Raw genomic sequence first — 72089 nt, 5'->3', positions numbered from 1 at the left:
CACACATACAATTTTGATTAGCCAATTTTAGCTCTGTTCATAAAATTCATTGTCTGTTGGCCCACTTACTGCACGGGGGTGGGAAATTGGGGGTCAGTGATTGACCAATCAAAATTGTATGTGCGTATACATCTTTGATCTATGCCTATACTGATTGTAAATGATCGAAATAAAGGACAGGGGGCTCCGTCCAATATTTCGATGGGCAGGCCCGTTATCCGTAGCTTACACCGCTGCTAAGTTCATGTACATTTGGCCCCACCCATGGCCACGCCCACTCACCGCATGTCCACGCCCATTTTTTGCCATGTACCTCCCCGCCTGGTGCCCACAGGTGCCACTTTTCTCCAAGGACCCTAGAAACGCCCCTGCCGGTTCATGCTGCGAAGATGATTCCTTTGTAGCTTGTATGCTTACAGGTCCACGCCGCTCTTTCATCGATTTGATTCTTGCAGTGCGGGTGGATGTGGTGACAGGTGCCACAAGATGGCGTAATTGGCGTCTGTCACACGAGTGACAGTGAATCCTTTGAAAACCATGCCTACATCCAACACTTTAGTATCTTAAAGAGGAGCTGCTGTGAAAATAACGTAATGAAAAAAAAGTGCTTAATTTTTGCAATAATTATTTATAAATGATTTAGTCAATATTTGCCCATTGTAAAATCTTTCCTTAACCTCATTTACATACTGACATTTATCACTTGCTGACATTTTTACTGCTGGCAGGTGAACTCTGTGGAAGGAGATGCTGCATTTTGGCAGCAGTTGGAAACAGCTGTTATTTCCCACAATGCAACAAGGCTCCCACAGTGTGATGTCAGCACCCTGGTGTTTCACCCCTTCCTGATGGTTCGCTGGAGAAAAGGTAAAGATTTCTCATGGGAAAGGGAGTATCAGCTGCTGATTGGGATGAAGTTCAATCCTTGGTTACGGTTTCTCTTTAAAACATTTTCCTTAGTCTGCTTCTTAGAATATGGCCTCCTTGCAATAAAAGGGATTCATTCGTATTCCTAAAATGGCACTCCTAATTTTTCAGTGCATGTCAATTTCTACTGCTCAGTTACTGACAGTAGATTATCGAACCGGTTGGTCGATTGGCAGCCAAGTCGAGAGATGTATGGCCACCTTTTTGCCTGGCATTCTGGGAGCACCGCCATCAGATGGATATCAATAACCAGTTAATCAATTCCGATGGAACAATCAGCACTCGGATGGAGACAATATGGATGAAGTGCTAACAGAATTCAGCACAATGAAGTTCATTTACACCTCTTAGCTGTGAAACCATCGCTAAACGCAAACCATTTCATCTACATATTAATTGTTGGTGTGTACATTACGGCTGTAATTACAGGAACAATGTGTGCTTGCTCCACTAATTCCCGCTAACACAGGCTGGGAAATGTCAGCAGGAAGAGTACATAAACCTGGCAGGCACCTCCTCATAGAATGGAGCTGAATGGCGATAATGCGTTATAATTACCAGCCGCCGCGTTACGATTGACTCCAAATGGCTGTTATCTGGAATAAAGCACGCCTAATAAAAGTCGTAAAATCTTGTAAATATATTTGGGGGCATAATCTAAATGGAGCGGTTATGCAACTGGATCCAGTAGACTATAATGAGCTTTTGTGTCTTGCGCTGAACAGAATCCATAACGGTATTAGCATTTTCTAATGGGCGGGTCGCAAGGCCAGCTTGCGGCTTTGACTCACATGTGATTATTCAGGCTTTATTAATGGAGTCTATTTCAGGAAATGAAAGATCAGTCATTAGTCCCAATTACTCAGTGTCCTGTCACATTAGTGGAAATGAAATATGAGCACTCAGGGCGATGCAGGAACGGGTTTTGCCTGTGTGTAAAAATCTGTGCATTACTGCGGCGGGAAATGATCCAGAGCCAGTATTATTATATGCATTTTAATTCAATAGGCTGTCAATTAGTATAGGCGCTTACCAGGAAGTCAGGTGACTTTTCAGATGAAAACAGGAAATAGAAACAGAACTGTACCTTTGCAACAACAACACAAATGCACCAATCCATCTTCAGTATAGCCCGTTACAACTGCATATCTCATTACACTGTGATAAGTGTTTATTCATCACATTTAAGCCCTGTAAAAATGTGCAACTTAGGTTACCCGAAAAAATCGTTGTGATCACAGAGGCGCTCAATACGGACCTGGACTTTGTAAGTTGTATGGTCCTTCCTATTGCCTGATGAAGTGGGGTCACGCCTGCGAAACGCATTGCAAATTTTTATGGAGTATATAAATACATTTTTATTGTTTAAATGTCACTGTGTTTACTGCATGTCCTTCGGAGTAGGAAAGTCCACCACTGCCACTCCGGTTTTTAAAAATTTTAGCTATTTTTATTCTACTGGTGCCTCTGTTCTCTATCTTGTTTGAGTCCAGCCCTGGTGGAGGGGTGTTTTTACCCCAACATCTTCTTCCGATCTACAGAATTCGACTTCTTAATCCTGAGTGGGAACAGGTCTAATCTTCCCACCTGCCTTTTCAGTGGTTGCCTTAGAGGTGACCCATGTTTGTGAGTATAATGATACTTAACCAATTACCTCCTTACCAATACATACTACACCATATTGGGCTCTCGGTGTCCCTTGTTTTTCTGTTTCTGTTCTTGCTAAGAGTGTACAGGTGCTCCCTGACACCTGCTGACTGCTTATTAGGCATACGCCCGGCCACCCCTCTGATCCTTCAACAACCTGTGCCTGACAGCCCCAAGCAACTCCCACTCCTATGCGACACTGCAGAACTTCTCAAGAGATGCTCCCACTCTCTGGAACTTGCTTCCATCACCTATCAGGCTCACCTCATCGTTCAATACCTTTAAATAAGCCATCAAATGTACCTTTTTGAGATTGTCTACCCCACTGCATCAATGCCGTATCTGCTGAGCACCTATAATGTAACCCATACCTAGTGTGTCCATACCCCTCTTCCTTTAGATTGTAAGCCTCAGGCCTGGTCCCTCCTTCCCTATTATCCAATTGATCATGTACCTCCTTCAGTGGGTAACTGGACTTGAACTATGTTGTCTCTAAAGCTGTGTAAACACCTGTGACAGATTTTGCTCAACTGTGATCGGGACTGACCCCTTTGGGCCACATCGCTGGCCCGGTCTGTACAAATGCGGTTTCAGCTATATAGCTGATGATGTGACCTGTTGCTATGCGGGGGGGGGGGGGAGGGACAACAGAATGGCACGTACGTAACTTTACATGGTGGACGGGGGAGTGACGTGCACAATGGAGTTGCTTGTGGGGCGACTGTCAGGGGCTGCTGCAGACACTCATGGCTATCAGCGGAGTTGGCTGTTATCATTAAGTGTAACTGTCATAAAATCAAAAATCAAGTATTTATTTTTATCTGGTAAACAAGTAATAAGAATGATAAACCAGGCAATCCAAAAGGTAAAATCACTATTGCTTTTCTTGTTGATAAATGATCAATTCCCAGTTTTCTTAAAGGGACTCCGAGCAGTGCATAAACTATGGAAAGATGCATATCATTTTAAAGCTCTCTTTCTCCTCTTTCCAATGATATATAAACCACCGCCCTACGCCTTTTAGTTTTCGCCATTTTCGCGATTGAAATTGCCGCGGCCACGATTTCAATCGCGAAAATAGAGAAAACTAAAAGGCGTAGGGCGACGATTTAGGTGTCACCAGAAAGAGGAGAAAGAGAGCTTTAAAATTATATCCATCTTTCCATAGTTACATTGTATTACACAGGACGACACTTTCCCCAGTGTCAGCAGCTCCAGTCAGCAGAATGAAGCTGCTGACTTTAGGAAAAAGTCGCCCTGTGTAATACAATGTAACTATGGAAAGATGGATATCATTTTAAAGCTCTCTTTCTCCTCTTTCTGACGACACCTAAATCATCACCCTACGCCTTTTAGTTTTCTCTATTTTCGCGATTAAAATCGCAGCCACGGCAATTTCAATCGCGAAAATAGCGAAAACTAAAAGGTGTAGGGCGGCAGTTTATATATCATTGGAAAGAGGAGAAAGAGAGCTTTAAAATGATATGCATCTTTCCATAGTTTCTGCACTGCTCGGATTCTTTTTAACTCTTATTTGGTACATTGCTGCACAAAGGAAGTTGCAGGGCATGCTGGGTTGTCTTTTTTTTGCATCTTTACTTTCCTCTCAGACTTAAAGGGAAGGTTCAGGGAGGGTGGAGAAAAAATAAAAATCAATTTCCACTTACCTGGGGCTTCCTCCAGCCCGTGGCAGGCAGGAGGTGCCCTCGCCGCCACTCCGCAGGCTCCCGGTGGTCTCCGGTGGCCGACCCGACCTGGCCAGGCCGGCTGCCAGGTCGGGCTCTTCTGCGCTCCAAGTCCTGGCACTTCTGCGTCCCACGCCGGCGCTCTGACGTCATCGGACATCCGCCGGGCTGTACTGCGCATGCGCAGAACTACTGCGCATGCGCAGTACAGCCCGGCGGACGTCCGATGACGTCAGAGCGCCCGCGTGGGACGCAGAAGTGCCAGGACTTGGAGCGCAGAAGAGCCCGACCTGGCAGCCAGCCTGGCCAGGTCGGGTCGGCCACCTGAGACCACCGGGAGCCTGTGGAGCGGCGGCGAGGGCACCTCCTGCCTGCCACGGGCTGGAGGAAGCCCCAGGTAAATGGAAATTGATTTTTATTTTTTCTCCACCCTCCCTGAACCTTCCCTTTAACTAATGCAGCCTGATTGGCTGAAGCCTCCTTCCCTCCTGTTTTCCCCTCCCACACCACTGTTCCTCTCTGATTGTCCAATATTTCTCATGCTGAGACAATACACTTTCTATTGCAGAGCTGGGTGGGAGTGCCTGAAGACTGGGAGGAAGGCTGGCAATGCATACACAATCAGGCAGAGAGGAGAGTATGGAAGGGAATGACATCAGGATTGGCTTCAAGATGGACACAGTTAAAATGGAGAATCCTAAGAAGGATTTTCTCTTGTTTTACTGTAGAAAAATCACTAAAATCAAAACGTGGACAGTGCAATACATACTGTATGTTATGTAAGTAGAGCAAGTATTTATCTACTGATATGTGTGTTTTTTTCTGAGATAGTATGGCTGACAGCTCCACTTTAAACTCCGTTGCAGGATCTTGTACCTTGTTGTCTGTCTCCCTATTTATCTATTGTTCAGCACTGGGTAATGTGTTGGCGCTTTATAAATACAATAATATCTATAAATAGTGGTTGGGCATACTGGAAAACCATGCCCAGTCACTACTGTTACAGTATCTCACAAAACTGAGTACACCTCTCACATTTTTTTAAATATTGTATTTTTTTTAGGACAACTCTGAAGATATGATGCTTTGGGGTGTATGCACTAAAATAACATTAAAGGACAACTGTAGCGAGAGGGCTATGGAGGCTGCCATATTTTTTTCCTTTTAAGCAATACTAGTTGTCGGGCTGTCCTGCTGATCCTTTGCCTCTAATACTTTTAGCCATAGTCCCTGAAGAAGCATGCAGCAGATCAGGTGTTTCTGACATTATTGTCAGATCTGCCAATATTAGCTGCATGCTTGTTTCTGGTGTGATTCAGACATTAATTGAGACAAATAGACCATCAGGGCTGCCAGGCAACTGGTATTGTTTAAAAGGAAATCAACATTCTTCTCCAGCCTCCATATTCTTCTTACTTCAGTTGTCCTTTAAGCAAAATTACATGAGTAAAGTCTTTCACACGATGAGTAGAGCGTAATGGATTGCACGTGATGTATCACATTCTGCTCTACTTATCTTGCGATAAGACTTTACGCACGTTATTCAGCTTACTGCAGGTTAGTGCATATATCCCTTTGATATAATGTAGTCAGTGTACAGCTCATATAACAGTGTAAATTTGCTGTCCCAACAAAATAACTCAACACACAGCCATTAATGCCACTGCGGGCAGCAAGTGAGTGAAGAATGTCAAAATTCTGCTAGATATAGGAAGGTGATACCTTGATCCAGTCAGGGAGATGATTTGTTAGATAAAACTTGATGGACACGTGTCTTTTTTTTGAAGCAGGTGGTTTCGGCACTCAGCAAGAGAGTGGTAGCACACGAAAAATCGCATAGCAACCGCAGTACTATGAGATTCTCTCACATACAATACATGCCAATCACGATCAGAGTGCAGCGAGGTTGTGTGGTCAGAGGCAACTAAAAAAATACAACTTGCAGCAACTGCCCTTCATTTCACACATGAGAGTGCGGTCACAGAGGTATTTCTGTATATTATCAAAGTGAGCCATGGAGATGCAAAATTTTGGTTACAAGAGCCGTATTGGGAGTGCTGTATTGTTGCAGCTTGTTGTGAGTGTGCTCTCCCATGCCTAAGTTAGTCTCTTCCTGGCTGGGATACCTGGATGTTGACCCTGGACTGTCTGACTAGCTGATATGTTGCCAACTTCTGCTTTGTTCAACTGCCCAAGTTGTTGCCTGTCTGAGAACCAGCGCTGTTGCCAAACCCTTGCTTGTCTGAGAACATGATCTGCTACTGACTTCTGCCTGTGTTGAAGATGTATCCTGTTCCTGAGTACTTGTTTGCATCTAGGTTCACCTAGATGCTGAGTTTTTGCAGCACCAGACTCGACCTGTTACTAACTCGGTCACATGCCTGGCTGTCCCACCAAGCCACGCAAAAACATCACTGCTTGGCCACTATCCAGACCTTTTTTACTACCATTGTTGTATTATATGATGATCCTCAACACCCCGCCATGATCGAGGCTTTCCTTCGTAATCTCAGCCAGGGTCGGCACCCTGTCAAAGAATAAACGTCCAAGTTCCGTAAATAGAAAATGACACGGAGTGGAACAAGTCAGCTCTTTGCCATCAGTATAGTCTTGGTCTAACTGCAGAGAATTTAAAATATTAACTTGCATAGGTGGAAATACCTACAACCCTTGAAGCCCTAATCTTATTGGCCATTCAGATTGACCATCGTTATCGTGTAATACAACAGTTGGAGAAGTCTACAGCTACCTCATCACACCCTTTCAAGGCACCTTGAACCTCCTCCTCTCCTTTGGCACTCGCTTTCTTTGTTCAGCCAGAATCCATGCAATTGGGAGTAATCCGTCCTGCTCTGACCACAGAAGAAAGAACAAGAAGTCAAGGAAGTGTCTGCTTTTACTGTGGAGCTACTGGCCATTTCATCTGATCTTTGCTGGTCCATTGCATAAGGAACCTAATCCTAGGATGCTGAGTTCTACATCTGCTCCATCGCTTTCTAATCATTTCACTATTCCAATCTCATTACAGCTCCCAGGAAGAACCTTTAAATCACCTGCCATCATTCACCCCGGTGCTTACAGCTGTTTTAGGGTCATTACTTTCGCCACTTCTTACCACATTCCGGTACAACCTGGTAAAGAAACTCTCCATATCCCACTGTCACCTATATTTTTGGCAAACATCAAAAACTTCATACGTTTGATCTTTTTGCTTCTCCATTGTATCCTATCATACAAACCTGGACTGACCAACAAGAAACCTGTTCAGTAGTTTGTTTTTGCAAATTTATATTGCAGGTTTATAAGGATTTTTTCTGCAGTAATTCTACCAATAACACAGCTCACTACTCAGCAGGGCCGGTTTTAGCAACAATAAGGGCCCCTGGGCAAATTAAACCTGGGAGCCCCCAACTGACACCCCCAACCAAAAAGCAGCATTAGGGGTCCTTTGTTGCAGCCATACTTCCCCTAGGGCCCCTGAGCCAGCTGCTCAATTCCTAACTTAATGTGCTCCCTGTGGCCCCTGCAAGGTCTTAGGAAGATTAGCGTATCACCTGTCCGGCAGGTGCACTCTTCTGTCAGTCCGTGGCTCCATGCACTCCAAGACTTCATCCTTGCGGAAGCGCACCTCCTCCGTGACCTGGTGTGTGTTACTACGTAATAACATGCCGCGGGTCACAGAGAAGATGCAGCCAGCGTTGGATAAAGATGGGAGCGCACTGAGCCAGCATCTGAAACAGGAGTGCACCCACCATCACAGGTGAGACGTTACCCTGCCAAAGACTCTTTAAGAGGCCCGGGGAAGCAACAGTTGAGTTGGGGGGGGGGGGGGGATCTTGGGGCAGTGTTGGACTGGTAGGTGGTAAAGCTGAGGAAATCCACTTTCTGCCAAGCAGCAGTTATCAGGTGTTGCTGCTCACAGTGAAGACTTTCTTTTGTGTCTCAGCCTTGGGTGCTGGAGGCCCTTGTCCCTGCTCTGCTTGCTACAGGTTTCTATTGGGAGTGATAACAGGGTTACTGCTGCTTGACCAGCAGGTGGATTTCCTCAGTTTTTCCACCTCCCAGTCCGACATTACCTTGGAGGCCCCTGCAGGCTCAGGAGCCCTGGGGCAATAGCTCCCTTTGCCTCTATGGTAGTGCCGGCCCTGCTCCTCAGCAAACTCATTTTACTTGGAACTCAGAAGCTCAAAAAGCATTTGACAAGCTCTCCTTTTGATACAAAAAGCTTCCACTTGCCCAAAAGTTTCTAAAGAGAGCTTTTGCAGTTATGATTAAAAACATTTGTTAGCAGTGCAACATTTGTTACCAGTGTTTCAACAGGCTTAAAACTAGGTTGTTCTACCTATTACAACAATACAAACAACTAGCCGACCCACGGCATAGCATACGCCTCATAAGGGGGTAGCAGGCAGGAAGGGGTATTGGGCACAGCGGCGGGGAGAGGGGGTCGGACCCCCCCTCCCTCACCTGGGTCCCCATGTGCGCTCCCCCTCCAGCTTAAGTTTGCAGCGGGGAGGGGGGTCAGACCCCCCACCTCCCTCACCTGGGTCCCGCATCTGCGCTCCCCATCTAGCTTAAGTTCAGCAGCAGACGCCACTATTAGTAAGAGGCAGTGGGCGGGGATGACTCGCCTCTTCCGCATTCCATCATGCGTTCCACTGTCATCACTTCCTGCAATGCCGCACTCTGTATTGTAAGTGGAACGCGGAAGAGGTGAGTCATCCTCGCCCGCTGCCTCTTAGTAATAGCGGCGTGTGCTGCTGAACTTAAGCTACAGACTAACCAGCAAGCTCATGGTGAACCAGAACTCATTGGAGTGTGTAAGGGGCTACAATGGTCCTAAAAGCCCCCTTACTAAAATGCTATGGAAAACAAAAGTTTGCTTTCTTAGAACAGAAAGAATTTGCGATAATTCAGGTTGGAGTGAGCTTGAGATGTCTCCCAGTGCATCACTGCTGAATATATGTAAATGAACCATTGTTGCCCTTAAAAGCTAAACACACCTCCAGAACCGCTGGAATACAATGATGTGTTAGCTTGTTAATTTGTACAGAGCCATAATAATCCACCATGCATACAGGCTGTTTCGGATTGTTTGATCCTCATCAGTGCATGGCATGGATTAATTTGGCTCTATGGAGTAGGGCTTGTAACACCGAGAGGTACAGACTAACCCGAAAGCTCATGGTGAACCAGAACTCATTGGAGTGTGTGAGGAGCTACAATGGTCCTAAAAGCCCCCTTACTAAAATGCTATGGAAAACAAAAGTTTGCTTTCTTAGAACAGAAAGAATTCGCGATAATTCAGGTTGGAGTGAGCTTGAGATGTCTCCCAGTGCATCACTGTTGAATATATGTAAATTAACCATTGTTGCCCTTAGACGCTAAACACACCTCCAGAACCACTGGAATGCAGTGTTTAGCTTCTTCTTGCTTGGACCGGCCCTGGGGGCAGGGCGATACTTCTTTTTGCTTGAAGGTTGAGGCACTTAGCCTATTATATATATAGATGGGCTTGTAATTAGGGATGGACGCAAAACTGAAAAAATGCACCTTTATTTCCAAATAACACACTGGCGCCATACATTGTACTAGGGAAAAAATGTAAAGGACATGAGAGGCAAAAATCAACTGATTGTATCTATCTTCCTTCTCCTAAAAATCACACAGTGTGCAGATTCATCAACATATCAATACCAACTCTGTGCCCAGACATAGCAAGCTGCAGTTATCTAGGTTGAAAAAAGATGCGTATGTATAGTAATGTCGCCGGTGAGCTGGGTGCAGGGTGAGCCGAATGACGGCTCATCCTGCTGCCGCTCAAATCCCCAGGGGCCTTAAAGGACAACTGTCGCGAAAATCTTAAAGTGAACCTCCAGACTAAAAATTGACTCAGCAGCACTGGAAAGGCATTGTGTTTCTTTAACTGTTTCACGGCATCAGAACTTTTTTTCTCTTATACAAGCCTCATTTTTAGCTGCACAGAAAAAACTGCCCGGGTATTTTTCCCCTAGTGCTGTGCAAACTACTGCAAAGCATGATGGGATTTCTGATGTTGTTGTTCTTGCTCTGCGGTTTTGGTGCAATTTTTTTTTTTTTACATTTTGAATTTGACATTTGAAGCCTAGCACATGCAGCTGGGAGGGGTGATCAGGACACAGGACAGTTGGAACTGTGTCTCCTGCTCCCTGTCACCTCCTTTCAACCAAAAAGATGGCTGCCCCCATGACAAAGATAGCAGCCCCCATGAATCACCAACATTTGCCTGTTATTTTAAAACGGGGTGGTTAAGAGATTATATTACCTATCTATTCTAATTAACATAACTAATGTAACTTAGTTACAGTATGTTTGTTTAGGCTGAAGTTCCCCTTTAACCACTTCATCTCCAAGGGGTTTTCCCCTTAAAAAAAACAGAGCAATTTTCCCCTGTCAGCGCTCCTTCCATTCATTCGCCTATAACTTTATGACTACTTATTACAATGAAACAATCTATATCTTGCTTTTCGCCACCAATTTTGCTTTCTTTGGGGGGTACTTTTTGCTAAGAATTACTTTGTTCTAACTGTGTTTTTACAGGAAAAAATAAGAAAAAATTGAAAAAAATCATTATTTCTCAGTTTTTGGCCATTATAGTTTTAAAAAAAAACATGCTACCGTAATTTAAACCCACACATTTTATTTGCCCATTTGTCCCAGTTATTGCAATGTTTAAAGGATACCTGAGGTGACATGTGACATGATGAGATAGATATGGGTATGTACAGTGCCTAGCACACAAATAACTATGCTGTGTTCCTTTTTTCTCTCTCTCTGCCTGAAAGAGTTAAATATCAAGTATGTAAGGAGCTGACTCAGTCCTGACTCAGACAGGTAGTAACTACAGTGTGACCCTCACTGATAAGAAATTCCAACTATAAAACACTTTCCTAGCAGAAAATGGCTTCTGAGAGCAGAAAAGAGATAAAAGGGGTCAATAGTTCATAGATTTTAGCTCTGGCATACTTCAATGAATGCATCATTGAGAAAAAACAATAAAACAGTTAAAACTTAAAAAGTAGATTAAACATAAAATAAAACTGTGTAATATCTTAAAAAGTCATTTTTAGGAGAAGGGAGATATATACAATCGTTTATTTAATCAGTTGATTTTTGCCTCTCGTGTCCTTTACATTTTTTCCCTAGTACAATGTATGGCGCCAGTGTGTTATTTGGAAATAAAGGTGCATTTTTTAAGTTTTGCGTCCATCCCTAATTACAAGCCCATCTATATACAGTGATGTGAAAAACTATTTGCCCCCTTCCTGATTTCTTATTCTTTTGCATGTTTGTCACACTTAAATGTTTCTGCTCATCAAAAACCGTTAACTATTAGTCAAAGATAACATAATTGAACACAAAATGCAGTTTTAAATGATGGTTTTTATTATTTAGTGAGAAAAAAAACTCAAAACATACATGGCCCTGTGTGAAAAAGAAATTGCCCCCTGAACCTAATAACTGGTTGGGCCACCCTTAACAGCTATAACTGCAATCAAGCGTTTGCGATAACTTGCAACGAGTCTTTTACAGTGATCTGGAGGAATTTTGGCCCACTCATCTTTGCAGAATTGTTGTAATTCAGCTTTATTTGAGGGTTTTCTAACATGAACCGCCTTTTTAAGGTCATGCCACAACATCTCAATAGGATTCAGGTCAGGACTTTGACTAGGCCACTCCAAAGTCTTCATTTTTTATTCAGCCATTCAGAGGTGGATTTGCTGTTGTGTTTTGGGTCATTGTCCTGCTGCAGCACCCAAGATCGCTTCAGCTTGAGTTGACGAACAGATGGCCGGACATTCTCTTTCAGGATTTTTTGGTAGACAGTAAAATTCATGGTTCCATCTAACACAGCAAGCCTTCCAGGTCCTGAAGCAGCGAAACAACCCCAGACCATCACACTACCACCACCATATTTTACTGTTGGTATGATGTTCTTTTGCTGAAATGCTGTGTTACTTCTACGCCAGATGCTGGTGTGTTTTGGGTCATTGTCCTGCTGCAGCACCCAAGATCGCTTCAGCTTGAGTTGACGAACAAATGGCCGGACATTTTCCTTCAGGATTTTTTGGTAGACAGTAGAATTCATGGTTCCATCTATCACAGCAAGCCTTCCAGGTCCTGAAGCAGCGAAACAACCCCAGATCATCACACTACCACCACCATATTTTATTGTTGGTATGATGTTCTTTTGCTGAAATGCTGTGTTACTTCTACGCCAGATGTAATGGGACACGCACCTTCCAAAAAGTCAACTTTTGTCCCGTCGGTCCACAAGGTATTTTCCCAAAAGTCTTGGCAATCATTAAGATGTTTTTTAGCAAAATTGAGATGAGCCTTAATATTCTTTTTGCTTAAAAGTGGTTTGCTTCTTGGATATCTGCCATGCAGGCCGTTTTTGCCCAGTCTCTTTCTTATGGTGGAGTCGTGAACACTGACCTTAATGGGATACTGTAGGGGGGTCGGGGGAAAATGAGTTGAACTTACCCGGGGCTTCTAATGGTCCCCCGCAGACATCCTGTGCTCGCGCAGCCACTTACCGATGCTCTGGCCCTGCCTCCGGTTCACTTCTGGAATTTCAGACTTTAATGTCTGAAAACTCCTGCGCCTGCGTTGCCGTATCCTCGATCCCGCTGATGTCACCAGGAGCATACTCCGCAGGCCCAGTATGGTCTGTGCCGGTGCAGTACGCTCCTGGTGACATCAGCGAGAGTGAAGACACAGCAACGCAGGCGCAGTGGTTTTCAGACTTTAAAGTCTGAAATTCCAGAAGTGAACCGGAGGCGGGGCCGGAGTATCGGTGAGCGGCCGCGCGGGCACAGGATGTCTGCGGGGGACGATTAGAAGCCCTGGGTAAGTTTAACTCATTTTCCCCCGACCCCCCTACAGTATCCCTTTAATTGAGGCAAATGGGGTCTTTTGTGGCCTCTCGGATGAGTTTTCTCTCTGCGTTCTTGGGGTAATTTTGGTCAGCCGGCCACTCCTGGGAAGGTTCACCACTGTTCCGTGTTTTTGCCATTTGTGGATAATGGCTCTCACTGTGGTTCGCTGGAGTCCCAAAGCTTTAGAAATGGCTTTATAACCTTTACCAGACTGATAGATCTCAATTACTTTTGTTCTAATTTGTTCCTGAATTTCTTTGGATCTTGGCATGATGTCTAGCTTTTGAGGTGCTTTTGATCTACTTCTCTGTGTCAGATAGCTCCTATTTAAGTGATTTCTTGATTGAAACAGGTGTGGCAGTAATCAGGCCTGGGGGTGACTACAGAAAGTGAACTCAGGTGTGATAAACCACAGTTAAGTTACTTTTTACCAAGGGGGGGGGCAATCACTTTTTCACACAGGGCCATGTAGATTTGGAGTTTTGTGTTCAATTATGTTATCTTTGACTAATAGTTAATGGTTTTTGATGAGCAGACACATTTAAGTGTGACAAACATGCAAAAGAATAAGAAATCAGGAAGGGGGCAAATAGTTTTTCACATCACTGTATATAATAGGCTAAGTGCCTCAACCTTCAAGCAAGAAGAAGAAGTATCGCCCTGCCCCCAGGGCCGGTCCAAGCAAGAGGAAGCTAAACACTGCATTCCAGTGGTTCTGGAGGTGTGTTTAGCTTCTAAGGGCAACAATAGTTAATTTGCATATATTCAGCGGTGATTCACTGGGAGACATCTCAAGCTCACTCCAACCGAATTATCGCAAATCTATCTTCTATATATATATAATAGGCTAAGTGCCTCAACCTTCAAGCAAGAAGAAGTATCGCCCTGCCCCCAGGGCCGGTCCAAGCAAGAAGAAGTATCGCCCTGCCCCCAGGGCCGGTCCAAGCAAGAAGAAGGGGCCAGGCCAAGCAAGAAGAAGAAGTAGTACCCAGGGGCGGACTGACAAGTCATGGGGCCCCGGGCAATAGGAGATTATGGGGCCCCCCATACCAGTGTTTCCCACCTTTCACGTTCTTTTTTTTACAGGCTAAGATATAATAATTTACTGACAACAGATATCTTGTAAGTAGTGTAAAAGGTCTGCCCGGGGAAGTTTGAACTCTGCCATAGTGTTTCCCCCCAAAATACATGTAATCTGACAGCATTTCACCAAAAATCCATGCAACTTGGCAGAGGTTCCTCCAAAATACAGATAATATGGCAGTCGTTCCCCCAAAATAGACGTAATCTGGCAGCAGTGGTTCCCCAAATACACATAATTTAGCAGCTGCTCCCCAAAATATGCGTGATCTGGCAGCGGATCACCCAAAATACATGTAATCTGGCAGCAGTGGTTCCCCAAAATACACATAATCTGGAAGCAGCGGTTCCCCTATTATACATAATCAGGCAGCGGTTCCCCAAAAATACACATCATCTGGCAGCTGTTTCGCAAAATACACTTAATCTGGCAGCAGCAGTTCCCCAAAAACAGTTAATCTGGCAACAGTTCCCAGAAAATAGGTGCCCCCAGTATAGGTAACCAGGTCAAAAGGTATCCCCAGTGGAAGTAACCAGGTCTATAGGTTTTCCCAGTGCAGGTATCCAGGTCTATAGGTGTCCCCAGTATAAGAAGCCAGGTCTATAGGTGTTCCCAGAATAGGTAGCCAGGATTATAGGTGTCCCCAGAATAGGTAGCCAGGATTATAGGTGTCCCAAGAATAGGTAGCCAGGATTATAGGTGTCCCCAGAATAGGTAGCTAGGTCTATGGGTGCCCCCAGTATAGGTAGCCAGTTCTACAGGTGTCTCCAGAATAGGTAGCCAGGCCTATAGGTGTCTTCTGTATAGATAGCCAGGTCTATAGGTGTTCCCAGTATATGTAGCTAGGTGTATAGGTGTTCCCAGTATAGCCAGGTCTATGGGTGTCCCCGGTATATGTAGCCAGGTGGATAGGTGTCCCCAATATATGTAACCAGGTCTATAGGTGTCCCCAGTATATGTAGCCAGGTGGATAGGTGTCCCCAGTATATATAGCCAGGTGGATAGATGTTCCCAGTATAGCCAGGTCTATAGATGTCCCCAGTATATGTAGCCAGGTGGATAGGTGTCCCCAGTATATGTAGCTAGGTGTATAGGTGTTCCCAGTATAGCCAGGTCTATGGGTGTCCCTGGTATATGTAGACAGGTGGATAGGTGTCCCCAATATATGTAACCAGGTCTATAGGTGTCCCCAGTATATGTAGCCAGGTGGATAGGTGTCCCCAGTATATATAGCCAGGTGGATAGATGTTCCCAGTATAGCCAGGTCTATAGATGTCCCCAGTATATGTAGCCAGGTGGATAGGTGTCCCCAGTATATGTAGCCAGGTCTATAGGTGTCCCCAGTATATGTAGCCAGGTGTATAGGTGTCCCCAGTATATGTAGCCAGGTGTATAGGTGTCCCCAGTATATGTAGCTAGGTGTATAGGTGTCCCCAGTATATGTAGCCAGGTGTATAGCTGCCCCCAGTATAGCCAGATGTATAGGTGTCCCCAGTATATGTAGCCAGGTGTATAGCTGCCCTTAGTATAGCCACGTGTATAGGTGTCCCCAGTATATGTAGCCAGGGGTATAGTTGCCCCCAGTATAGCCAGGTGTATAGGTGTCCCCAGTATATGTAGCCAGGTGTATAGCTGCCCCCAGTATAGCCAGGTGTATAGGTGTCCCCAGTATATGTAGCCAGGTGTATAGCTGCCCTTAGTATAGCCAGGTGTATAGGTGTCCCCAGTATATGTAGTTAGGTGTATAGGTGTCCCCAGTATATGTAGCCAGGTGTCCCCAGGAGGGGAGGCAGCCAGTGAAAGGGAGCGGTGTGCAGAGCGTGGGGAAGGGGGGAAGTTTCCCCCCCCTTCCCTCACCTTGGGGCCCCCTTTCCTGTTTGTCCCCTCCGGAATACTGAAGTGTCGCACTGTCGTACAGCAGCTGACAGCGGGCGGAGACTTACCGCTGTCCAGCCACCGGAGGGAGCTGTGATCTGTGCGCCACAAGTCTGGTCTACTCAAGACCAGACTTGCGGCGCACAGATCACAGCTCCCTCAGCCGGCTGTAACAGCGGTAAGTCTCCGCCCGCTGTCAGCCGCTGTACGACAGTGCGACACTTCAGTATTCCGGAGGGGACAGCCAGGAAGGGGGGCCCCAAGGTGAGGGAAGGGGGGGGGGACTTCCCCCCTTCCCCGCTGTTCCCATAGCTCCTTTTCACTGGCTGCTTCCCCTCCTGCCCATGGTTGTCTGGCGGGGCCCCCCCTGACCACGGGCCCTCGATCCGTGCCCAAGTGCCCTAATGGTCAGTCCGCCCCTGGTAGTACCCTGCCCCCAGGGGTGGTCCTACACTTGCCTCCGAGCTGAAATCCTGGTACACACCTTCTATTTTGATTGGCCAATGATTAACTCATTTTACCACCTCCATGTAGTGCGAGGGTCAGAAGATTTTAAATACTGAGAACAGATTGCGTAGATAAGCTCTTATTCTATATGGAAGTGTTAAAATTGGTCAGCGATTGACCAATCAAAAATAAAGGTGTGTAGGGTATAAACACACATGTGATTTTGATTAGCCAACCACTTTACTACCTCCATGTAGGATGAGGGCAAAAAGATTTTTTAATTCTATGAACAAATTGTGTAGGTAAACTCTCATACTACATGAAAGTAGTTGGTAAAATTGGTCAGTGGTTGGCCAATCAAAAATTGGATGTGTGTATGAGGCTTGAGAGATTCAGAATGTGTTGTAGAAACAGCCAGAAGGTGATGCTAGATGGAAGTGCACTATCCGATGGCCGAACAATCAGTGTTGCTTGCAAATTTTTTTCATATCAAAAATGCTATTTTTGATTTTGAGAGAATTTTTGCAAAGATAGCTTGTATTTTCACGTTTTTGGCAACATCGCAAAAAATAGGCAGAAAAAAAATATTTTTTTCAGCTGACAATGCAAATGCAGCTTGGACTTCCTGCTGACTAGAATTAGCTCACTTTCAGGGTACGTTTCCACTTGTGCGGTGGGAATCGCCGCGGTAAAAATTCACATGTGGCTATAGGCGAATTTCCATGCAAATTCGCAAGCGAATTCGCATGGATGACGATATATGCGAATTTAACCATGGCAGTGCCTGTGTGCTTTTCCATTATTATTATTATTATTATTATTATTATTATTATTTAGTATTTATATGACATATTACGCAGCGCTGTACAGTGTATATATATATATATATATATATCTTGTCACTAACTGTCCCTCAAAGGAGCTCACAATCTAATCCCTACCATTGCCATATGTCTATATTATGTAGTGTACTGTAGTCTAGGGCCAATTTTTTTTAGGGGGAGTTAATTAACTTATCCGTATGTTTTTTGAATGTGGGAGGAAACCAGAGTGCCCGGAGTAAACCCACACAGACACGGAGAGAACATACAAACTCTTTGCAGATAGTGCCCTGGCTGGGATTCGAACCAGGGACCCAGTGCTGCAAGGCGAGAGAGCTAACCACTACGCCACCGTACAATCCATTGATTTCATTCGAAGTGCATGAAAATTCGCATAACAAACCCGCATGGGAATTCCCTATTAAATGCATTGTATGCGAATGTAGCGTTATGCGGTATGCGAATTCTGATGGCTCTGCCATGCGGATTTTTCATGCGGACGAAAACGCTCAGAAATCCTGACAAGTGGAAACAGTCCCGTCCACTTGTATTGGTTATGCGAATTTGCATGCGTACAACGCATGCGAATTTGCGTTAGTGGAAACGTACCCTCAAGCTGCAAACATTTTGCATTCAATTTCCTTGTGCATGCAAGACATAAAATTAATCTCATTGACCATCTTAAGTGAACGGGTCTACGTAGTGCATCAAATATTGTTCACAGTGATGAGCGAAAATGGCAATATTCTTTTTGCATTCATTTGCACAAAAATAATGCTAAATTCAACTTTCAAGCAAAAATAACCATTGAAAATAAGTTTATATTTCAGTTTGTATTTTTCACGAATTTTCATGGTTAAAATACAGATTTTTTTTGCATTTTCAGTGTAAACATTTTTACATAGTTACATAGTTATTTGGGTTGAAAAAAGACATACGTCCATCGAGTTCAACCAGATGGACGTAAACATGTAAAAATTTAGTTTTTCATTGACCCTGTCTACAATTCATCTCAGATTTCCATGTTAATTTTTCACTTCCAACCAGGATCAGATATACGGAGGCTGCCATGTTTATTTCCTTTTAAGCAATACCAGTTCTGCAGCCAAATAGATCAGCAGGGCTACCAGGCAACTAGTATTGTTTAAAAGGAAATAAACATGGCAGTCTCCAGAGTCTTCTCACTTCAGTTGTCCTTTAAATGTTTGCCTTTATGTGTAGAGACAACATACTGAACATGGTTTCATTCAAGTTTTATTAAGACTGGTTTAGCAGTTATATAGCACCACCTATTGGTCATTTACGTATTCCATGCTTTTTCAGAAAGTTCACAGAGCACTTTTTCTAACATTAAGGCTTCTTGCACACCAAGACGTTGCATTAGGTGCCACGTTAAGGTCGCATAACGTGCACCTAACACAACGTATGGTGCTGCAAGAGCCGACGGTAGAGTGAGCCGCGTTAGGCGGCTCGAGTCCTATAATGTCTCCCAGAGTGGCGCTGATTGGCCAGCGGGACCACGTGAAGTGATGCGGAGCGAGACACTCCGCATCACGTGGTCCCGCCGGCCAATCAGCGCCTGCCAGTGCAGTGAATATTAAGTAGCCATGTGCGCGGCTACTTTAGCTGGCTCTCCCCGCCTCCTCTCCGCCCCCCACTGCGCATGTGCAAACAGTCTAACGCGGCTATAGCCGCTGTAACGCCGTAGCATGCTGCACTTTGCACAGAACGCGCAGCGTTACATGTAACGCAACGTGGGCTGTATGAACAGCCCACTTGTGTTACATTGCTGTGCGTTGGGGGAGCGTTACAGGCGCACTAACGTGCGCCTGTAACGTCTTAGTGTGTAAGCAGCCTAAACCAACAAAGGTTGATTCCGGAAATGAAATACCTTTAAATTGATTTTGAACCTCCTATACAAATAATAATAAAATCAAAGCAGTGCACTTAAAAATATGTGAGAGCAGGTTTTTATTTCAGGAAAATAAAGCATTTGGCCAGTGTTAAAAAGACCTGGTCGATCCTCCAAACAAAGCCAACAAGGGGGAAGTGTCTCCTTCGCCATACATTCTGGGTCCCCCTTTTTTCTTCTTTCCTGAAGTCTGGAAAGGTGCCTAAGGCAGCCTCAGCAGATGCCTAGGGCCTAGTGGGTCCCCAAGACCTAGCTTCCTCTTCCTGTAAAAGCCATCTCCAATTTCTATCCTTTTCAAACGGGTCAGATGGCAAACAAAAGGGGTACTAAGTTGGAGAAGCAGTAAGTTTTGGTGCACCCAATAAATAGCGGGTACTGGTATAGGCACCTAAATGGTGATATCTATGGTGGCGCCTGAGAATTTGCAGGTTTTTTTTTCCTTTTTGTACTGGTAGTGGTAGTGTGTGAGTCTGAGTGTGAATGTGAGTGTGTGTGTGTGTGTGTGTGTTGGGGGTTAAGTTTAAGTATTACAGAGGCAGTTTGTTTGTGGGGGGCGGTTAAGATGACCAGACGCCAGACCCTTAAAACCCCCCATTTTAAAGAGAAACTCCAACCAAGAATTGAACTTAATCCCAGGGCCGGATTTACAACTTAGGAGCCTGTAGGCACAGGTCTTCTGGCGCCCTAAACTCCGCCCCTCAAAACAGGCCACACCCCCAAGTAAAAATATTCTAAATTCTAATCTCTGTCTCATGTCACTTACTGTCCTTAGAATCTTACACTCTAATCGCTGTCTCAAGTCATCCTTAGTGACATAACAAAATAATTAGAGTATAAGCTGGCATCCTCATATAAAAATTAAATTTCACCAAAATTAATAATTCGCCATTAAAGAGCACAGGCTGCAGCACAACACAGCTGATAAACTGCTAGAAAAGAGGAGGAAAAGGAAAGATTGGCAGGTGGAAAAAGACAGCTTCAGTGTCACTCACTGCCTGTCCCACTAGTGGCGGCTCTGCATTGCACCAGCAGCAGTCTTCCGTATTATAAGGGTCTTCACTTGATGATCTCATCAAGCAAGGACACTTAAAGACACAATGCAGAAGAATACTATATACAAGAAATACACCAGCACACAGTATATGTTTGCAAAATAGAGTAATTTGTATTAAAGAAAAAACATCAGAGTATTTTGTATCAACCATCAAAGAACAGACCAGTAATCAATGAGTAATCATTGCAGATAACGGCAAACAAATCTGACCAGAACAGCTGATAATAGATCCCAATACTTTAAAGAGGAACTCCAGTGAAAATAATGTAATAAAAAAGTGCTTCATTTTTACAATAATTATGTATAAATGATTTAGTCAGTTTGCTCATTGTAAAATATTTTTAATCCCTGATTTACATTCTGACATGTATCACATGGTGACATTTTTACTGCTGGCAGGTAATGTAGCTGCTGCTTGCTTTTTTGGCAGTTGGAAACAGCTGTAAACAGCTATTTCCCACAATGCAACAAGGTTCACAGACCGGAAACTGCCAGGAGTACCATGGTTCTCAGAGTTTCTTGTGGGAGGGGTTTCACCACAATATCAGCCATACAGAGCCCCCTGATGATACATTTGTAATAAGGAATAGATTGCTCATGTAAAAGGGGGTATCTGCTACTGATTGGGATGACGTTCAATTCTTGGTCATGGTTTCTTTTTAAGAAGTTGCAGCATTTAGTACAGAGAAATGCAAATACTAGTGAGAATTCAAGGGCTTGATTCATAACACATTGGTACTATTACCGTACACACACAGCAATATTACCATTACCATTGCACATACGTACCACAAGATACACTGGTAGGTTGACCTGCAGTACTCCTGTAGTGCAATTGCTGGAAGACGGCCCCACGTGGGCTCCCCAGTTGTAGGACCCTGGTGCGGACGCAGTCTCGGCATTCCCTATTGCTATGCCACTATGCCAGGCCTCACCCTGGGCCCTATACTAGGTACATTATAGGCCCTTTCTACTCTGAGCTTAGTACTGGAGTTCTATCTGTATCTCCTGATCTCAGCCTTGCTGAATGATGGACAGCCAGTGTTAGGCACAATGTCAGTTTAGTGGTAGTGGGTTAGAGTAAAGTTACTGGGTACTGGGTAAGGGAAGTTGTTGGATTAAATTAGGATGTATGGCAGACTGGGATGTACCGTAAGTTGCTGATCTTTCTGGGTTTGGGCTTGGGTCAGGCTAGAGTAAATGTGAGGTCAGGGTTTGGTATTTGCGGGTGAAAGGGTTAAAGTGCTTTGTAGGACATAGCAGTCAGACAGAAGTTACAGATAGTGTTCTGTACAGCAGAAAGAACAGACAGGCAGCTCACATGAAGGCAGACTAAATCAGTCCCTTCGATTAACTAATCAAAGGCTTTGCCTGTAATGCAAGATTCCACCTTCTATTGTCAGCAATTAGAAATGCAAACATGAGTGAAGGGTTCAAAGAGATAAGGCAATCAGTGAACAATAGAACAATTAGCACCCATTACCCACAGCGGGGTTTCTGCTAGGCACACGTGATCAAGGGCGCCGCTGTCACTCTTGAACTCCCACTATTATTCTCCTTACTGATTACCTTTTCACACTCAGGAACACCCAGACAGGATACAGCTCAGGCTAAAATACATTTTGCAATACTCACGCACTGCGAGCTGGCTCTATCAGTGCAAGCCAAGTCAGGGACATGCAGCACAGCAGACATGAACAGAAGAAGCAGTTCAAAGAAAAAGCTGGGCTGCAGCAACACGCAGACATGTGGGGGCGGAGCTGTAGCTACAGGCTGGTTACGTACAGAAGGCTCGCTGCTCCCCTGCTGCTTGTCAGTCACTGCTGCCCGTACTGAACTGTGTGTGCTTGGCCAGCATGAAAAAAATTAGCGCACACGTGTCCCGCCCGCCCCCTCCCTGCCATGCCGATCTGTGCATAAATGATTAGAATTGCCACGTCACTGGCTGTGTAGCAACGCTAACAGGCTGGGCGGTCTGGGCAGGGGAGACCCGATACACATCACGCTGCGAGTGGGAGCGGGAGTGAGTGATGTGAGAGGCGCTCCGCCTCAGACGATTTTGCTGTGCACAGAGGGGTAAATTCAAGGAGGGGGGGCCGCCTTTGACCTATCAGGCGCCTGTAGGCACGTGCCTACAGTGCCTTATGGTAAATCCGGCCCTGCTTAATCCCAATCAGTAGCTGATACCCCCTTTTACAAACAGACCATCAGGGGGCACTGTATGACTGATATTGTGGTGAAACCCCTCCCACAAGAAGCTCTGAGTACCGTGGTACTTCTGGCAGTTTCCTGTCTGTGAACCCTGTTGCCTTGTGGGAAATAGCTGTTTACAGCTGTTTCCAACTGCCAAAACAGCATACAGCAGCTACATCACTTGCCAGCAGTAAAAAATGTCACCACGTGATAAATGTCAGAATATAAATCAGGGATTTAAAAGATTTTACAATGGACAAACACTGACTAAATCATTTATACATAATTATTGTAAAAATTAAGCACTTTTTTTTTTATTACATTATTTTCACTGGAGTTCCTCTTTAACCCATTCGCGTTCCGTCGTTTTCACTTGAGAAATGTTCACCTCCCATTCATTAGCCTATAACTTTATCACTACTTATCACAATGAACTGATCTATATCTTGTTTTTTCCGCCCCCAATTAGGCTTTCTTTGGGGGGTACATTTTGCTAAGAGCCACTTTACTGTAAATGCATTTTAGCAGGAAGAATAAGAAAAAAACTGAAAAAATCATTATTTCTCAGTTTTCAGCCATTATAGTTTTAAAATAATACATGCCGGGGCGTGGCCACGACGGAGTCCAGGACGGCTGTGTGAAGCCTGAGCTCCAGGTCCCGGCACTAAATAAAGCAACCCAAAGCGAAGCTATCTACCCGATTACCCGCCCGGAATGCAGGAAGAGATGGACACCGAAGGGAGTTCCTCAAACAAGAGGAAACAACAAACATTGAAGCCGAAGAAACTCACGGATTTCTTCAGCGAGAAGGCACAGCGCAACACGAGGCGGAATCAAGATGGCGCTCCGGCGCCGGCACAGACTGCAGCCCGACAAGACCCTGAGGCAGACAGCAACTATGGGGCGACAGGAGGAGAGGATTCGGCCACACGCACTCTCTCACCCACAGGGCAGGACACAGACAGTTCGCCGCTGAACAGCCCTGCCAGATCGCGGCCTCGCTGGGATCACAGCAACAACAGCAGCTGCATTAAGGTAGGCCCAGACACACAGCCTAGCATCAGCGCATCCGCGTGCACTGCGGACATAACAGAATTTCCGGCCACTGACCAAACAGTCTCCCAGGAATACCTCAAAGAAATGATACTATCATTCAGAACATCACTAGTGGCAGAATTTACAGCTATTAACACTACTGTACAGAGGGAGATAGCAGAATTGGGCCAGAGAGTGGACATGGCAGAGAACAAGATTGTAGACATAGTAAAGCAGCACAATTTAATGGTGGACACATCAGAGCAAAATACTAAAGATATAGCATGGCTTAAATCAAAAGCATCAGACATGGAGGATCGCTCCAGGAGAAATAATTTGAAACTAAGGGGCATACCAGAAACAGTCACTTCTGGAGAGTTAAGAGACTTTGTAACCTCACTCACTAAAGCGACGCTGCCTGCTGCAACATCAATAGAACTCACCATTGATAGAGTGCACCGTCTGCAAAAACCTGCTCACCTCCCAGATCACATTCCTAGAGACGTTATCGTCCGCTTCCTTTTTTATCAAATAAAGGAAAACCTTCTATTGGCAATAAGGAAAAATGGCACATTACCTGATCCCTTCGCTAAGATCTTACTATATTCAGATCTATCCCAAGCGACCCTACAGTCCAGAAAAGCCCTGCAACCTCTGGCCAAGGCATTAAGGAATGCACAAATTGTTTATAAGTGGGGCTTCCCAACCAAGCTACTTTTCTCAATACACAACAAGCAATATGCAGTAGCATCATTAGACTCAGGAGTCAAGCTCCTTAAACAATTGAAAATCCAAATGCAAGAGGACTCCACTTCTAACACCAAGACCTAATATGATCAGTGTAAGTTCCCCAACAACCTACAAGGATAAAGATAGCACAAGTTTAGAGGCAGCCGGACCAGGCCAAGTGTGTTTAAGATTGACAAGTGAATAAGCACGGAGCAATTGTTGGAATTGCTTTTCCCCACGTTACAGTGTAGAAGTTGAACTTGTTTCTACAGTATTTAGTGTGAACCTATGTGTGAACTCTTGTTATATATGTTTTTTCTTTTGAGGTACCTTATCTACCAGTCTCCTCAGCTTTTGACATGTGTCAAACTTATGCTCCACTTGTTTAATCGGCTATACATACCACTAGATATGAACATCTACACCATACAAGCATACAAATGGCTTATGACTATAACGTAAAATTCCACTCAATTAACACCCGGGGCCTGAACTCTGCTTTTAAAAGAAGAATGCTATGGAAGGACGCCCAGGAACAAAAGGTCCATGTTCTCATGGCACAAGAAACACATCTGCTATCGAAAGACGTTAAACTATGCTCTTCTAGCAATTACCCGATTATCTATCACAGTGTTTTTTCTAAAAAGAAAAGAGGAGTACTCTTGGCGTTCCATAAGGACCTCAAGGTTAACCCTTTGTCAATAACTTTAGATGATGAAGGCAGATATGTAATTTATGTAGGTCAAATCAACGACCAATTATACACTATTGTTGCACTATATGCCCCCAACTCTTCACAAAAGCACTTCCTTCAGAAACTTCTCCGCAAAATTGATAAAATAAAACAGGGTCATCTTCTGATAGGGGGCGACTTTAATGCATGTCTAACAAAGGCTGACACCTCAACTAAACATACAACCCATACCATACTGTTAGGAAAAGTAGCCAAATGGAATGATCTACTAGATCCATGGAGAATCCTCCATACAACCGAAAAAGATTTCTCCTACTACTCCTCGGTGCACCGCACATACTCACGCATAGATTATTTCCTAGTTGACAGAAACCTCCTACAATCAGTCACTGATACCTCCATTGGAAGTATTGCATGGTCAGACCACGCTCCGGTACAACTCACTATCAGAAATCCAGCCTATACCCAAAAACCAAAAATATGGAGAATGAACCACTCCATCCTGGCTAACCCAAACCTTATCCCAACTTTTAAAAGCCACTTAGAAGAATATTTCTCCATTAATAATACCCCTGATGTTAACAAAACCACTGTATGGTCAGCCCATAAAGCGGTTATGAGAGGATTATACCTACAACAGAGTGCTAAATTAAATAGGGAAAGGAAACAAACATACACAAATCTATTAGCTAAAATACAAGAACTAGAAAAAGCACACAAAGCAACTCTAGACCCCACCGTAAATAAACAATTACATTCCCTCAGGCAAGATTTAAGAAATTTTCTCTTATATAAGTACGAGGCTGATATGAAAAAAACAAATGCCACAAGGTATTCTAGTAATAATAAAGCAGGAAAATATTTAGCTAATCTCATCAGACATAGAAAATCCAAATCAATGATCCACTCAATAATTCACCCAAACACAAAATATAAACTTATGCACCCCAAACAAATAGCTAATGCATTTGCAGATTACTATACTCAACTATATAATCTGCAAGAGGACCCTACCACTGCACAACCCTCTCCTAATGTAATTAACGACTTTCTATCCTCAATTGATTTACCTATGATCAAACCAGACCAACTTGCAGATATAAATATCCCATTCTCCCAACCCGAAGTGCTTAAAACCATTAAATCCCTAAAGAAAAACAAAGCTCCAGGCCCTGACGGCTTCCTCAATGAATATTATATGACGTTCTCCCACACATTAACCCCGTTCCTAACAGACCTATTCAATACCTTTATGGCTGGAACACAAATACCCAAAGAATATTTACAAGCCACAATTACAGTTATCCCTAAACCTGGAAAAGACACACAACACACCAACAATTATAGACCTATCTCCCTGTTAAACTCGGACACAAAAATATATGCCAAACTAATCGCCAACAGATTAATGCATATAACGCCGGAACTTCTTCTATCGGACCAAGTTGGGTTCACGAAAGGAAGACAGGCACCGGATGGTACAAGGCGCATGCTAAATATTTTAAGACATTTGGAGCTCTGTCGGATGCCTTCTCTGCTCCTCACCTTGGATGCGGAGAAGGCATTCGACAGAGTACACTGGGGTTTCTTGCAAGCTACCCTCTCCAAATTTGGATTTAAGGGACCAATATTACATGCCATCATGTCACTGTACACTAAGCCGTCAGCTAAAGTCAATGCAGCTGGTTTCCTATCTGATGCCTTTGACATAACAAATGGCACCCGACAAGGGTGCCCGCTGTCTCCCATCATATTTGTCCTCTTGATGGAAACGCTAGCTCAAAAGATAAGATCAACACCTGAAATAAAGGGAATAAACATAGGAGGGAACTCCCATACTATCAGTCTCTTCGCAGATGATGTCGCCCTAGTGCTTTCAGACCCTTTAGAATCACTACACCATCTGATTAAAGTGATAACCTCTTTTTCAGAAGCTTCATATTATAAGCTTAATCAAACTAAATCATATATACTAGGACTAAATATACCTCTAGACCTTAAAATTTCTATTACTCAAAAATTCAATTTTCCTTGGGCAGACACAGGCGTGCAGTACTTGGGGGTACATTTGACGGCAAAGGCATCAGATATTTTTAAGTATAATTTTATCCCTCTCTTAGAAAATCTCAAAACGGAATCGCAATCCCTCAACAAATTCTCACTTTCATGGTCAGGAAGACTGGCTTCCTTTAAAATGTTCTTACTACCGAAAATCCTCTATCTATTTCGTACGTTACCAATCCCCATTAAAGCCTCTTACTTTCAAGAATTACGGAAAGTCATTAATACACTTATATGGGCAGGGAAAAAATCCAGAATAACGCATAACATAATGACATGGCCCAAAAAAAAGGGAGGTATAGGGTTACCAAGCATGGAAACATATTACCATGCATGCAATTTAGACTTTGCCAAAGCTTGGTGGTCTCAACCCAAAGATAAAAAATGGGTATTCTTAGAACAAGATGTTCTCAAAGCAAACACAAGAGATCTCCTATCCAGCATGCTATTAGGGCATAAACCGCCCAAACATTCCTTCCCATCTATTACCACTACACTTTTGACATGGGAAGTGTTTTTAAAACACCCCCCTCACAAAGGCATTCTTATCCTTCCTAGAATCCCAATGACAGCAATACAAGTAATGATCCCAGATATAAATGTAATACCTATGATAACAATGGGACTTAGACACCTCAACGATATGTATGTTGGCAACACTATCAAAACATTCACAGAATTAAGAAAAGAATTTGGAATCTCTGAAAACACGTTATTTACATATCAAAGAATTGCCAGTTTTCTAAGAACTAAGAAGATAACCATCCCTGAAATCCACAGCCAAACACTCACAATGCTTAATGCGCTCAAACCAATCCAGGGTGGAATATCAAGCTGGTATAATGAACTTCTAACAAACAGGGAGTCACCCATAGAAAAATACACCAAGATATGGTCATATGATCTAAAGACCGATATTTCAAGTGACCAAATAATCTTAGCACAAAAAAAAATATCTCAATTATCTAAATGCATCTCCCACTGGGAACAGCATATAAAAATACTAACCAGATGGTATATCACTCCTAGGAAACTGGCAACCTTTTCTACTAACTCTTCACCAACATGCTGGAAGTGCTCAAGTTCCATAGGTACTATGATACATATGCTATGGGAGTGTCCAATTGTTGCAGAACTCTGGAAGGCAGCAGAAGGTCACATACAAGACTACTTAGAACCAAACTTTCAGCTATCGCCACAAATGGCTCTCCTAGGTATTGGTCTAGATACAATAAACATAAAAAATCGTATGCAAATATGTCATATAATTCTAGCAGCACAAGGTATGATAACTAGTAATTGGAAGACCACAGAGAAACTAGACTTTGACTATCTAATAGCAGTATACAAGAAAAACATCACAATGGAAAACTACCTCAGGCCCGGATGTCTTCCCTCCCAACAATAAAACATAAATAAACAGCAGAAATTTTGAACAATAATACATAGTGGTATACTATATTACAACGTTACATACTACTTATGAAGTATAGGTGAGACACAAGGTTTGTTTTTTTTTGTTTTTTTTTTGTTCGTTTGTTCTGTTAAGGTACCCATAGTTAATTTTATAGTACTAGTCGTTAAGAATATGTTTAGCATATCTATCCAATACTGGATATGATCAAACTTTTCCCATATATACGATCTACAGTTAAGACACTATAATCTGTTACATCTTAGCTAAGATATCTTATAAACCCAGCAAGTTTGTGGAACAGTAATACAAAAGTGACACCAAGCTCTGTAAACTTTGGAAAAGGCCAATACCATAAAACAAGACCCAGGATGGGCTTACCTAAACCAAAAGAATATAAAAATCTTTGATTGATAGGTCTAGAGACCACTGCGTCAATCAAACACCACAGTCAGACCTGAGCCTACTTATCAGTCAGCCAAATATTGGTTAGAAATTGACTAGATGGGAGGCCATAGAACCTGACAAAAGCCAATCCAGGGCAACAAGAGTACGAAAGAATAAAACCGATGTTCGCGAGTTCGGATTTCAATGTTTACCTGTACAAATGTATGATGTTCTGAGTACAATGTCTGTAGAAATTTCTCATATAACATGTTACAGTTCCTATGTTATCTGCTTACTATATCTTTCAATAAAAATTAGAATTGAAAAAAAAAAAATAATACATGCCTCCATAATTAAAACTCACGTATTGTATTTGCCCATATGTCCTGGTTATTACACCGTTAAAATTATGTCCCTATCACAATGTATGGTGACAATATTTTATTTGGAAATAAAGGTGCATTTTTTCCATTTTGCATCTATCACTATTTACAAGTTTAAAATTAAAAAAATATAGAAATATTTCATCTTTACATTGATATTTAAAAAGTTTAGACCCTTAAGTAAATATTTACATGTTTTTTTGGTTTTTTTTATTGTAATGTTTTTTTTTAATATTAAACATTTTATTTGGGTAGTTTTGGGAGGGTGGGATGTAAACAATAGGTTTATAATGTAAATGTGTGTTGATTTTAATTTTTTTTTTACTTTTAGTTGTAGTATTACTTTTTGGCCACAAGATGGCGGCCATGAGTTTGTTTACATGACGTCACTCTAAGCGTAACATACGCTTAAAGAGACGCATGGGGAGATAACAGCCAGAAAAGACGCAGCTTCCGAGAGAAGCTGTCGCTTTTTCAGCGGGGGAGAGGAATCAGTGATCGGGCACCATAGCCCGATTCACTAATTGCCTGGCTAACGAACCGCGGGCTGGGAGCGCGCATGCACGCGCGCGATCGGCCGCGGGAGCACGCATGGTTCCTGGACGTAGTTTCTACGTCCAGGAACTAAAATAGGTTAAAGGGGCACTACAGCGAAAATCTGTAAAATTTAAAATATGTGCAAACATATACAAATAAGAAGTACATTTTTTTCCAGAGTAAAATGAGCCATAAATTACTTTTCTCCTATGTTACTGTCACTTACAGTAGGTAGTAGAAATCTAACAGAAGTGACAGGTTTTGGACTAGTCCATCTATTCACAGGGGATTCTCAGCATGGTTTTTATTCTTTATAAAGATATTCCCTAAAAAGGATTTAAACAACGATGATGGCCAGCTTCCCTGCTTGCTACACAGTTTTTTGGAGGTTGGATGGAGCAACTGCCATTCACTAAGTGCTTCTGAAAATAAATATAAACCTGAGAATACCCTATAAAGAGATGGACTAGTCCAAAACCTGTCACTTCTGTCAGATTTCTACAACCTACTGTAAGTGACAGCAACATAGGAGAAAAGTAATTTATGGCTCATTTTACTCTGGAAAAAATGTACTTCTTATTTGTATATGTTTGCACATATTGTAAATTTTACAGTTTTTCGCTGTAGTGCCCCTTTAAGGGTTAGGCTTCTGGTTGGTAGTTTGTGCAGGTAGGGGGGAAATTAAAGAGGAACTCCAGGGAAAATAATGTAATAAAAAGAGTGCTTTATTTTTACAATAATTATGTATAAATTATTTAGTCACTGTTTGCCCATTGTAAAAGCTTTTAAATCCCTGATTTACATTCTGACATTTATTACATGGTGACATTTTTACTGTTGGCAGGTTATGTAGCTGCTGCATGCTTTTTTTGGCAGTTGGAAACAGCTGTAAACAGCTATTTCCCACAATGCAACTAGGTTCACAGACAGGAAACTGCCAGGGGTACCACGGTCCTCAGAGTTTCTTGTGGGAGTGGGTTTCACCACAATATCAGTCATACAGCATCCACTGATGGTCTGTTTGTGAAAAGGAATAGATTTCTCATGTAAAAGGGGGTATCAGCTACTGATTGGGATAAAGTTCAATTCTTGATCGGAGTTTCTCTTTAAGGGTTAGGCATCAGGAAGGTAGTTTGTGCCGGTAGGCGTCAGGGGAGGATTCTGTGTGAGAGTAGAGTTAGGCCGTGAGAGTAGAGTTAGGCCTTGCTTCCACTTAGTGCGCTTCTATCCGCTTCTATCCGCTTCTGTCCGCTTTTTATCAGCACATCAATGTTACAGATTCATACATGTTGCTAAAAAGCGGACAGAAGCGCATAGATGGAAACGAGGATTAGGTTTAGCTATAGTAAAATTCTGGCGATTCAATTAAATTATTGAATCAGAAGATCGATTGGCCTGCAAAATCGCCAGCTGTATGGGCACTTTACAAAAAATGTTTATGACTTGATGCCTTTTGTTTCTCAAGACCTCTTTGACAAAGGGGCAGGAGAGAACAATGCACCCCTACTGTCTCCTCAGAACACTGTGGCTGTGTGACACTCAAGCTTCTGACTGTAGCTCTCTGAAGAGTGTTGTGTACAATGCAGTCCTCCTGTCTCCTCAGGACACTGTGGCTGTGTGACACCCAGGCTTTGGGCCTGTAGCTCTCAGTTTGCAGAGTGTTGTGTACAGAGGGGTGGCGGCGGGCAGCTTGCTCCTGTGTTAACTTAACTATTGGCAAGTTCGATGATTTGCAGATTTATAACCTAGAAGAGTCTCTGATTATCAGCTCTTTTATCTCATTGTTACAGAGCGAATGCTTTCACTCAAAACCAAATTAATAATCATTCCAGCCTTTTATTTTCAGTGCTCGGTGTGTGCTGCTGACATCATTGATTCTGTGGGCAGGTAGACTGGCGCCATGTTGCGCTCATAGCTTCTGAGGTAGAGGGATTAAACATGCTGGAGGCGTCTGCTTGAGACGCCGGGTCTCCTATCAGCTGGATAAGTGCAGGTGAGTGGCCTGCCAGGGGTGCCGTGTTTGTAGACCGATGTCTACGCAAACACCAAACTTTACTTCAATCTGACTCAAACAGATGTTCTATCCGCGGCAAGGAAAGATCTGTTTACACGGTAAACTAGGTGTAATTTGGACAAATACCGAAGCGATTACTGTACATGCAAAAATATAATACTGGTCAGGTACCTGATTAATGCAGCCTGCAAAGAAATGAAACCCGCTGACATGAGATTTGTGCCCAGTCTGGGGACCTGGGGAATTCCATGTCATGCATATGTGTACCTAAGGACCCCTCAGCCCAGCTGAGCACCTGGAGGCAGCAACTCATCTGCCAGAATAGCCTGTTCTGTGTGATCGCTGTGCAAGAGCTTGCATTCTAATGCTGCCTACTGAATATCATCTGTCACTTAAAGCATACCAAAGATGGCATAACCAAAAGATTTGATACTTACTCTGGGCTTCCTCCCCAGCCCCATAAGCAAGTCTGAGTTCCTCGCTGTCCTCCTGCGTGCCTCTGTTCAGCCGCAATCAACTCCGGTAACTGGCTAAGACGCCTCAGTCGGGGTCTTCAGCGTCTGCATGGAATTCCCGTACATGCGCAGAAGACCGCGACTGACGCGACTGAGCAGACTGGGCAGACCGTGGGAGGACGGCGAGGGACTCAGACGTGTTTATGGGGTTGGAGGAAGCCCCGGGTAAGTATCAAATCATTAGGATATGCTGTTTCTGGTTTCATTCAAGAGCTTAGCAGTCTACAGACGCTGGATTAAAGTCAGCATACATAGGGATTGATTCACAGAGCTTACTTATTTTTCAATTTAATTTCATAAGTAAAATAGATAAGGAGACATAATTATGAGTTATGTCAAATAAGGAGAGATAAACCTTGAACAGAGATAAAAAATGTTATACTGAACTTACCTTTGGCTTCCTCCAGCTCCTCATAACCCATGAGGATCCTCTGCATCTTCCCCACCGTTGTCCCACTGGTGACTCTGTGAGCAGCGCAACCCAGCCATGAGTCATGCCTGGCCCTTCCGCACACCTGTTGCGATCATGCACCCATCGCCATTAGTGTTCTGCCCCCGCTTGCGCAGAACGCTAACAGTGATGGACGCATGATGCGACAGGCACGCAAACAGCCGCGCATGCACAGTTGCACACAACTTTCAGCCGGGTAGTGCTGCTTATGGAGCCAGCAGTGGGACAACGGAGTGGACCCAGAAGACGCAGAGGGACCTCATGGGCTATGAGGGGCTGGAAGAAGCCCCAGGTAAGTTCAGTATTCAATTTCTCAGCTCTGTTTAGGCTCACTTTAAGTCAGTTAAAGGAACACTATCAATAACATGTTTTTTTCAATTGAGATAGAAATTGTTTGAGAAGTGCTGCTAAGTACTGGTGTATACATTTGAATGCTTATCTCTTGGTTTACTGTTATCAAATTCCTTTCCCACTTCAGTGTGCCAAATCTGACGGCACAGTGAAGTATGAAGGTAGGGGAATCCCTCACACTACATCTGTTAACCCTGTGTGTGAGAAAGCTCTTAGCAGCTGCCTGCGTCCTGTGTCTCTAACAGAGCTGTCTGCAGAAAGCAGAGGAAATGTAACTTATGTGCAACATAAACATTTGTGTGTGAAACCTGACACCAGAGGCATTGCATATAGCACTGCTTCAATATTACACTGTTTTTAGCATGTCAAACTGCAGAAATTCACCTATGAAAATGAGACAATCCAAACGTAGCTAAAATCTACACACAATGAATTACAGCTTTTGCTTCTGATATTTAACATGAAAAGTAGGAAAATGTTTACACAGCTACTTAGACATTATTTGTACACTTGGTTTGATAGTGTTCCTTTAGGAAGAGATAAATTATGAGTTAAGGCATTTAACCTCCCTGGCAGTATTATTTTTCTGAATGTTTGTTAAACCGATACAATTGAAAAAAAAATCATACCCCAGAGAGATTCTGCAGCAACCCCTGCACATTACTCACCTCCCCGGGATCCAGTGCTGCAATTTTTCCTCCTGACCTCCAGGTGGCGCTCTACCTCTATGGGAAGAATGCGGTTTGTCATCATGTGAGGGATTGAGAGCCTCGGACAACTCAAAGTAGATGGACTGTGAGCGTCCAGATCCTGGGAGAGGTGAGTTATAAATGCTGCTCTGCTGCGTTGTCTGCACCTCCCAGCGGCTACACAAACCCAGGCTCAGGATTACCACTTGCAGCATCTGTTTCAGAAAAATAAAGAGAGATAAATTGTAAGTTAATAAGTAAGGTGAGCTAATTCAACAGAAAAGCTGTGTGAATCCGCCCCATAGTCCTTTAGATTATAATATTTCTCCTGTTCAAAAGTGATCCAGATTTGTTTCAGTGAGTGGCAGAAAGTGGTTACTGTATTTTAGTGTGCATATTTTTGAGGATGCTTACTTACAACTCCAACAGTAATAGATTTTTTTGATGGCGTTACTATGGCTACAAGGCATGTTAAACATTCAAATCATTTTCACAGTTTAGCAATATTATTTTTTATTATAACAACTTAACTATTTATGCTGCGCGGACTTGAGCTTCACGTCCGCAACGGCAGTAGCTACAACTGCAGGGACCGCTAGTCACGGCCCTGCAATATGCTGTGCGGGCGATCCTGCGGGCAGATGCCTGCGATCGCGCTGTTTCCTGGAGCAGGGGGGATTGGCTGCAGGGGACAGAAGTCCCCTGTGCCAATCCGTACATGTCCACCAAGAATAAACACTGTTTTTATTCTTAAATAGAGCCTCTGCACTTCCTCCTGCCAACGATTTCCGCTGCTTTCCGCTGCCCGATCGTTAGATATATGAATGGGAACAAAGTTCCATTCATTAATCTCCCTGCAGTCCACCTGTGATGCAAGCTTCCATAGAAGCCTGCGTCACTTCCCTAGTTACAATGTAGCAACACATTGTTTCCTATGTAGAGTCCTTGTATGAGCGTACATAGAATTTTGCTTAGCGGGGACATCTTGTGGCCAAATAGTAAAATTACATCTACTGACTTTAGGGAATAAAAACAATTAATATTTATGTCAAGAGGGCATATTATTATAAATGTATGGGCTAAAATTAGCGATGGATGTAAAACTGAAAAAATGGGCAAATAAAATGTGTGGATTTTAATTATGGTAGCATGTGGTATTTGAAAACTGAGAAATAATGAGTTATTCCATTTTTTTTCTTAATTATTCCCTTTAAAATGTATTTAGAAAAAAAAATTCTTTACATAATGTACCACCCAAAGAAAGCCTAATTGGTGGCGGAAAAAATAAGATATAGATCATTTCTTTGTGATAAGTAGTGATAAAGTTATTGGGGAATGAAAGGGAGGAGCTCTGAAATGGGAAAATTCCTCTCGTCCATAAGGTGAAAAATATCCGCGGGCTGATATGGTTAAGGAGGAACTTACATTCATTCTAATCAGTAGCTGATATCCATTTTTCCACAAGAAATCTTTACATTTTCTCAAATAGATAATAGGGGGGGGGGGGGGGGTTTCTGTATGACTGATATTGTGGTGAAACCCCTCCCACAGTGTGATGTCATGACCATGGTCCTGACAGTTTGCTGTCTGTGTACCTTGTTGCATTGTGGGAAATAATGTTTTGTTTCTATCTGCCAAGCAAGCTGTATCTTCCTCTGTGCATAGAACTCTCAGTAACGAACATTCTGTACAGATCACTTGGCAGAACTAAAGATGTCACCACCTGGGATAAATCTCAGAATGTAAATCAGGGAGAAGCAAAATTTTACAACGGTAAACACTGACTAAAACATCTATAAATTAATATCGTGAAAATAAGCAATGTTATTCATTACGGTATGTTATTTTCAATTCCTCTTTAAACTGGGATTTAATATGCTGCACTAAAATCATATAAGACATAGCAGTGGCTGGACTACTATGATACATGTCTGGGGTTGGGTAGTGATGAAAACTGTCTGCATGTTAATCTGTGCTGTGAGTCTATATTTCCTGTGCAGGTAACAGCACAACGTTACAACATGAAAGAGAGCCAGGAGGAATTTCAGATATAGTGGCCAGATAGTGACCTGCGCATGTAGACAGGTCTGGAGAGACTGTTGAGGTTACTCATTAAATATCCATAAGGAAACTGTGGCACAGAAGCGTATTCCACTCATAAAAACCTATAAATAACCTTCCATCTTAATTTTCCCTCTTTCTTCACCAAATGTTATCACATCGCCTATGCCAGCGTGAAATAGCACTGTAAAGGCCGGTATCCACTACGAGATTGTTCCAATGATTTTTCCAATGATCAGCATTTTTTAAGCAATGAGCAATTGTTTCCATGATATTGCGGCGTGGGTACAGGTGCGCGATTACACAAGTAATTTCTGGTGACAATGCAGCGACAATGACCATCACAGCGGATCAGATCTTTAAGATCGCTTGAACTCTCGTTCACGCCCGTCGCGTGTACCTGCCGATAGGATCATGGCTCTGGGGGCACTCCTCCTCGGGGGACGTCGCTGTGATCCATGTTACTGCTTCCTGAGTATTCAGCTTGAGGGCCTGTTTCCACTATAGCGAATCTGCATGCGTTTTCTGCATGCAGATTCGCATAGCCAATAATAGTAAATGGGCCTGTTTCCACTTGTCAGGAAATATGTGTGGTTTGATGTGTAGGAAAAATCTGCACAGCAGAGCCATCAGAATTCGCGATTTACATGCAATGTAATTAATAGGAAACTTGTATGCGTTTTCGCTATGCGAATTTTCCATGCAAATGTGCGTATGTTTTTGCCTAAAATCAATGTAAAAGCACACAGGCACTAACATGGTTAAATTCGCATACTTACAAAAATACGCGAAAATGTACGCAAATTCACATTAAAATTCATATACAAACGCGTATGAATTCGCATCCGAATGCAAATTTGTTTTTGTGTTTTTCGCACCCCTTCACTTGAAACAGGATATATTACAAACATTACAAATAAAGCTAAATCTATGTAGCTTGGAATTGGATTGCAATCGGCAGAAAGTGCATTTGGCCTCATACTAAGCTGTATGCTATTTTATTAAATGTGCATGCAAGTGAGAATTTTTTTACCTCAATCGCCATCCATGAGACAGAATGATAATCCGCCGGCAGGTGCGATTGCAAACACATTTCCAATTCCATTTTGAATATTCACTACTTAAAATGAAACTTAAGCCTGGGTCAGGGGAAACCAGATTTACTTACTTGGGGCTTCTACCGGGCCCCTGCAGTCGACCTGCGCCCACGCTGGTACTAAATGAGCCTCGTGTCGTGTTACGGCAAATGGCTCTGTCGCCGGCCACTGTGCCTGTGCACATCATCGATCGCGCTCCCGTGGCCGGGAGAGTCCTGCTTATGCGCAGGATGCTCCGGCCATGGAAACGCGAATAAGGACGTGTGGCCAGGGCCGTGCAGGCACAGTGGCCGGCAACAGAACCAGTCGTCAAAAATCAAAACTAAGCTGCGGTGACCGGAGGCTTGTTTAGTACCAGTGTGGGCACAGGTCAACTGCAGGGGGCAGAAGCCCCAGGTAAGTAAAACTGGTGTCCCCCCCCCCCCTCCCAGTACGAAGCAGCCCGGTTTCAGGAGCACTCTGGCTCCAGAAGACTTCCAAAGCCTCCCAAAGCGGCAGAGAGCAGTCAGACCCATCGGTCGGAGACTACTAAATAGGGAGCCGGCGCTGGAACGTGGGGACTGTGAGAGAAACCTGAAGGCTCTATAGGACTCAGAGCCATCCCTCTCCTTAGGTAAGTATCTGTTGTTTTGTTTATTTAATTCACTTCAGACGTACTTTAACGGCAAATAAATTAAATAAAAACCTTAAAAATCTAGTGTTGGTCAAATCTGTGCAAATACACTACATTCTCTTTAGGCCTTTACAACTTGCAATCTGATGCCTTGGATTGACCAAAGCTTTCTCTTTCTTTGTTGCTTTTTCTTTTACTTTAATGAATATTTTTTGTTACAAAAAAAAGAGTCCATGATATTCATTTTCCCTGCTGGGTAAATCTATATGTAAAGATATAAAAACAGATTTGCCATCGATCTGTGACCTGTGAAGTTGCGAGCCTTAATGTTTTATCTTAATGTTTTGGTGGAAACTGTTTATTGAGAGCTTGGGTAAACACTATTAGTCAGCCAACTGATCATTAATTATTAAACTTTTTTTTTTCCCTTGGCTGCTTTTAGATTGATTTTTGTTTTGTTTTGAGAAATGACAACCTTTTTGAAATAGAACTAAGTGGCAGATTTGATTTGCTCAAGATAAAAGTGGGCAGCCTGTCTCGACAAATCTGTTAAAGCTGTCCTAACGTAAATGCCATGATGAAAACACTATAGATTACATATGGCGTCACCGATTAGACGTGTTTGCCTTACGAAAGTTGCCAGATGTAAATAGAATGAAGTCATATACGTTTCTCCATTTAGTCCTTATAGAAAATCTCATGGGCATTGGTTCTTTAAAGAGAAGTACACTTATAATTCCAAATAGCCCCCCATAACCCCATTATTAAAGTGAACCTCCAGACTGAAAATCTACTCAGCAGCACTGAAAAAGGCTTGGTGTTTCTTTACAGTTTCACAGCATCAGAACTTTGTTTTTCTTACCCAAGCCTTATTTTTAGCTGCACAGAAGAAATCTGCCCGGGCATTTTTTCCCCTGAAGCTGTGCAAAGCATGATGGGATCTCTGTTGTTGTTGTTCTCATTCTGCTGTTTTGGTGCAAATTTTTTTATTATTATTTGAAATTTGAAGTGCGTGCAACTGGGAGGGGTGATCAGGACACAGTACAGTTGGAACTGTGCCTCATGCTTCCTGTCACTTCCTTTCAACTAAAAAGATGGCTGCCCCCATGAAATCACAAACATTTGCCTGTTCTTTTAAAACAGGGTGGGAAAGAGATTATTTTACCTATTTATCTTAATTCACATAACTAATGTAACTTAATGACAGTATGTTTGTTTAGGCTGAAATTCCCCTTTAAAGCCAACCGAGGTGAACCTCTCGGGAAAAATCAAATACTTTAAAGCAGTAGGATCAGCCATACTATTCCAGGGAAAAAACATATATAAGTAGATAAATACTTTATCTACTTACATAACACATGTATTGTACTGTCCACGTTTTGATTTCAGTGAATGTTATATAGTAAAAGACGAGAATTCTGTTCCTGGTGGGGGCCATGTCTTTTGCCCACAGTAAAGGCTAACTCGTGATGTCATTTCTGCCCTTTACTTTTTTCTTGTCTCCTCCAATCACCTCAGCCTTGCTTGTAAACACAAGTGAGTAGGGGATGAGGTTTCAGATAAGAAGCTGGCAGGGAAATAAAGGGAAGAGGAGGAATAGATTATAGATAAAAAGAACCCCCAGCATGCATTTCTTTGGCACCGACTACTAAAGAGCCAGTGCTCCTAAGGTATATGATAACTCCAAATCATAACAGCAGAAAACGTTTTGAAAGTTTTAAATGCAGGATTAGCATCTTTATCACTTAATACACTCAGACCAGTTGCTGTTGAAATTTGATTTTTATGGTGACGATACCGCTTTAAGGACATCCCATACCGAACAAAAATGTGTAATGGAGTACATACTTTTGTTAGTAATGTCATCCCCTGGCAGGCTTTGTCCTCCATTCCCCCTCCCCCTTTTCCCACCCACTAACTTTCATCTGTTACAAGGCCCGTTAGTAGGCTCCAACTAGTTCTATTTAGGACCTTTGATCAGGAAGTAATGGTCTCCACACAATAGCTTCTGCATAATCATGAGTGAGCTCCAGGCAGAAGAAGAGCCACTGGGAGCGCTGTCAGCATGACTATAGGGAGATTACTGCGTATGCGTGAAGGCCATTACTTCTTTTTCAAAGGTCCTGACTAGTACTAGTTGGAGCCTACTAACATGACTCATAACGTACAAAAGGAGGCGGGGGGTGGGGGGGGGGACGGACAGACGGAGGACACAGCTTGCCAGAGGATGACAGTAACAAAATAATGTACCCCATTACACATCTTTTTTTGGTCTTGGATGGCGGTAACCCTGAGTCAGGCTCCAGCTGGAAATCCTCAGCTCAGAGCGGTAACCCCAAGCCTGACATGTGGTAGCCACCAGGAGGTATGTGCAGAACCTGTGCACAGCAGACGTCTGTTACTCGCCAGCACCACGATCCAGTCGCTGGCAGCCATTCTCCTTCAGGTCCTCAAAGGTACTTGATCCCTCTAGTAAGATTGCCGTCTGTCGTCATGACAATGGATGGTGATCTCACTATAGGGGTGGATCACCACCCGGTGGACAGAAGGAGAATTGCAGCGCTGGATCCAGGGGAGGGAGCAGACAAAAATGGCGAAGGAAGAGCACCGATAAAAATGACGCTGTTGTAGGGGGCAATAGTAAAAGCCACGATGAGTGGTAAGGAGGTTAAATTATGGCACCAATTATCGCGGCTTTTACTATTACTGCCTATGACGGCACTGAGTAAGTGCAATTAGGTAGGGGGTTAGGGTTAGGCATGGGGGGAGTGGCTAGGTTTAGGCAGCCGGAGAGGAGTGGCTAGAGTTAGACAACAGCCTGGGTGGAGTGGCTAGGGATAGGCACCTGGGGGTTCTTAGGGTTAGGCACAGGTAGAGGGAGGGGTCAGTGTGAGAGTAGGCAGGGGTGAAGGCAAGGCCGAATTTACACGTTAGGATCTTGTAGGCACAGAGGACCAGATTTACCAAAGCATTACCAATAGTTTTTTCTTCTTAAACAGCTCTAATCAGCAGGGGAGCTGTTCTGCATGAGAATGGGCTTGATTCACAAAGCCGTGCAAACTGTTTAGCACGGGTGTGCTAAACAGTTAGCACGTGAAGTGCCGTTCGCGGACTTTTGCGCGTGCAATTTGCCGCGATTCGCGCGATCACGGACTTTTGCACGCACAAAGTCCGCATACGCGCGAATCGCAGCAAATTGCGCACACAAAAGTCCGCGAACGGCACTTCACGTGCTAACTGTTTAGCACACCCGTGCTAAACAGTTTGCATGGCTTTGTGAATCAAGCCCAATAAGAAACTTCTTAAATCCTACTTAATAGCAGCAGTTTAGCATGAATTTCTACAGCTGCACTACAGTTAAGAAAAGTCCAAATCCATCCCTAAGCTGCTGCAGATTAAGAAGTGCTTAATAGCAGTACTAAAGATAGTGCAGCAGTGCAGGCTATGCATCATTTGTGAAGGGCTCTTCCCCCTGCTGAATTCCTCCTACAGCAGATGTATTGGTTACCTTGGCAACAGCAATTTCCCTCACACACTGCACTGTCTGAGAAACCTTCCTAACTCCTCCTATTTTACAGCAGTTTATAAAGGAATCTGTGCAGAGGCGCCAAAAGAGTAAAAGTATATTAAAAAGTTTAAAATATTCGGGTGGCGGTGGTGGACCGGTCACTCCAAAAAGGACACGATATTTGTCACTTTAGGAACAGACAATTTAATTTAATACTCCACAATTAATTCACAATGCGTTTCACGGGCACAATCCCGCTTCATCAGGCAATAGACATACGGAGTATCACAGCTAGACGTCCAAAAACCGCTTGGCACCTTTTCAAGTGACAAATATCGTGTCCTTTTTGGAGTGACCGGTCCACCACCGCCACCCGAATATTTTAAACTTTTTAATATACTTTTACTCTTTTGGCGCCTCTGCACAGCTTACTATCAGAGTTTCCACCCTGATGGAAGGGTGATATACCCTCTTTTCCTTCTACAGAGAGCGACATCTTAATCCTGAGTGGGGACAGGTCTAATCTCCCCACCTGCCTATACAGTGGTTGCCTACGCGGTAACCCTTGTTTGTGAGTATATTACTTACTTGTCATTTTTACTTCTGGTTCCAGTACGTACTACACCATACCGGGCTCTCGGTTTCTTTGTTTTATAAAGGAATCTGCACTTGCGTTTTGCGTTCTTGTGTGCGATTTTTTTTCAAGTGCCTCCTGGAGCTTACCTGCGCGTTAGGGATTTTTTGTAATGCGCTTTTCTAAGCGCTTTTGCAGAGCGATTCGTTTTTTCGATTCCTGACGTCAGTGAGGAAGTGAACTTTTTCACCCGGAAATGAATAAATACAATGTATTTATTCATCAAAGCGCTGGGGAAATCGCTATATACATCGCTTTTCAATCGCTTTGCTATTTCCCTATACCCTATACCTTCCATTGAGCCAAAACGCCCCGAAAATGGGACAGGCAGCGCTGTGGTGAGCGAATCGGAATTGAACCGCTCATATGTGAATACTCTCATAGGGAATCCTTGCACAAGCGCTTTTAGGGCGATTTTTAACAATTGCCAGCGCTTAAAAAAAAAACTAAAACGCTTTACGTGAGAACACGCCTTCAAATTTAGAAGTAATCATACCGCCAGGGAAGTTAAAGAGTACCTGAGCCAAAGCTTGGGTACAAAGTCGCATACTTACCTGAGAAGAGGGAATCTTCTGGATCCTAATGAGGCTTCCCATGCCGTCCTCCAGACCACCGTTACTGTTCAGGGATCCTCCAAAGAACACTGACAAGGGCTTGTGCGGCTTTGGCTTACTGCGCAGTCGTAGCTGTACTCACGCAGGCACATTACTGCCGCACATTACTGATGTTCATTTCATAGACAAGTTTCAATAAATTTAGCCACATTTACTGGATCGTTTGTGTTTATTTGATGATCTAAAACAGAAATCCCATAGTAAATACCATACATCACAAAAACTAAATCAAATGTTTTTACAAGTTTCAAAAAACAATGAACTGTTCTTAACCTGCAAAATATCCTCAGTGGACTTATTTTAATGCAGAGCTTTGAGTTTTATTTCTCAGTTTACCAAGTTGTGCTCTGTGAGTCATTGCAGATTATTTCATAGCCTGTTGTGTAGTGCCACCTACTGGTAGACTGACAATACTGTTATTCCATGTTTTTAGGGAGAATAAATAGAGACCTATACAGTATTTATAAAAGGGCATGCTCTCCGCATGGCCGATTCTAGACTTTTTGCTGCCCAAGGCAAACTTGTGAGGTTGTCCCCCCCCCCCCCCCCCCATTAAGAATGATTGCACAGCCAAAAAAATAAACACCCTCAGCATAGGTAGGTAGGTAGCCAGATATGCCCCATGTGTAGGAAGCCAGGTATAGTTGCCCACAGTATATGTCAGTCAGGTATAGGTGCCCCCAGTATATGTAGCAAGGCATAGATGCCCCCAGTATAGGTAGTCAAGTATAGTTGCCCCCAGTATAGGTTAGCCACGTATAGTTGCCTCCACTATGGGTTAGCCAGGTATAGGTGTTCCCGGTATAGGTAGCAAGTTACAGGTGTCCCTGTATAGGTAGCCAGCTATAGGTGCCAACAGTATAGGTAGCCAGCTATAGGTGACCCCAGTATAGGTAGCAATTTATAGGCGCCCCCCAGTATAGGTAGCCAGCTATAGGTGCCCACAGGATAGTTAGTTAGCTATAGGTGCCCCAAGTATAGTTGCCCCCAGTATAGGTAGCAAGTTACAGGTGTCCCCAGTATAGGTAGCCAGCTATAGGTGCCAACAGTATAGGTAGCCAGCTATAGGTGCCCTAGTATAAGTAGCAAGTCATAGGTGCCCCCGTATAAGTAGCTAGCTATATAGGTGCCCCCAGTATAGGTAGCCAGCTATAGGTGCCCACAGGATAGTTAGTTAGCTATAGGTTCCCCAAGTATAGTTGACCCCAGTATAGGTAGCAAGTTGCAGGTGTCCCCAGTATAGGTAGCCAGCTATAGGTGCCAACAGTATAGGTAGCCAGCTATAGGTGCCCTAGTATAAGTAGCAAGTCATAGGTGCCCCAGTATAAGTAGTTAGCTATATAGGTGCCCCCAGGATAGGTAGTTAGCTATAGGTGCCCATTAGCTTGGAAAGGGGAGCTTGCGGGCACACAGCGGCGGAGAGGGGAGACCAACCCCCCCCTCCTTCCTTACCTGGGGCGTCCCCTTCTGCATTCCCCCCTCCAGAATTTAGACATCCACTGCACACAGAGCCTGTGAGCAGCAGATGTCTAAATTCTGCCACTCCTGGCGGTTACCACTGAGACGAGCTGAGGCGGGGATAGTACTGAGACGCTGTAAGTATGAAAGGGCCCTTAAAGTGGACCTGAACTCAGAACTTCCTCTCTGCTCTAAAAGATAAGCAGCAGCATAATAACCTTTAAAAAAAAACTTTTTGTTTGTTACAGCTGATACAAATCCTGCAATAAATCTGCAGTGTCTACTTCCTGCTTTCATGGAAGCAGACATAGTTAACATTCTGTGTTTACAAATTAGCTGCTCTGCTGAGGCAGCCAGCTGACACAGCCGAGAGATCAAATTACTTGTGATTAGGCACAGATGAAGGGGAATTAGACTAAACTCTGTAAATACATAGAGGGTGCATGTCTCTCTGTTTTCCTTCTGTCCTGTGCAAGAGTTCAGGTCCACTTTAACCTTTGTAATTAGCTTGTTACCTAGGTAACGCAGGATGCAGTGGAGTAGCAATAGGGGTTGCAGAGGTCTTGACCGCATTGGGGCCATTGGGCCAGAGGGGCCCCGTAGGGCCCTCCATAAACCACAGTATTAGCTCTTTATTGGTCCTGTGCTTTTAATAATCACTTCTATAGATGCTTTTGAATGGTAGTTATCATTAAAGGGGTACTATGGCGAAAATGTTTTAATTTTTTAATATTTGCAAACATAAACAAATAAGAAGTATTTTTTTTCCCGGAGTAAAATGAGCCATAAATTACTTTTCTCCTATGTTGCTGTCACTTACAGTAGTTAGAAATCAGACAAGAGCGACAGGTTTTGGACTAGTCCATCTCTTCATTGGGGGATTCTCAGGGATTTATTTATTTTCAAAAGCACTTGGACAGAGCAACTGCTATTCACTAACTGCCAAAAGACTGTGTAGCGAGCAGGGAAGCTGGCCAGCATCATTGTTTAAAAAGACACTGAAGTGTCAAAAAAAACATCTTTTTATTTAATAAATGTGTTTAACCTAATAGCCCTAACTAAACCGCCGCTGTAAACTATCTAAATCCTCCCTCCCTCTCTCCTGCAAAATCCATGACTTTCTTGGTCAAGGATTTTGCTGCTGTTGGAGGCAGAGCTATGAGCTGCAGCCCTGCCTCTACACGCGTCTGTCAGCACGTATCTCCGCCTCTCCCCCTCCCCTCTCAGTGAAGGAAGATGAGAGGGGCGGGGGAAAGGCGGCGATCCGGGCTGACAGACGCGCTGAGAGGCAGAGCTGCGGCTCATAGCCCTGCCTCACACGGAAGCGCTGCCCGGATTGCCCCCCTGGGTGTTTGGGGGGGATTTAGTTAGATTAGAGTGGCGGGAATGCGGCGGTTTAGTTAGGGCTATTATGTTAAACACTTTTATTAAATAAAAAGAAGCTTTTTTTGAGACTCTTTAAATCCATTTTAAGGAATATCTTTATAAGGAACAAAAGCCTTGCTGAGAATCCCCTATGAAGAGATGAATTAGTACAAAACCTGTCGGTAATGTCAGAATTCTACTACTTACAGTTAGTGACAGCAACATAGGAGAAAAGTAATTATGGCTCATTTTACTCTGTAAAAAACATACTTCTTATATGTCTGTTTGCATATATTTTACATTTTACAATTTTTCGCCATAGTGCCCCTTTAACAAGCTGTTCCCCACCCCCTTCTTGCACCTCTGACACTGTGGTTGTCCTTGGCAGGTTTTGGTGCGCCATATCAATTGTATGTTTAGAGTGCTTGGGGGGGCCCAATGTAAAACTTGCACTGGGGCCCATAGCTCCTTAGCTACGCCACTGGCAGGTTGTGCTGACTGCGCATCGCAAATGGCGTATGTACCGGTAAAATTGGTGTCCGCGGAAGATGCTGGTATGAATAACATGTTGCATCCTGGCAGCGATTGTTCTCTCACAGATAAATCCACAGGTTTCAGTACTGCACTCATCTCCTATTCACAATGTCACTGCCTCTAAACTGAACAGCCGAGTAGCTGAAGTGTATTATATAAAACTTTATGATTTTATTAGCCCTCATTTGTCTCCCAGTATACATAGCCTTCTCTGCAATGACTGAGGATGTATTATTTGCTCTGTGGAAATTCTCAGTCTATCAGTGCCAGTAAATCATTCTGCAGCAATTTATTAGCACAGGCTGAGCGAATCAGCTGCTCTAAGCGTTGCTCATTCACACATATTAAAATAAAGTGGTATTGGCAGACACAACTGAGCCTCAAGAGGGAAATAATATAAAGGAAGTGTTTAGTAGTCCTCTTCATGGAAAACTCATATTGCCAGCCTTTAGTTGCGGAGCTAAAATACACAGGAATTTCTTCACTGAGGTTCCCCCTGCAGGAGATCGCTGGAGAAAAGGGGCGTAACTAAAAAGTCATGGGGCCCCTAGCAAAACTGTGACAGGGCCCCCCAATGGTCACGCCCTTTCCCTTGCTTCCCCTTGTGAACCTCACAGCCTGGGGGCTCATTTTATAAGGATCATGAAACTAATGTGAACATCATCATCTTCACACCTATAACAAGTATGGCCACAAAAACGCATATCAGAGGAAGTGAAGTAGTTGTTGGGGCCCCCTTATAGCTCTCGTCCCCCCAACCCCCCCCCACACACACACACCGTAGTCAAAGGGCTGCTTCCCTCTATTTGCACCCTTGTAACATAAGAGATCCTGGGCAGCGCGGTGGCGTAGTGGTTATCTCACCTTGCAGCGATGGGTCCCCAATTTGAATCCCAGCCAGGGCACCATCTGCAAGGAGTTTGTAAGTCCTGTGTCGGTGTGGGTTTTCTCCAGGAACTCTGGTTTGCTCCCACATCCCAAAAACATACAGACAAGTTAATTGGCTTCCTAGACTACAATACATACACTACACAATACGTACGTACGTACATACATAGATATAGGACTATGGTAGAGCCCTTCTGAGGGACGGTTAAGTGACAAGACAATATACTCTGTACAGTGCTGTGAAAGATTTCGGAACTATATAAATAATAATTAATAATAACTATCCTGAAAGTCAGCATTTCTACTTTGCTCTAAAAGGTTCCTCACAGCTTGAAAGCTATTATCCCAGTATTTTTTAAAAGCAGAACATCACTGAAATGGTTAAACAAAGTACTTTGTCCTGTTGTCCAACTTCAAATCTGCATCAAAACTGGAGATAACAGTATCTTTGATTATATTCCAATGTTGTTACAATGTGTGTAAACACAGTGTAACAAGTGAAAAGGAGCTCTCTGTGAAGCTATCTGTGCTTCTGGCACAGACACGGTTCAGAAAAGCTCATTAGAAGATGTTAATATATAATAAAAAGCAGTTTGAATAAAATGCAATGCCAGCTTTTATGGCAAGATAAACTACACTTTGGAAACTTGTAATTTGTAACCAGACAATATTACTTATGCATAAAAGCAAATATGATAACCGTATGAGTAATACAAAGTAGTTAAACACATTTTTATTGAATGTTATGTTGGAGTTTCAGACCACTTTAAACCTTAACGGGATTTGCTACAGCAAACCTGAGCAAGAATACATTTACAAGATAATTCACTGTTTGTGTAGCAATGGTATATAGAACTTTCCTGGTTTCTTAATCGGGCCATACATCACTCTGATCGAATCTGCCGGGAAACTCCCTACACCAATGTGTCTCATTGGAAGTAGCGATTGGACAGCGTGGAAAATATGGGTTGATCGGGGGGAAGGGCGGGAACATTGGTTGATCAGTAGGCAATACTGTTACACACTGCATCAAAGATTTTCAATCTATTGAGCATCGAAATGTGCCGTGTGTGCAGGCATGGTCGGAAGAGCCAATTTCCGATTCCGCGGTAATTCCGCATACCGCCACTACCGAAATTCCGCTTCCGCTACATTCCGGTGGAATTCCGCTACATTCCGCGGAATTCCGCGGTATTCCGCCCCGTGCACTTTCCGTATTTTTAAACGGACTTCCGTAATTTTTAAACGGATTTCCGTAAATTTAGGAGGAAACACTCAATCGCTCATTTGAAATATCTATTGTTAATAAAGTTGATTTGTATTTTGTAAATATGGATAAAAAAAATGTTGAAACCGTTATTTTAGCGCAGTAACTCTCCGCTGATTATGATTGGTCAACTCATTCCGCATCTCCTGATTGGTCAATTCATTCCGATTCCGATTTTGCCGGAATTCCGAATTCCGGATTGCAAATTCCGAATTCCGGATTGCAAATTCCGAATTCCGCGGAACCATGCGGAAACCCCAATTCCGGCGGAATTTCGGAATTTTAGCTTCCGCGGAATTCGGAAGCCCATGCCTGCGTGTGTGGAAGAAATCAGTCAAAGTTTGTTTGATTCTGATCAGAGTGTGATTAATTGGGTAGGCACATCAGCTCATAATCGAACTGTGTTTGGCCAGCTTGACATCCTTATTTTCAACTTAAGGGGCTTAATTGTAACTCTGACATCTGCACAGCAGCCACGTCAGTGTGATGTAAAATCTGGTTCACTCCCCTCCCAACAAATTTGTTTTGACCATTTCAGCACTTTTTTGGCATTAGGGTTGTTTGTTCAGTTATATAGTTGTTGTTTTGTTTAATAGCATTGCATCATACTGTCACTGTTGCAGTTTTAAAAACACACTTTGGCCTCAATACACTAAGCTTTACCAAACACTTTATCGAACATTTGATAATTTACCTCATGGGTAAAATCTAATTTTGAATTCACTAAGGTGTTATATATTTATCTAATGTTTTACATTCAATAAATCTATAACACCTTAGTGAATTCAAAATTAGATTTTACCCATGAGGTAAATTATCAAACTTTACAATAAAGTGTTTGATAAAGCTCAGTGAATTGAGGACTATGTCTTTCAAGTTATAAAACAAAGCAAAAATAATGACCCTTTGAACCTTTCTACAGTAAAACCTTATCTCAAGCAGTCTCTCACTGTTTCTTGGATTTTTTCCACTACCCAGCGATTTGATTCTGATCGCAAGTCGCAAGGTATATTAAAGTAATGGAAACTGCAGCAGCAATTTCCATTAGTGCGATGCGATTTTGGTCAAAGTGCAATTGTTGTCCTGCTGCGTTTTGTATGCGATTGAGCTATACTATAATGAGTATAGTAGCGCAATCGCAATCGCTTGGTGGAAATTGAATCGCGATTGCGATTTCATAGTGGAAAAGAGCCCTAAGTGATTCAGAAAACTCTGAGTCTCTGAGCTCTTGTGGGTCTCTAAGCTGTTTTGCATAGATACCGTATATACTCGGATACAAGTCGAGGAATTTAGGACTAACTCATAGTATAAAAGTGGGGGGGTGGACTTATACATGAGTAGTCCTAAATTTAACAACTTATACCCAAAATGAGAGGGCACCTTTCTCTCTCTCCCTGCCTCCCTGCAGTGCACTAGTGTCCGGGTAATTAGATCTTCCGTAATCGCCGCAGAAGTGAAGTGGTTGCCGGAGATTTATCTCCCTCCCTCCATCACCCAAAGTGCAGCCGCCTCTCGCTAACCTTCCCGTGTGTAACTGAATGTAGAGAAACATCGCAGCAGAAGCGAAGTCATTTTCCTTCCAGCGCCGGTTGCCATGCCCGCTCCCGGCTCGGAGATAGGCGGAAATAGCCGATCGCTGTCGAGCCGCTTTACTGCGCAGGCACAAGTCTCCTGCACCTGCATAGTAGAGCGGACCCGACGGAGATCGGCTATCTCCGTGGGAAGAGCCGCAACAGCGCCCCCGCTGGAACCAGAAAAGGTAAATATTGCACAGCCTGACAAATTGTCGGCTGTGCGTTCCGTGGGCTGCAGCAAGACCGTTGTGGGACACAGGAGGACGGGGGAAACCTTGATAGGGTCCTGAGGCTCCCCCCCCCCTACTGAGGTGAGTACCCCCCAGGGGAACTTTTTTCGTTACAGTTTTTTTTAACTCTTCCTGTACTGGAAAACAATTTGAGACTCTTTTCTTTGCTACTAATGCTCTGTTTCTTAGCTGTACTACACATACAATTAATTATCTCTAATTAGTTTATTTTCATTTCAGGTTTGCTTTAAGATGGGACAATTCATCATGAGTTAAGTTTTGTGACGTAACCCCTTTGATGCATAGGTTCACATACGTAGCTGTATCTGAACAGATTACAGTCATAAAATACCTCATGAGGATCTGTGTTAGAAATATAAATCCTGTCATATTTCCCATAGGCCTCTCTGTCCATTCATTGCCGTATAGATATGTCTCACTAGACACGAAGCACCCCATATGCACTGAGCTAATTCTTCTTCCGGTAGCTGTTGTGTGCAGAATGTGTTCTGTGTACAAATGTCACTTATCTGCAGATTTCCTTAAAGTGTCAGTCAGAAATTATGAATGATGATTGCATTGATTTTCCTATGTACATTTCATGATACAGTTGTGGCAAATAGCATGTAATTTATGACTGGAGATAACATGAAAGGCTGCCTCAGGGCACCCTCCACAGCCAGCCAATAATCCCCTTTCATCTCCCTCTTATGTCGCCATTAACAGAATCTGAGAAGCTGAGGCTTTTGATTTTTTTGATATTAACAAACCATTAACACTAATTATGTGGTTAATGCTTCTCGGCAAAATGCAGACCGACATGCGGCAAACAGTGCTTGTCCAGCTTTAAAGGAAGGTTAAAGTTCCGACATACTTTTGGGATTCGTCTGAAGTGTCCGTTGAGACATCGTCTTGTACTTCAGGTCTGGTCCCCCGCAGCGACCCTCTGTCACTCCCTTTTATGCAGGAGAACAGAGGTGCCAAAAGGATAAAAGGAAGCTAAATGAGCTTAAAAAAACGAATTCTTGGTAAATAGAGGAGGTAATGGTGGACTTGCCTCCTCCAAGTAGACACACAACGACTGTAGTAAAGACAGTCAATATATTTTATTTATGAACTCCAAATATGCAACGCGTTTCACAGGTTTGATCCCGCTTCATCAGGCAATAACAACGGAGCAATAGCATATGTGGTCAGTAGAAGTCTGTGACTCCCTGGTCTGCACACCTCCGGATCGTGCTCCCATGAATGGGAGTGCTCTGCGCATGCACAGTACAAGAAAAAATGTGTCCGTCGACTCGCCAGAAGACTGGAGGATCACTTGAGTGACAGTGCGGGCACAGGGCAGCTGCAGGGGGCTGCTAGAAGTCACAAGTAAGCTAAACTCATTTTTTTCCCCTTCAGTTTAGGTTCCCTTTAACCCCCTTGGAGGTATGATTCTTTCCAGATTTTAGGGTCTAAAAGTGGTGCAATTTTTTTTTGCACCCTTTCAGACCCTAAAACCTGGAAAAAATCATGCTGCCAGGGAGATCTGCAGCAGTTCTGCAATCACTTACCTCCCTGGCTCCAGCGCTGCAGTTATGCCTCCATCCTCCGGATGGCGCTGCAACTCTAAAGTGAAATTGTCATGACGACAGCCATCGATCTCACCAGCTGGAAGCAGAGCCCCGTGGGATAGGAAGAAGAATGGCGGCCGACGTCGGGATCCCCCGGGAGGTATGTAAAACAGCCCACTGCACGGTATACTCTGCACCTCCCGGCAGCTACCCCGAGCAGAGGTCAGGATTACCACCCCGACCCTAGCTCAGGATTACTGCCAAGGAGGTTAAAGAGCATTTACACCCAAAGTTGTTAATGATGGAGCAGAGAGATACACGCAGATAAGCACCCAGTATACCAAGTTAGAACTCTTTACTGTCGAAAATGTGCAGAGATAAATTATACACAATCTTCAGATAGAGCAGGTTACTTTGGCCAGAGAGGAACAGAGAATTAATACAGGAAATCACAATACCATCATTAGTCATGCTCAAATCCGACCCGGGAGACATCCGGATAGTAGCTATCCGGATATCTCCCAGGAAAACTGTGCGGGGGGGGGGGGGGGGAATCTTACCTGAATGACGTCTTCATCGAGTCCGTACGCATCGCCTCCCACCATGCGTTCCAAGCGCCGCATTCGCCGGTCACGTGACACAAACACGTGACCAGCGAATGCGACGCTTGGAACGCATGGTGGGAGGTGACGCGTACGGACCCGATGAAGACGTCATTCAGGTAAGATTGACCCCCCCCCTCGAACAGCATTCCTGGGAGATATCCGGATACCAACTACCCGGATGTCTCCCGGGTCGGATTTGAGCATGACTGACCATCATTGCAGGTCTAGTGCAGGCAGTGACATCTTGTGGTTGCTTTACTATACTGCAGTTTAGTTAATAAAGTGTTAAAGTGACACTGAAGTGAACATTTTTTTATGATATAATGAATTGTATGTGTAGTACAGATAATAAATAGAACATTAGTAGCAAAGAAAAGAGTCTCATTTTTATTTTCAGTTATATAGATTTTTTTTAATAACATTGCATCATTCTCTAATATTTGCAGTTTACAAATTACACTCTGCATTTTAAACTATGAAACAGAGCAGAGATAATGACCCTTTGAACTTATATGCAGTAAACTGAAGCCTCTTTCCCTCCTGTTTTCCCATCCCACACTTCTGTTCCTCTCTGATTGGCCAATATTTCTCATGCTGAGAAGTTGAGAAAATCACTCAGAGCTAGGTGGGAGTGTCTGAAGACTGGGAGGAGGGCAAGCAATGCATACACAACCAGGCAGAGGAGAGTAAGGGAGGAAATTACATCAGGATTGGCTTCAAAATAGCCACAGTTAAAATGGAAGATCCTAAGAAGGATTTTCTCTTTTTTTACTATAGAAACATTTCTAAAATATAAATGTGGACAGTGCATTACATATGTTATGTAAGCAGAGCAAGGATTTATCTACTTATATATGTGTTTTATTTTTTTCTGAGATAGTATGGCTGTCAGCTCCTCTTTAAAGTGTACCCGAGGAAGACTGAAGAAAAAAAGGGATACTTATCTAGGAAAAGATAAGCTTCTGGATCCTGCAAATGCATTCCGTGTCCTCCTGGCCACCACCGTTGCTGTGCATGGACCACCAGAGTGGATCCGACAAGAGCTTTTCGGATGTGTTATCGTGGCCGCACTCCCGGCATGTACAAGTGCAGCCACACTGCTCATTCACAAGGGGCTCTGTGCTAGTGCACAAGCGCAGGCGCCAGGCGGTCTCGCTCAAGCACAGGATGGCCATGTTCCTGCGCAAAGAGGAGCTTGGCCATGAACTTCCAGAGGATCAGTGAGCGGCAGTGGGGGCAAGGAGGACACGGGAAGCATCTCTCTTGTGTTTCAGGCCTCCTTGGGTTCTCTAATTTTGGATTATATTATTGGGGTGCTAGGGTGTTAAAAGATACACTGAAGCGAAAACAAAATTATGATATAATGATTTGTATGTGTAGTACAGCTAAGAAATAAAACATTAGGAGCAGAGACCTAAGTCTAATATTGTTTCCACTTCCAGTACAGGAAGAGTTAAGAAACTCCAATTGTTATCTATGCAAAAGAGCCATTGAGCTCCACGACTTTCAAAGTCGCCGAGAGCTCTGTCTTCTGAAGCTTATTATCTCAACTATTTTCTTTTTCTCTGCAGAGGACAGTTCAAAAGTTCACTGGCCTGCTCTGTAAAATCATTTAGAATGCTGAGTAGTGTGTAAACATAAAATATTAGAGAATGATGCAATGTTATAAAAAACACTATATAACTAAAAATACAAATATGAGAATGTTTTCTTTGCTACTAATTTTCTAGTAATTATCTGTGCTACACAACCAATTCATTATATCATCATTTTCTTTCGTTTCAGTGTCTTTTTAATTTTGGCTTGATGATCAGCAAACGCCCGTAGTGATTGGAAAGTGGCACTTAGTGGGTGTGACGACCGGCAAGCAGTGCAAGTGATCAGCAAGCTCCACACAGGGATCCATTAATTGACTCTTCTCCTACCCAACTTACTCCTCTCTGGCATTTTAGCTGTCCTTGGCAGGTTTTGGTGCTCCACAGCAATTGTTATGTATAGAGCGCTTGAGGGAGCCCCATGTAAAACTCACACTTGGGCCCAGATCTCCTAAGCTACGCCACTGTCCCTGGGGATACACGATTGTGTATTTCGTGTATTGGTGTGCTCTGTTTCCTTGTTTGTAACCTTATTTATAGTCCAGCGCTGAGTAATAAATTGCCACTTTATAAATATAATAAGAATATTGTGACTGTACAGCAGGGCCGGATTTACCATAAGGCACTGTAGGCACGTGCCTACAGGCGCTTGATGATGGAAGGGCGGCTCACTCCCCTCCCAGAACGCCTCCCTCCCCCTTTCCTATTCAGAGTACTGATGACTTTAAAATGAGGTGTTACTTACCCTGCTTTCCGCATTCCAGTGTCAAGAGCTCCCTTCAGTCAGGGCAGGGCACCTCTAGCTACTTAATACTGAGGTTCTGCTTGCTATCTAATACTTGGGGGCACCTCTAGCTACTTAATATTGAGGGTACTTCTGGCTACCTAATACTAAAGGGCACCTGTAGCTACCAGTGATGGGAAGGGAAGTAAGGAAAAAGGGACAGCCAGCTCACCTGTGGAGTAGTTTGGTGGGGTTTGTAGATTCATGGAGGGCAAAGTCTGAGGTGCCAGGACATCTGTGCCTATAGGCTCCTGTGATGTAAATCCGAGCCTGCTGTACAGGAGTCAACTTCCCATCTACATCCTGCAGGCAGAGGACAGCTAGCCTGGTACCTTCCCATATTCTATCTTTTTGCTCTGTGGCAAAATATCAGCCGCTCTCCTCGGAGGTCTGTTTCTGTAGGGAGGATTTTTCAATTTTCTATTTATGTTATTCCGGAACTTGGACATTACTCAGACTGATACATTCTTCTCATCGCAGCGCCTCTACGACTCTACTCGGTAAAGCCCCACACTGGCTCCCCATCAGCTTTAGGATCAATTTCAAAATCCTGTGCTTGGCCTACAAATCAGTGCACAAGACCTGCCCGACCTACATCTCTGATCTGGTCCACAGGCACATACCAGCCCGCCCCCCTCCGATCCTCCAATGACCTGCGCCTAGTCGCACCACGCATATCTCAGTCCCATGCACGATTGCAGGACTTCACTAGGGCTGCCCCCACTCTCTGGAACTTGCTCCCACCAGCTATCAGACTCGCCCCCACCTTTACTACCTTCAAATAGGCTCTCAAGACTCACCTTTCATGCTTGCATACCCCCTACACCAGCACCATAATACGTTCTGTTTTACACCCTCTCAACAGATGCACCTATTGTCTTCACCCCTACCCTTTAGATTGCAAGCCTCTGGCAGGGCCCTCCTCCCTAGTGTTTCCAGCTTGATTATGCAAACTATTGAGCACCGAGGCGCTAAACCTTATACTGCTGAAATCCTGTTGTCCCCATTTTGTTTGCCTGATGAAGCGGGTTTAACCTGCGAAACGTGTTGCACTGTTTTAGGGTACCGTATAATAAATGTATTGATTTATATGAAGACAGGATCTCGTGTCTGCTTTTGGGAGGCAAGCCCATCACTTCCTCCAAGCAAATTTTAAAAGTTTTATCAATTTTTATCCTGCTGGCGCCTCTGTTCCACATACAAATACACTGATTATGCAATCTTACTGTCAATCACCCCTCTTGTGGACTAGAACAGTCTCTATTTTGACCTATGACACTGTATTGTTATCAAATCATTTGCATTATCTTGTTTTGTTGTGAGTTTCCTGTATGTCCTACCTTGTATGTTAACCCATTTATCTATTGTGCAGCGCCACGTAATATGTTGGCGCTTTATAAATACAATAAATAATAATAAAATGTAGTCTCAGTGCACTTTTACCTTCCTGCAAGAGCAATAGTGCCATTTCCTTTCAGATCACTGGAGTAAATCACCTGCATTGTGGGCACATATGGTGAGACCAGCATGACCTTCCTTCCTAACCAACATCTAACACTAACCAACACCCACATTTTGGGTGCGATTCACAAAAGGGTGCTAACTCAGCACACCTAAAAGCTTTGGGCGTGCTAACTAGGGTGCTAAGCAGTTAGCATGCCCAAAGCTTTTACAGATTGCGTGCAAACTTTAGCTGTGCGACGTTTCAGGCGCACCCGGTGCAACGTTTTAGGGGCACCCTTGCAACGTTTTAGTCGCAACCGGTGCGACGTTTCGCGCACACCGAGCAGTGCTAAACTTTGCGCGTGTTAATTTAGCGCACAAAACTTTCCGCGACCTAAAGAGCTTTAGGCATGCAAAGGGACTTTTAGGCGTGCTAAGTAAGTTAGCACCCTTTTGTGAATCAAGCCCTTTGCCATGTTGGCTTCAGATTCAGCACTGGTACCCAATCTTCTGGCCTTCTTGCTAGTCATCTTGGGGCAGAGCTCTACTGCTCAACTTGCCCCTTTACTGCCAGCAACACCAGTGCATCCAACTAGTGGGCAAGTGTTGGCAACAAGTATTTCCTCCATTTCCTTTGTCCTTCAAAAGCTATGAGCACCAAATAGTGTGTAGGTCACAGTGATCTCTTAAAGTGTACTTGAGATGAAAGGGAGGAAAGGTTTTATACTTACCTGGGGCTTCTTCCAGCCCCCTGTGGTCTGTCTGCTCCCTCGCCGTCCTCCGGGTCCCTTCCGTTGTGCCACTGACAACACCATAAAATCCACAATAACGCTGGATCGCGGACCACTACCCATGCATGGTCCTGGCCATGCACACCACCCGATTGTGCTACTGAGGCAGGAAGTGTTCCTTTCATTAAGGCTGTAACTAAACGCTTCCGGGATTGTGTTGTGCACGGGGCTGGGACCACGCATACGCAGTAGTCCGCGATCCAGCTGTATGTATTGCATACTTCACAGGAGCACAATGGAGGAGATCAGGAGGACAGTGAGGTAGATGATGGACTACAGGAGGCTGGAAAAAGCCCCAGATTAATAAAAAAAAAATCTTTTCCACTCCTTTGTCTCAGGTTTACTTTAAGTCATAATTCAGACTACTGCCTGTAAATTATTCATAAATGTTGATATCATTGGTATAGCAGTTCTCTCCTATCAGACTCAAAGCGCTTGAGAGCCGCAGTAGACCACGCTGTAGGATTAGGGAGTATTGCCCAAGGACTCCATGCTGATTAAGAAAACCAAGATAGCTGACAGTTCCAAAGATACTTAAAATCGCTCAAAGGAACAATAGACTCTGCCTTGGATAACTTGCTGTCCTTTCTAGCACTGCAAGAGATATAAAATGTTTTCTGGCAGGTAGGTCATTTAAACTGAAAGCAAGACTCATTTTTAGGGAAAGAAAATAGCATAACCAAATGGTCTTTCAAAGCAGAATGTGGACAAAAATGTTTGTAAGTGAATTCCAATAATTAGTATAACTTGGGGGAAACTTTAGATAAACGCTCGTTTATTATTCTGTGCATTTTGCCAGTTTATACATTGTATAAAAATGTTAATGTTCAATGTCCAGCAGGTGGCACTAGAATGTAACAGAATGGAAGTGGCTGTGATAGTTGCTTGCAGCTGTTCTTGCATATATACTGCAGTTGTCCATATTTATTTATTTATTTATTTATTTGTATCCTTTCGCTGACCAAGAACCTAACTATAAATAATGGGACCTACCAGCAAAAGGAGCTGTCAGCCATACTATCTGCAAAAAAAAAAAAAAAAACACATACTGTATATACTGTAAGTAGATAAATACTTGCTCTACTTACATAACATATGTATTGCTCTGTCCATGTTTTGATTTTATTGATTTTTCTACAGGAAACAAAGAGAAAATCCTTCTTAGGATCCTCCATTTTGAGTCTATCTTAAAGCCAATCCTGATGTCATTTCCTTCCTTAGGGTCGGTTCACACTTGTTTAAGTAACGTATCCGTGGCTCCGTTTTTTGGCCCAGACCGAAACCAGAGCCACGGATACCAATGTTAAAAATAGCGTCCATCTTCACACACTTTAAAAAACGGATCCGCGGGATCGGTTTTAAAAAACACAATGGAGAGTACAGATTTGCTGGATTTTCACGGACCCCGGATACACGGAGGGGTACTGAAAGGCAATACAAAAATGGATCTACCTCTACACAGGCTACTTAGCACACAAAAACGGAGGGAGATCCGGAGTGCATACTGCCTGCTCCTCCCCTCAACATTATCTACCCCTCCCATAGGTGTCCCCAGGTAGCCTGGAGGGGGTAGCAGCCAGAAAGGGGGGCAGCGGGCACAGCGGCAGGGCGGAGGGATGGCCCCCTTCCCTGACCTGGGTCCCCCGTCCCCCTCCAGCTATTGTAATGTAATGAGCAGCAGGCGGGGAAGCAATTACCTACTTCCTTCCTCCGCTCGCCACGTGACCTCCTGCAATACTGTCCACTGAAGTATAGAGGGCGCATTGCAGGAAGTCCCCCAACTTCCCTCCCCACCACTGTGCCCGCTGCCCCCCTTCCTGGCTGCTACCCCCATCTCGGCGCCCACCCACGGCAAGGGTTGGAGACACTTTTTAAATAACGTAAACTGACCTGCAAATGTATGCTGCAAAAGGGCAGCAGGGATCCGTTTGCGCTCCGGTTTTTCAGACCACGGATTGCGTTCTGCAACCATATCTAGTGTGGACCAAGCCTTACTCTCCTCTGCCTGATTGTGTATGTATTTCCCGCCCTCCTCCCAGTCTTCAGGCACTCCCACCCAGCTCTGCAATAGAAAGGGAATTGTTTCAGCATGAGAAATATTAGTTAAGTCTGAGAGGAAAGTAAAGAAGTAACTTCCTTTTGTGCGGCAACGTACCAAATAAGAGTCAGGTAAACTGGGGAATGATCATTTATCAACAAGAAAAGTAATAGTGATTTTAACTTTTGGATTGCCTGGTTAGCATCCTTATTACTTGTTTACCAGATAAAAATAAAGAATTGATTTTTGATTTTATGCCCGACAGTTACACTTTAACCACTTAAGCCCAACTGGACGAGATTTCTCGTTCAGTTGGGCTGCGCGCACTCCCGCGGGTCGCGCGCGCTCCCGCGGGCCCCCCCGTGCGCGCCCCCGCTGCTGGCCGCTAGCCCACCGATCAGTGAAAGGGATAATAAATCCCTTTCGCTGATCGGACCCCCCCGGAGAAAAGCCGACAGCATCTCTTCAGATGCTGCGGCTTTTCTGAGCTCTGGGCTCCTTTCTTCTGCCTGGGAGCGAGATCGATCGCTCCCAGGACTTTTTGATTCTGGCCATCTTGTGGCCAAATAGCAAATTACACCTGAAAAAAAAAATTTCAAATTAAACATATAAATATATTAAAAAAACCCTGTTTACCTCCCACACCAAAAAATACCCACATACAAGTTTAAATTAAAAAAATAAATAAAAAATTACAATAATAATAAAAAAAAAAAACATAAATAGTTACCTAAGGGTCTGAACTTTTTAAATATGCATGTCAAAGGAGTATATCAATATGATTTAATAAATTATGGGCTTCTAAACAGTGATGGACGCAAAACGGAAAAAATGCACCTTTATTTCCAAATAAAATATTGTCGCCATACATTGTGATAGGGACATAATTTTAACGGTGAAATACCCGGGGCATATGGGCAAATACAATACGTGAGTTTTAATTATGGAGGCATGTATTATTTTAAAACTATAATGGCTGACAATTGAGAAATAATGATTTTTTTCCATTTTTTTCTTATTCTTCCTGTTAAAATGCATTTACAGTAAAGTGGCTCTTAGCAAAATATACCACCCACAGAAAGCCTAATTGGTGGCGGAAAAAACAAGATATAGATCAATTAATTGTGATGAGTAGTGATAAAGTTATTGGCAAATGAATGGGGGGTGAAAGTTGTTCGGATGTAAAAAAATTTCAACCCTTCGGGCTTAAGTGGTTAATGGGCCTTCCCAATGTTCCCACCCTTTCTCTTGCCAACCATTTGTGAGCCTCACAGAATGGGGGCCCATCTTACAAGGGACAAAAAACAAGTGTGGACATCTTAATCTCTACACCCATAGTTCATCCCTCTAGTTTCCCACAGTCACATTGACAGTAGATTAGTGTTTCCTATACAAGGCTGCGGCTTTGAGCAGCCATGACGGGCCTATCCCTGTATGGGATGACGGGCTACGAGGATAAAATGTGCTTATCTTTCCAAAATGAACAATACCGTTCCCTTGCAAAGCAACTTAAATTATGAACTATGAAGTTGGGCTCATTTGGCAGTAAGTCTAGACAGTCCTGTCTGGGGACATTTCCAGGGAATAAAGTAAAAACAGAAGAATACTTCGAAAAAAAATGAAACAAACTGTCAGTAAGAACACTAAGTACAAGCCAAGAACACTTTCCAGGACACAAACTAGACTGTGGCCGCTCCGCACCCACTTTAGCACCTGAAAAGGGACAACCAGGTCATTTCTCATGGTCCCTGCCTGATCTGGTATTTGAGATTGAGATTAAAAATTTCCATTCTCGCATTTAGATAGCTGTAACTAGTCACTTAATGCCCAGTACCTGAAGAAGAACATATTATGGCATGGGGCGGGGCCGGTTCTAGCTACAATGGGGCCCCGGGGCAAAAGTAACTTGGGTCTCCCCTAGCACAGCCCCACCCCCCACAGCAAATTCACCACCCTGGGCCCCTGAGCTGGTTGCCAGGCCCTCCCTTCCACCCAGTCACACAATATCATTAGGTGTCCCCAACAGCATTGCTAGGGTCCCCATTATTTGCCTACTCTTTTACCCTACAATGCAGAGTGCTATCTGGGCACGATACAGGATACAGTAGGCAGCACCGTGCTCTATGCTCTGGACTACTTCTCTTCCTCATTCCCGGCCTGCAGGCATGAATAGGGTCACCATAGCAGGAGAGGAAAGGGGGAGACACCATGGGGGCCCCTTCAGGCTCTGGGGCCCTGGAGCAATTGCCCCCTTGGCCTCTATGGATGCGCCGACCCTAGGTTCTGGACTTTTTGCTGCATGAAGCAAGCATTGTGAAAATGCGCCCTCTCCTCCCCCAACCATGCTCTCCCCAAAGCAAGAGTGATCATTGCCATCATTGGTGTTCAGTGACAGGCTGGGCATTAAAATGCACAGGGCCCGGGTTGCGGTGCCCCCAGCCTAGGGGCGTAACTAGGAGCCACCGGCCCCCCTGCAGAGATTCTGACCGCCCTCCGTGTGCCCGCTCAGGGCCGTTTTGGGGGTCTGGAGGGGTCGCAGCTTGAGGGGAAAGACATGGCCACACTCAGCGGGGAGGGGACAGGAAGTAACGTCAGACACTAGAGAGAGGTACATCCTCCCTGTCGAGTGTGGCTATGTCTTTCCCCTCATGCTGCGACCCCGCCAGCCCCCCAAAATGGCCCTGAGCGGGCCCACGGGCTGCAGCCCCTATTGTTACGCCCCTGCCCCAGCCCCTTCCCTGGCTGTTTAATGGCGGTGGTGGCGCTGGTGCAGTGCATGTGCTCAATGACAGCTCACTGCTCTGTGTGTCTGTGGGGAGGTCAGTTGACAACAGGTCACACTCAGCCAGACCTAAGTCAGATCACTGGCAGCCAGCTTCAATCAACCACTGTCTGTGTGCATAGTATGCCACCCATGTGCAAGTCAGTGTCACTCTATAACAGCCTGTTACAGAGTGACACAGACTTCCACATAGGTGGCATAGTGTACAGATGTTCTGTTGTGGTAACGAATGCAAATTTGGAAACTGCATGATTTTTCTCTGAATCAATGCACTAGGCTGGCTTCTGCGCCAGTTCCTGCTCTACTCACATGTCTTTTTTTTCTTTGGGTATCTCAGGTCATCCACTGCTTCCATTATTACTCAGCTTCATTGCAGGGGACACTCACTGTTATATAGATCAGAGCCCTGGCAAAGCAGGCTCCCACTGGATTAAAAAAAAAAAAAAAGAACGAGAATCCTGCCCAGCAACAGGGAGGATTCTCAGTGGTTCACTGAGTGGTGGACCAATTATAATCTTTCCTGTTGCTAGGGAGGAGTCTCATTTGTCTCTGGGAGCAAGCTTCTGCTGAGACTTCAATCTATATACCGGTAGGTGTTCCATGAAGTGGTACTGAGTGACGGTGGCAGCAGCGGCACAGGACCCGAACAGTAGTGGCAACAGTGAAACGGAGTAGTGGGAAAATATATATATATTCATTCAGATGCAGCCTGTCTTGTTAGGTGGTACTATCTCCTCCTGCTGTATAGAAATGTAAGTTTACATATGGCTCGCTGCATCCATGTGTTATTGCAGTTCGCACTCCGTTTTAATCGGAGTTTAGGGTCTAGTGCATAGTTTGCATCTGTTTTGAATTCAAGGTGTGTATTTAGCCTCTAGGGGGCTCTACACACCTCTGTTGGTAGTGCAACCTGATTAGGAGCATTGCTAATTTCTCTCTATTCCCAAAAAGATGTGTAAACCATTAATGGCCAGCTGCCCCCAGGTTCACACTATGTTTTTTGTTAATTAGTGGTTAGGGTCTCTTCCATGAGGATCCCTCAACACAGTGGAAGAGTCTAGTGTGGAACACTCTGCACGCAAACTGTTTTGGAGGCCAACATCCTCTATTGTGTTGCATCTGTTTTGAATGCAAGTTGTGTAACCTGCCTTTGTGTAACCTGCCTATATTTAGGCTCTGTACATCCATGCAGTTGGTCACTCAGATGCAGCCTGTTTTGTGAAGCGCTGCCACCTCCTCCTGCTATATAGAAATGTAAATTTACATATGGCTCACTGCATCCTTGTGCTATTTTAGTTCTCTTTAGATTGTAAGCCTCAGGCAGGGCCCTCCTCCCTAGTGTTTCCAGCTTGATTATGCAATCTTACTGTCTGTCACCCCTCTTGCGGACTAAAACAGTCTTTATTTTGACCAGTCACTGAACTACTGTTATCAAATCATTTGCATGATCTTGTTTTTTTGCGAGCTGCTTGGATGTCCTGACAAAGTTAAATAAACTGCCTTAAACGCAACCACCACCTATTTATTACCCACACGTCCAAAATTTGGAGGGAGTGACCATGTAAATACAAAAATTGACCTATATAAATAATAATGATACATGATCTCTCGTAGGTATGGAAAATTGCAAAATCAGTTTTATTGAAGGATCCTGTACAACACTAAACAGACCAACCAATTAAAATCACTTAAAACTGTCTGTCACCCCTCTTGTGGACTAGAACAGTCTCTATTTTGACCAGTCACTGAACTACTGTTATCAACTCATTTGCATGATTTTGTTTTGTTGTGAGCTACTCGTATGTCCTGCCTTGTACGTTAAACCTTTTATCTATTGTGCAGCGCTGCGTAATATGTTGGCGCTTTATAAATACAATAAATAATAATAATTCCGTTTTAATCTGAATTTAGGGTTTAGTGCGTAGTTTTCATCTGTTTAGAATACAAGCTGTGTATTTAGCCTCTAGGGGGCTCTGCACACCTCTGTTGGTAGTCATTTCAGATGCAACCTGATTAGGAGCGCTGCCAATTTCTCTGTTCCCCTCAAAAAAGTAGTAGGAATATTTCCACAGAAATGCGTCAGGGCGGAGCGGATACGCTGTGAACTCACAGCTGTGCACAGGGCTGGGCCGAGGCAGAGAGGCTCTAACTTCAAGGCGCAGTGTAGGAGGGGCGCACAACTCACTCAGCTATCATTCTCCTATTGTGTTTGAAGCAGAGATAAATATGAAAAGGGGATACATGGCAGTGACTGCAAGCCAGATAACTAGAGATTAAGGTGTTGGGGGCCCTGGGGCGCCTCTTACGGGGCCCATACACTGGTCGATTTCAGCCATCGATCGATCAATCGATTCTATAGAATCGATCAATCGATCGGAAATTGAATCTTTCAAATCAGCCAATCGATCGATTTGCGGCCGATTTAAATCGATTTTGAAATTGCATTTCCGCATTGGAATTCAGAAATCGGTAATACAAGTGCAGTAGGTGGATTTTCGCGGAAATTGCAGAAATTTCCACAGAAATTTCCACCGACTTTAACATTGATTTTGTCAAAAACTACAAGGTATTTTTGAAAGATGTTTTTTCCTCTTGTTCCCACTCTTCTGCTTAACATACCCTGAAAAGGTGGTGTTTCTAGCTCCTATGGGGGCTTTGCTATTAATCTCTAAAGTCGGCAGCTATTGACTGTAATTTAAAATGAGTAAAATCCGCATTACTGATATGCGGTATGCCGCCGACTTTAGAGGTTAATAGCAAAGCCCCCAGTTAAGCAGAGAGTGGGAACAAGAAGGAAACATTTTTTTTCAAATAGACCTTGTAGGTTTTGGGAATATTGATGTTAAAGCGGATCCGAGATGAAAAACTAACTATAACAAGTAACTTGTCTATATATGTTACCTAAAGTTTAGATAGTTTACACAGCAAATCTAGCTGCCTGCAAACAGCTTCAACAGAATATGATTATTTCATCCTGTAATACAATGACAGCAGCCATGTTCTGTTTGTCACAGGCTGCTATTAGCTATCAGGAGATGCTATCAGCTTGGCTCTGTGTAAATTCAGTCCCCTCTCCTCCCCTCTGCCTCTGAAATCAATGGCTAGTAACCTCCTCCTACACCTCCTGCCCAGACTGAGCTCCCATAAGCCCTTGCTACAGTGCCAAGGCACAAAAGGAGCTGTGGGCGAGTCTTGTTTAGTTTATAGAGAATAAGAGTATTAAAACAAAACAAAAAAAGTATTTGGCTTGAGAAATGCCTTATAAACTATATGAAAGGAACACAATTATGGAATGAGTAAAAGTTTATCTCGGATCCACTTTAAAGTTGGTGGAAATTACCATGAAAATCTGCATCGGAATGCGGAAATCGGTAGTGGAAAGCGGAATCTGTAGCAGTAGCGGTAACCGGCAATGGCGAAAGGGGATTTTCCACGGAAGTGGAAATTGGCAATTCCGACCATCCCTAAATCAGTGTGTGACGGCTGGGGTGGGAAGGATGGAGGGGTGCACTTTGGTGTCTCAGCCGTGGGTGGGGTGCTGGAGGAGGACCTTGTCCCGCTTCTGGTCGTGCATCCGGCGTTATGCTTGCCCAAATCGGCATTAGCAAACAGCGTTGCTATCTCTAAAATGATTTATCAGCTGATCCTGATTACAATGGGCTATAAATAGACTCTTCAAAGACACAAAGGAAGCGGCTAGTGGAATTTTTGTTTCGCCTCCCTGGTGTTGTGTCTTTTATCATCTGCAGATTATCTGCTCATTGCTGACCTCACTGTCACATAAAATTTACACTTTTTACTTTTTATAGCAGAGATTTCTGAACACTGTCTGGAAAGTCTGTGCTGCTTTGAGACGCTGCCAGTGGAACTTCCACTTTTGTTACTCACAGCGTGTTTGTGAGACACAGAATATTTGACGGTTGGAATGTTCAGGAGGATGACATCATCACTGTGTTCTAGTATCCTGGAATTCCAAAACCTCTATTACCTGCCTGAGGCCATTGGGAGCACAATACATAGTATAGTTATGACAGATTGGCTATATTTTTATTCCATGAGTTTCACCCATTTTCTTTTATTCCAACACAGCGGGTTCAGTCTTGGAAATGATAGATTATCGCAGACTATAGCAATGTCACCGTTCATGCAGTGCAAACGCAAAATCCAACAGCACAAGTACAAAGTACTTACATTGTTTATACAGAGTACTAGTGACCTTAGCCCGTTTAAAAACGGGCTCTAGGTCTGTCATCGCTGCAGCATCCAGCTTGCATGCGCACACACCCGCCGCACGCACACCCACAGCGCATGCGCACACCCGCCCGGCCCCCTGGTCCGTCCTGCTCATGTCCCAGGCTGTCCCTGCGGCACATGCGCAGTAGCACAAACGCAGGGACACACACACAGGGACAGAACACAGAGACACAGGGGTTTTATTATATAGCATGATACAGGCAGGGCCGGATTTGTACTTTCCAGCGCCCTAGGCCAGCTGTGACCAACCGCCCCCCCCCCCCCCCCCCATTCTGTCCAAATCTGACTAGTGATCACTGGTTTCACATGGGCTCCTGTCTGTTTGTTTTGCTGCTTTGCCCCCCCCCACCCCCCCCCCCCCCCCCCCGTTCAAAGAAGCAGTGCATGCTCTGTCCACTCCATGTAATTTTGCACTCCAGCCTGGATGCACAGCAGCCGATAGTGTTCTGGGCTTGCATAATTCAGAAATGATGCTCATATATGAGCAGCACTTGTCGAGTACACATACCCATAACACTCCAAGCCTCGGCTGCTGTGCACATCAGTACAGGAGTGCGTAATAACAAGAAGCCCGAGAGGACAGAGCATGCACTGCTTCTTTGTCCTCTGTGCGACTTGCTTCAGTCAGAGTCACAAACAGGTGATGGGGCAGCGCAAAGGAGAGAAACCCATCCAAAGCAGAACAGGTAAGTAAAAGGATCCAACACTACACACGCTGGCATAGATGTCGTGTAATGCTAGGTACACACGATGCAATTCTGAGATTTACTGTCACATCGATTGTTTACAATGTCTGATCTGATTTCCGATCAATTTTTCAATCGATTTTCCGTTCATTTCTATGAAAAAAATCATTCAGAAAATCTATCGGATAGCAGATGGGACATGTTGGAAATAGTCGATCTGACAGTAAATCTGTCAGAAAATTGCATCATGTGTATCTAGCATAAGCTCAGGTGTACTTTACACAGTGACAATTTAGCACTTGGGGCAAGTTAAGACAGATCTTAATCAGTCAGCAGGAAGTTTTTACGTTTTGTAATAGAATGATAATATTTATTGGCTAACCAAAAGAAAATAGTGAGCCTTTGGCTAATGAGCCATCTTCAGACTTTGTTCCTGTATACAAGATGTAAGATGTTGGGGAACCCAGATATATATAAATTCTGCAGGAGATGCATACATTGTTTTGTAAATATAAATACATGTAATACAGTTGTCATTCTGTTTCAAAACATCCTGCTTTCACTGATGGCTAAAACAGAACAATGCTTTGCTGCTTCTAAAACATGTCAGGAAAGAGTTAAACTGTAGCAAAGAGAATGTTGTTGTCAGGAAAGAAAACAAACCATAAATCTTACAGGTCTCAGGTCTTTAACAGCTCTGACCAAGTAATAAAACATCAGTCTGGGGGAGAAGAGAGCTGATAATTCCTGTCCTTGAATGCGTGCTGCATAAAGAAACTAATCTGAACTCAAAAGTTCTACTACTTGAGCCCATATATTTTTCTTCTCACAGCAGCTTGTATGTCCCCACTCATTATACTAAGGACAAGATCCTCAGATGACAACACATGCTGACTGTCATCACACACACTCTGCAGTGAGAGAGATGCAGGGATCTCTGGAATTCAGGCAGAATAGAGCAAAGCAGAAGTGATTTACTTTGACATGTGACCTCTTATCTCTCCAAGTCCAGCGCCCTGCTGAATTTTATCGCCCTAGGCCTTGACCTTTGTGGCCTTTCCAGAAATCCGGCCCTGGATACAGGGGCGTCACAATAGCTGTGCTCCTGCACTACTCTGCACCCCGGAACCAGGCGCTGAGGGGGCCCACTCCTTGGGTGCAAAGTAGCACTGAGCAGATCTTAATACTGTACCTTATTCCGGCAGTGGGACAGTTCCTATTCTGTGTAGCCACGGTGCAGCCACCTGCAGTGTTAGGAGATGCTGGCTGATGGGATGCATGGTGGCCAGTGGCGTAGCTAAGGAGCTGTGGGCCCTGATGCAAGTTTTACAATGGGGCCCCCTATGCACTCTATACATAGCAATTGAAACGGCGCACTAAAAGCTGCCAATGGCAACTACAATGTCAGAGGTGCAAGAAGGGGATGGGAAATAGTTTGTTAATGATTACCACTATTCAAAGTATATATATAAATGATTATTATGAGCACAGGACCAATATAGAGCTAATACTGTAGTTGAGGGAGGGCCATTCGGGCCCCTCTGGCCCAAGGGCCCCGATGCGGTCGCTACCGCTGCACCCCCTATTGCTACGCCCCTGATGGTGGCTACACTATATAGGAAGTGAAGAGGACCTGTGCTACCACCAGAACAAGGTACAGTACGAAGCTCTGCTGCCATGCTACTCTGCAAGATTCCGGGCACCATGGGGAGGGGAGTAGAGTTGGGCCGAACCTCCGATTTTAGGTTCGCGAACCGGGTTCGCGAACTTTCGCGGAAGGTTCGGTTCGCGTTAAAGTTCGCGAACCGCAATAGACTTCAATGGGGATGCGAACTTTGAAAAAAAAAAAAAATTATGCTGGCCACAAAAGTGATGGAAAAGATGTTTCAAGGGGTCTAACACCTGGAGGGGGGCATGGCGGAGTGGGATAGATGCCAAAAGTCCCCGGGAAAAATCTGGATTTGACGCAAAGCAGCGTTTTAAGGGCAGAAATCACATTGAATGCTAAATGACAGGCCTAAAGTGCTTTAAAACATCTTGCATGTGTATACATCAATCAGGTAGTGTAATTAAGGTACTGCTTCACACTGACACACCAAACTGTTCACTGAACAGAACAGGTATGCAGTGGCGGGTTCACTGAACAGGTATGCAGTGGCAGGATCAATGAACAGGTATGCAGTGGCAGGATCACTGAACAGGTATGCAGTGGCAGGATCAATGAACAGGTATGCAGTGGCAGGATCAATGAACAGGTATGCAGTGGCAGGATCAATGAACAGGTATGCACTGGCAGGATCACTGAACAGGTATGCAGTGGCAGGATCAATGAACAGGTATGCACTGGCAGGATCACTGAACAGGTATGCAGTGGCAGGATCACTGAACAGGTACGCAGTGGCAGGATCACTGAACAGGTATGCAGTGGCAGGATCAATGAACAGGTATGCACTGGCAGGATCACTGAACAGGTATGCAGTGGCAGGATCAATGAACAGGTATGCAGTGGCAGGATCAATGAACAGGTATGCAGTGGCAGGATCAATGAACAGGTATGCACTGGCAGGATCACTGAACAGGTATGCAGTGGCAGGATCAATGAACAGGTATGCACTGGCAGGATCACTGAACAGGTATGCAGTGGCAGGATCAATGAACAGGTATGCACTGGCAGGATCACTGAACAGGTATGCAGTGGCAGGATCAATGAACAGGTATGCACTGGCAGGATCACTGAACAGGTATGCAGTGGCAGGATCAATGAACAGGTATGCACTGGCAGGATCACTGAACAGGTATGCAGTGGCAGGATCACAGTACAGGTATGCAGTGGCAGGATCACTGAACAGGTATGCAGTGGCAGGATCACAGTACAGGTATGCAGTGGGCTGAGGGCTCACTGAACAGAACAGGTATGCAGCCAGGAAGAAGTTAAGCCTAACTAATCTTTCCCTATGAGAGACTGCAGCAGATCGCCCTACTCTCACTAATGCAGGCACACGAGTGGCCATAACGGCCGCCGCTGCCTGCCTTATATAAGGGGGGGTGGGGCTCCAGGGGCTAGTGTAGCCTAATTGGCTACACTGGGCCTGCTGACTGTGATGTAGAGGGTCAAAGTTGACCCTCAGGTGCATTATGGGGCGAACCAATTTTTTGCGAACTTTTGCCGCAAAACGTTCGCGTGCGACACCCGCACGCGAACCACCTAAGTTCGCGCGAACCACGTTCGCCGGCGAACCGTTCGGCCCAACTCTAGAGGGGAGGCGCTGAATCCTGAAATGGGGCCCTGGATAATTAAATGGTATGATAGCATTCAGCAATGCAGGGTACATGTGCATATACAGATAAAAAATACCCTCGGAAGCTCCATTCTGCACATAGATTTCCCAGGACCATTTTCCAAAAGTGTCATGAGCAATGATATCTAAACTGATAAGCTATAGCGTAACTACAAGCCTTCAGGATCCCCTGTGAAAATGTCATGTCCCCCACCTTATCCCCCCTCTTCAGCCCTACCCACCCAGTCACTATTCCCTTCCCTGGGTAATAATTGTTTGGGAGAAAATAATGACAAACCCAGCAGGATCCCCACACCCAACCAATGGATTCACAGTTGTGAGGTAGAGGGACGTAGCATTTCAGACATGTGTTCCACAAGATGTTTGAAACGTGCGACGATACCAATCTGTTTCAGACTACCACGACTTTCCCCAATACAAAATAATAAACAGTACCTTAATTGATCCAAAATTCCCTAAAATAAACATATAAATGTGTCTATTATGTGGTATTGATACTTACAGGTTCCTTGGCTATGCAGGCCTTCTCTCTATTCCACCACATTGCCTCAGAAGGACCAAAGGAGCTATGTGCGACTGGCTTAGACTGGCTTCAGTTGAACCTTCAAACAGGGAAGAGGGGTGGCAAAGTGGTGGAACGCAAAAGCATAACCAGGGGACCTGTAAGTACCAGGATCCTATAATGGACAAATCCCTCAATTTCCATAACCTTCATATACAACTTTCAACTCCCCATTTAAAACTCCTACACCCTAGATGCTGACTACCACCAAAATGAAAAGTAATACGTACCCCTTTAAGAAAAAAACAAAACTCCATAATTGTTTCTAAATGCTGTTAAAACATTCCTTTATTCTAACTAACTAAAATTATTCACTCATGTTTCTTTTCCGATGATTTGCCTTTTGTTTTTCATCTCAAAACAATAATGAATTGATTGACAAGTTTGAATAGCCTCCAAGGCCGGCACAAGTTCCCCCAGGACTGCATGGAGCATATGTTGAAACTTAAGCTTTAAAGCAATGAAGCATTGCTAGATCATCAGAGATGTGTATTAAGCCCTAAAATGTTGCATTTTCTGGCAGCATGTGAATTGTTCAGCCCTGCATTCTTTTTTTTTTTTGCCATGTATTAATATAGTATTATGGGATGTATAACATTGCATGACAGACTCATAGGCAAATGCAAGGGGGGGGGGGGGGGGTTACAGCTGCCCAGAATCCCCCCTTAGACCAGGGCCGGTGCAGTGTCTGGGGACACACACAAGATGAGACACCAGAATATCTGCAGATATCCTGCAGCTCACAGCACTCCCCCTTTTTTTCCCTGCTACAGCTGACTTTGGATGGAGCAGCAGTGTGTGTACAGAGCATGGAGCAGCAGCATGTGTGCAGAGCATGGAGCAGCAGCATGTGTGCAGAGCATGGAGCAGCAGTGTGTGTACAGAGCATGGAGCAGCAGCGTGTGTACAGAGCATGGAGCAGCAGCATGTGTGCAGAGCATGGAGCAGCAGCGTGTGTACAGAGCATGGAGCAGCAGTGTGTGTACAGAGCATGGAGCAGCAGCGTGTGTACAGAGCATGGAGCAGCAGTGTGTGTACAGAGCATGGAGCAGCAGCGTGTGTGCAGAGCATGGAGCAGCAGCGTGTGTACAGAGCATGGAGCAGCAGCATGTGTGCAGAGCATGGAGCAGCAGCGTGTGTGCAGAGCATGGAGCAGCAGTGTGTGTACAGAGCATGGAGCAGCAGCGTGTGTACAGAGCATGGAGCAGCAGTGTGTGTACAGAGCATCGAGCAGCAGCGTGTGTACAGAGCATGGAGCAGCAGCATGTGTGCAGAGCATGGAGCAGCAGCGTGTGTACAGAGCATGAAGCAGCAGCATGTCTGCAGAGCATGGAGCAGCAGCGTGTGTACAGAGCATGGAGCTGCTCTAGAGAACTTAACAGAGTCAGCTTTGTGTCCTGCTGTGTGAATGCTTCACTTTCCCCCTTCATTACCAGTGTCGGCTGTCCTCATTACTATCTACATCCAAACTGCTCCTGATCTATCCCATTGACGATTGGGAGCAGTGTTGACATTTAGGAAATAATTGTCAGATTCTGTCAGTAGGATGGGAAATTGCATTATGTGTACCCAGCATGATGTCCTACCATATTATTATACTGTATTGTGCATGGCTGAGGGAGACCTTTCAGGAATCCCCCCCCCCCCCCTTGAAAATCCCGGGTTTGCCCCTGAGACTTACATGGAGTATGTGACTGGCATAATACAATACAGTATACTTTATAGGAGCTTCCTATTCTTTTGTTTAAAGTGGACCCAAATTAAAAATACAAGATTTCAGAAATAAAATCTATTTTCTAAATTATAATAATAAATAGCAGCCTTTTTTCAGCTGCATGATGACACATATAAAATATTTTACATTTATTGGAGGAACCCCTCCCTTCCTTTCATATTGCCGGGACAGAATCCGGCAAACTTGTGGAGTAGGAGGTGTCAGGCAATGGAGGAATTGCTAATGGCTGCCACCTGTATAACCCTAGTTATGCAAAGAGAAGGGTGAAAAGCATGCACTGAAATGCTCATAGG

This window comes from Hyperolius riggenbachi, chromosome 2, assembly GCF_040937935.1.
Source record: "Hyperolius riggenbachi isolate aHypRig1 chromosome 2, aHypRig1.pri, whole genome shotgun sequence".
Taxonomy (NCBI): Eukaryota; Metazoa; Chordata; class Amphibia; order Anura; family Hyperoliidae; genus Hyperolius; species Hyperolius riggenbachi.
This window is presented reverse-complemented; position numbering follows the sequence as displayed.